Genomic DNA, 72,089 nt, shown 5'->3' on the forward strand with positions numbered 1-72,089 from the left:
AGTTTCCTTTTCAGATGAGGAACAAGAGCCATGTTGTGAATCCTTGCCTATGCTACCCTTGAAATAACAGGATTACAACATTTATGTTAAAAGTAACACTGTAGAAGATAATTTTATATACTGTATATCCCAACTAATAATCCACAATTAGGGTCTGTGAGTGATTACTTACTGTTGTTGTTATGGTTGCTGTATTCTAAAGGAATGTAAACCTTCCATCATTAAGATCATGAAAGCTGCATTGTAATTTTTTCCCAGTTAAAAATAAAGGAAATATATATTTTTGAAGTAATCATGGACCTGCAATTCTCATATGACATTAAATTATAAAACTCATTCCAGAAGGAGGGAACTTCATCATTCCAACTATAGCACCTTGTCACTGGGTCCTTTGCTAACCCTAATTAATAATCAAGAGGATGGGGCCTTTTGTGGAGACACCATGCACTACCTTTATTTGAGAAACAAAACAGAACCCAAAGTGTTTCAGTGCCTCTGCATACACTCTCTGCACCTTTCTCTAACAGAATTCCTAGTTTGTAGTTATGCTTTTCCAAAGCCAAACCACTTTTGGAAAGCTGGTGACCCATTCACTTTTATATATTCGTATATAAATCCCCAAAGAACTATTATGTTTAACTGTTATTGCAGATTGTATTTTACAGTTGCCCAAGGTTGTGTTAAAAAGGGTGTTTTTGGTCTTTGACTTGAGCACGTTATCTAAAATATGCTATTTTACTGATTCACAAATGCCTCACAAGCTGAGAGTTTTACTATCCATGTCACCAATAAACTATATCCCTTATCAGAATTCACTATAGGTTCAAGTTCTGGACCAGAGATCTGGCTAAAACTGAGGCAGGAGAAATATCTGTTAAGTGACTGTTTTTTTAACCTTGAGTTGTATGCTATATGGATACCTACTCCCTGTTATTTGACAAGCTCCTGTAGATTGTCCAAGCAACTAAGTCTGTTTTCATTCAAGTTAAAAGTATAGAGATGTAACTCTTTTCCTTGTAAGTTTGGATCAAAGAGTGGCCGATTTTATATATATATATATATATATATATACACACACACACACACACACACACACGCACACACGTATATGTATGTGTGTGCGTGTGTGTGTGTGATGCCAAATTGATCTGAGAAAGAAGAAATATTTATAGTATAAGTATGGTACGGTATGGTACACATTATTTAATACATACTTCCTTTATATTTGTCAAGTTCTTGATAATTTACACAGGGCTTTGAGCTATACTAGCATAGTTGGTCAGTATAAGTATTCTATGACATAAATAGAGACTAAATTTTTATCTTTTATCTTTATTTTTATCTTCATTTATCTTTATTTTTATCTTCATTTTACACTGGTTGGAAAAAAGATTCAGAGAGAAAGGATAACCATTTTGTAGATATAAGGTATGTGATATGGTGAGTGTTATAAGATGTGTAAGCCTAACGATTCACAGACCTGTACCCCTGGGGCAAATAATGTACTATATGTTAATAAAAATAATTAATTAAAATTTTAAAAAAAGATCAGGGGAGGGGGGTAGGGAGAGGGTGGTGGGGTTATGGACATTGGGGAGGGTATGTGCTATGGTGAGTGCTGTGAAGTGTGTAAACCTGGCGATTCACAGACCTGTACCCCTGGGGCTAATAATACATTATATGTTTATTAAAAATTTTAAAAAATATAAAAAATAAATACAAAATTTAAAAAAGATTAATAAATGGCAGGCTCAAGGCCAAATACTGGCCATCAGACCTCTTATAGATTTTTCACGTTTGTTAAATTGTGAACTCAGGAATCTTGGCAAACATGGCCTCTGTACTTTGTGAGGCCAAATGGTGTATGCTTAAGAAGAAACTTACACTTGACAAAGGCTCAAGCCAAACTTCATATTTCCTGTAGCTTTATTTTATGAAATTTTACTAAGAGTTATAATCACTTTTTTGGAAGAAGTACTTCCAATAACACTTAGTACATATTAAGTGTTAGTGAACTTGCATGAAATGATACATTGTACCACCTGTGGCCTGGGTTACTCGATGCTATCACTACTCAAGAATCCCCAGCCGCCAACAATACCTGAACAACTTAGGTGCACACATTTGCATAAGATGATATGATAAACAGAATTTAAATGTCAAAAAGGAGATACCTTGGAACAGTGCCAGGACAAAACTGTCTATGTTCGTGATTATAAGTATCATAATAATGAGATATCTGCAATCAACCTTGAAACCTTAGAGGCTTCTTGGTTTCCCACAAATCCACTCTATTTCTCAGTCTGATGGATCCTATCCATACTCACTTTTGTTCCAAAGCCTCCTTAGTTTAGGACTTGTTTGTAGTTTGTTTTTTTAATGTGACTTGTTTGTCTCATTACCACTGACAGTTTTCAGGACAGACCAAGTCTCATTTATTCAATCCAACCTGTATACAGCTGCATTTTTCTCAGATAAGTATTTTTTTTTATTTTTTTATTTTTTTAATCTTATAATTCCCTAGAAATCTATTCTTTATTGCTATTATTGATAAATTAATTTCTTTCCTTATTTTTTTTCCTCATGGTACACATAGAAAATGCTACTTATACAGCATGATGGGGTAAATGTGAGACTTAGTGAAGGAGAGCACTCTTTTATAAATAAAATAATTTATATAATTATATAAATAAAAGAAACACAAAATAAAAGAAATAAGGAAAATACTAAATTTTGAATTTTTACAAAATTCCAATAAGGTATTTTCAAAATTTTAAATAAGAAAATTGAGCTGGCTTCTGTGAATTTTTTTTTTTTTCAAATTTTAACCTGAAAATTGATCAAGACTGTCAAGGATTCCTCCATTTTTAAAAAAAAATATCTTTTTCAACAGGAAATTTTATTTACACATGTTAGGGGATAGCAAATGCAATAGATAATTTATTATTTTTTATAGTGGTTGAAAGAAAATTTGTAGCATTAACAAGGTCTCAGAATTATCAATCTTAATACTCCAAATGTGTATTAATTCTGTACATCTATCACTTTTATTTTTATGTGATTCATAGGAAATGCTGAAATTAAATCTTTTTCTATCATAAGCTCAAAATATTGTTAAACATTTTTGATAAAATATTTTATAGAATTCAAATTTAAAGATTAAAGAATAACAGTGAGCATTTTAACCATACTCTCCCAAAGTTTAATTTTTTCTTAAATATATAAATTTTATCAATACATAATAATATATCCTTTCATGTAGTTTTTGCAATTAAAAATACATTTGTTCAAGGTGTTCAAAAATTTCACTTCAATTACCTGCTTTGACAAACAAATAATTATTCTTCAACAGTCTACAAAATATAATTATCCACAATAATTACACACTAAGGAAATAAATTTCTTAGCTAGTAAACATTTGACAACAATTTTACATGGCAAAAGCCCCTCGTATGAAACAAGAGAAAGTGACATTTTCATCCTACTTCTCTGCACAGAGCTGAAGAGATACAGTGACCTGAACCCTATTAAAATCACCTACTGTTATTGTATTTTTCACTACTTTTAATATCATTTAATATAAATCTGAATCTACAGGCATGCCATATCACATCAGGTCTTTTCTAAATTAAACAACATATTATTCAAACCCTGAATTCTCAGAATTATTATTAGTTAATGCAATCATATAATTTGTCTTCAAAGGCAAGACACTTTTGTGAGCAAATGAGCATTATTAACAATTAGGAATGGAAAGGAGTAGAAACAAGAAATATTGTGGACCCAGTTAATATTGATTTACTAATATGACTAATATTTAATAATAAGGTTAATACTACCAACATTAATTTACTTAACCCTGAACACATAACACATACTGCCCTCTCCATTTTAAGAATTAGAGTGCTAAGACGGAATGTTTAAATAGTTTGCTGTAGATCTATCAACAAATAAATGGCAGAACCAAGGTCTGCCCGGGTGATGCTGAGATCAGGACCAGAGCATGGATCTTAGAGCTGGCACTTGACTTTGTATTCCTGCCTTTGTACATATGGCACATAGAGTTCTAGGATGATTTCGTACAGTCCTTTATTTTAAAACATTTATTTCCACTTGAATGTTTGTCTTAAGTAGTTTGTTTTGATATTTTCATGAAGAAGAGATTTTGGATGGTCATTTTTTATGGTCTTTATGTCATTGGCTACATCAGCAATGCATTACTCAAAATAGTATCTTTTCTACCTCTTTGCTTCACTGGTCCCAAATGCGAGCTTGGGGTATTAGTTTATTATGCAAGGTGGTAAAACAAGCCACTCTGTAACATGTGAAGCATTCTCTATTTCTCAGTTACTTGTGTGATCCTGTGATTAACTGCTTCTATTATGATCCACATTGCTGGAACGAATCCCACGAGGGCAATGTTTCTTTTTTTGTAATTTCAAACACTTAAAAGAGTGAAAAACTCCTTTTTGCCCCATATAGAAATTTGGTTCAGCAGGATATCAGTGTAGTTAACTTAGCGATATTGTTTATTTAAAAAATATCACTGACGGGCGCCTGGGTGGCTCAGTGGGTTAAGCCTCTGCTTTCAGTTCGGGTCATGATCTCGGGGTCCTGGGATCAAGGCCCACATCGGGCTCTCTGCTCAGCGTGGAGCCTGATTCCCTCTCTCTCTCTGCCTGCCTTTCTGCCTACTTGTGATCACTCTCTGTCAAATAAATAAATAAAATCTTTAAAATAAAGTAAAATAAAATAAAAAATATCACTGACAAATACAAGGTTTAGGCCAGGGGAGAAAATTACAGGGGGAATATGAAGGCAAATATAAGATAATCTCCATTATGTTACCTAATTAATAATAAGCTTTTTTAAGATTATGCTACCTGATATATTAGATAGCTTTATAGCTTCGGTCAAATAGTTGCTTGTCTTGGTATTAAAACAGGGAGTTACGAGAATATTTTAAATACACACACATATACACACATACTTAAGGGAGTTACTGGTCTTGATGGTTTCAGAGAATGATTTTTCAGCATATGTATTTGGCAGATATCTTTGGCCCCTTATGTCACATTCCTGTGGCAGAGTTCGGGGTTCAACTGCAATTCCTGGAGACAGTTCCACATGGAACTTGGACATCCCTCACTCAGGCAGAGTCACTCTTCAAGTAGGATGTGTTACATTTTTCACTTCTTGCCTCAGGGTCTTCCCCCAAACCAAGAAAGTCATCTAATGCAAACCTAATTCCAGCCATAAAGCCCAGGAGGGTAGGAGGCCTCCGTGTCTGCCTTCAGCTCAGGTCATGATCACCAGGTCAGGGAACCGAGTCCTCCCTGGGGCTCCCTGCTCCACAGGGAACCTGCTTCTCCTCTGCCTGCTACTCACCCTGCTTGAAAGCTCGTGTCCTCTCTCTCTCACAAATAAATAAATAAAATCTTAAAAAATATATATATCATCCAGGGATCATCGGCAACTGGCTGGCATTGCAAGTTTACGGAGAGATGCTCTGGTCACCGTTTCTAAATAGGCTGCTGGGAGCTGCCCAGAGATCCTGCAGGAGCCACATCCTTGCAGCGCTCAGAGGCAGCTGGAAACAGGGGATCTCATTCTGGCCAGTCTCTTTCCCTGTGTTACCCTGTACACTCCCTCATCCTGCCTCCTCCAACCACCTCCCTGACAAACCACGTGTGCTACGATCTTTTTTTCAAACACAGCTTCTTGAGGATATCGAAAGAGGACAATATGAACTGTATATAAACTATAGAGAACAAACTGATGGTTATCAGAGAGCAGTGGGGTGGGTTAAGCAGGTCATGGGGATTAAGAATTGCATCATTGTGATGATCATCAGATGTTGTAAGTGTTGAATCACTAGATTTTATACCTGAAACTACAATTGCACTGTAGGCTAACCACATGGGATTTACTTATTTATTTATTTTTTATTTTTTATTTTTTATGTATTTATTTGACCGAGAGAAATCACAAGTAGATGGAGAGGCAGGCAGAGAGAGAGAGGGAAGCAGGCTCCCTGCCGAGCAGAGAGCCCCATGCGGGACTCGATCCCAGGACCCTGAGATCATGACCTGAGCTGAAGGCAGCGGCTTAACCCACTGAGCCACCCAGGCGCCCCACCACATGGGATTTAAATAAAAACAAAACCAAAAACCAGAAGTCAATATATAGTGTAGATCATTTTAAGAATATTTTGATTTAATTTGCAACAACGATTTTTAAATACTAAGCATTCGGTAAACAAAATATGAAATTAAAATACTACTTTTAATTAAATTTCTGGAAAATATGCAAAATAAAAATATGACATATGCATACATGATCAAAATATTATTATTGATTATTAATCAATTTCTAAATTCTGAAATATTATCAGTCACTATTTCTTAGAATATCAATTTATTTTTTTCCTAAATAAGAATTTATTATTAAATTTTACCAGGAATCAGCATTTAGCTAATTTTTAACATCAAATGCCAAAAATAATTAATAGTTGAAAGAAACAGATAAGAGAGACTTGTTGGGGGGGTGAGGGGAGAGATAAGGAGGGAGGAAACAAAACCATTCAGAAAATGACTACCTTCTAACACACCTGTCATCCAATCACAGATCACAGCTGTACTGTAGGTTTTGGGACATTCTAATCAAACATTAATAACTCTGCCCCAACCTCCACTCTCTCTCTTTTTCCATGAATACATTCAAGTCATTCGGGCTTGTCCCAAACATCCTTCCTCATTATTTTATGTGTTACACCAGGCTTTTCAATCATACTTATAATTTTAAAATGTCCTATCAATCTGTCTACCAATCTTCCCTTTTCCCTTTCTTCCCTCCTTTCTTTTTATTCTTTATTTCATTTTGGGTCTTCTCATACACTCCTTGTGTTAAAAGTTTTCCTCTTCTTTCTGTCTGCCAATTCAAATCTACAGTGCCTTTCAAATCCCAACTTAAAAGTGATCCTCATAACATTTTGTCTCACCAAAGTTATAAATATTTTAAAAAATATTTTTATTTATGTATTTGACAGGCAGAGATCACAAGTAGGCAGAGAGGTAGGCAGAGAGAGAGGAAGAAGCAGTCTCCCTGCTGAGCAGAGAGCCCGATGCGGGGCTCAATCCCAGGACCCTGGGATCATGACCTGAGCTGAAGGCAGAGGCTTAAACCCACTGAGCCACCCAAGTGCCCCGAAAGTTATAAATTAATTTAAAACCTTTTTGTATAATGTAGCACTGCAGTATTTAAAAACTAGATATTTGAAGGGGTACCTGGGTTGCTCAGTTTGTTGAGCTTCTGACTTCCCCTCAGGTCATGATCTCTGTGTCCTGAGATCCAGCCCCACATCAGGCTCCCTGCTCAGTGGGGAGTCTACTTGTCCCTCTCCCTCTGCCCCTTCTCCCACTTGTGCATGCTCTCTCTCTCTCCCTCTAATAAATAAAATATTTTTAAAAATTAGGTTCTTGAAGCTGAGTATTTATTATATTCAAAGCACTGTGCTATATGCATTATGTAATTATTATTTATAAAACACTATAGGGAAGTAATATGACTTTTTTCTTTCTGAATATTGTGTATCCTCTTGTAGTCACACAGCTAGTGACAGACTAGCATTATATACCATTAATACTCATCTGTACATATGTAACTCTGAACTTTATATTAGCATGATTTGGAGCAAAGGAGAAATTTTATGTCATATATATACATACATATGTGTGTATATATATATATATGAATTTTGATATAAAATACGAAAATTTTAAAAATAAACCCTCAAATTAAATAGGCAAGTATTTCTAATTCTATAGTACCTATGTGTTCCTTCCCACTCCAACAGCTCTATTTAAACCAACCCCACCATATTGTTTAGTCCTGCGTGATGAGCTTTATACAAATGAAACCAGATTATAATTATAATAATTATAATTATTCTTCTATATATCTTTATTTTTCCTATTCAATCATTTATTTGAAAGATCTATCCATTTAACATACTAGACTGAGTGAATATACTATAATTTATTAATCCACATTACTTTTGGTGGCCATTTGTTTTTCTCCTGTTTTCCTTTTTTAAATTATAACAATGCTCCTAAGAACATTCTTTCCCACATGTCCTAATATAAATGGTTGACTTTATCTATGGCAAAGTATCGTTGCTGCATATACACATCTTCAAATTTACTAGCTAATTATTTTTTTCTTCTTTTCTTTTTTCAGTACTACCATCAGCAGCTTAGGGATGTGCACTTCACTATATTGTCAAATAGAGAATTGTTCAGAATTTTCAGACTTCAATTTTTGCTAACTGTAAAATTTGAACTACAATATCATAAAATGATATCGAGTAAACTAATGAGATTTTTATATATGAATTGACATTTGATATGTTTTCTGTGAAATAGCTACTCTATTTTTGCTTATTTTTCTATTGGGTTATTTGGGATTTGTTGTTGTTGTTGTTACTGACATGCAGAAAATGTCCTATATTCTGAATATTAGTTTTTTTGTTCATTATGTTTTTCATGTAACTGCTCTAAATATATGATTTTTTTTTCATTTACTTGGTAGTCTGTTGGATAAACTCAGGGTCCTAACTTTAATTAATAATTCTACTCAGTATTTTCTTTAAGTTTTTTTCAATGTATGCCAAAAATTCATACATATATTTTTTTTTCTAAATTTTAAAACTTTGTTTTTCATGCTTATGTTGAAAATTTTGTGTATGATATAGATTTTGGATCTGGTTATATTTTATCATATGCCTATTTGATTTGCCTATCAATTTTTATTAAACAATTTGTTCTTTACAATCGACAATACCACTTGTTTTAGACTTCAAGTTTAGTATGTATGTGGGCTCTATTTTGAGACTCCCTGCTCTATTTATTGATTGGATTGTTTATCTTAGCCAAGACCAGACATTAAAATACTATAGCTTTGTAATAATACATCTTGTAATATAAAAAAATAAAATCTCTTATATTTCCCTATAATTCTATAAGTATTAACTATTCTTTGCTTTTGTTCTTCCATATATTATTTAGAACTGATCTAATAAATATATTGGCATTCTATTTGGAATTACATTGATTCTGTAGACCAAAAAACAAGGATTTCCATCTTTATCATATTGTACTTTTTATCTGTAAGAATGGTATCCATATGTTTCTATTAATTTAAACATTCTTTAGTAGATTTAAATACATTTTTATAGTTTTATTATACATTTTTATAGTTTTATTTAGTGCTTAATTGTTATGTTAGGTTTGTTCCAAATACATTTTGGTTCTTTGGAAAATGATGTGGATTTTTAATTACATATTTTTTTAAATTACATTTCTTTATTACATCAATTTTGCTCAAGTAGAAGTATGATTTAATTTTTTTAAATTTTTGAGTGATAATTTTTTATTTAATTATCTTACTGAAGTATATCATTATTTCAAGGAATTTGTAGATTTGGAGGATTTTTCTTATTTTGAAAAAACATTCAACTTGAAAGTATCATGTCGATATGGAACAGAACATTGTCTCATTTTCTTATCCCATAGAGTATATACAATTACTGATATGTTTTTAGTATTTAATATTTTTCTTATCTTCTAAGCTAGATAGCAAGCTAGTTGAAGTCATATGCCATGTCTTCAATGACTTTTGTATCATTTTCTCATAGCACATAGGAAAACACAATTTATATAGCAGAAGAAAAATATTGTGAGCATATATCTATGACAGTATTCTATTACCAACAGGGTAAAATCCTGCATCTTCACCTTATGACTCAAAGTAGTTGATTATTTATCTCCAACCTACTTTTCTATAACAGTTAATGAGTATTTGGGGTAAATTTGACTGTGTGCAATGACACAATTATGTCCTTAACATTTGTTAGCTGTATTCCCTTCTCTTCAATTGATTAAGGCCTACCTGAAGAAAAAATAAATGAAACGACAGAACATAGGTGTTGAAACATATGAATGCATATCTAGTGATCTCTTGTCTCTTTTCATGCAGACATGACAAGTATATTCATGTATGTTTAAAGAGTCTTTAATTTTATGCAATAATCACCAAATTATAAAACTATTGTGGAAGAAAACAATGACTAGAAATCTGCAGCCTAAATACCTGTATTAAAGCCAATGTTAATACCCTCAGTTACATTTTACGTTTCCTTATTTGAACAGAGAGAAGGCAAGGGAAGTGAAGATCTAGTTAGTGACCATCGGTCACAAGATATATTCATAGTCTTAAGAGAATAGTTTCATGCAGAAAATCTGGAAAAGAAATCTCAATGCCATGTAATAGAAGTATTCCAGAAGTAATTAGTTACTTTATTCTCATTATTTATCTAAAGAAAATAGAAGATAAAATAAAATAAAAACTAATTTGAACATTGAGTTTGAATATTTTTTAGTTTGATCTGCTATTGTATTCTTATTATATCACATTTGACTTCAGATTAGATTGCTCTAAAGAGTTCAACACATCAACACTCTTGGTATAAAGATTTGATATTTTACTTTCATCACCTCACTCTTTTATTAAATTACTTCCCTGGAAATCAGATAAAAATTATATTTCTAAGATGAGACTCTTTAAAGTAACTGGTACTAATATCACAATTGGGGTACATAGAACTACAGCTGACATCTGAAGATTTGTTTGTTAATTAATACAGTTAAGAAGTTAAAATAATTAAACTGTAATAAATTAAATGTCTTCAGCAATTTAAAAAAATAACAAAATGAATATGCTTTAAATTTAGCAAATTTGATAATACTTCTTGTGTACTATAGCTTCTGATAATTTGTAGACCATTATTTTAATTTTTATCAATTTATGACTGTAGTTTAATTTTCTTAAATTATACTTACCTAATATTGTAGTTGTATAATTGTTGGAAGATAGTTAAGTGTTTTATACCTGTGAAGGTAAACTAGTTTTACTATGGTCTAAACCATGATTAAAACTGAGGGGTCAACTAAAGGTTAAATCTTTTATACCAATGTAACACCAAAAGAAAAAAATATAAAAGTTAAAATAAAAAAGCTTTATTGCATGTGAAATATGATATTGTTATTGATTTATTGTGATGGAGGTCCCTGAGATTATCCAGTATTCTTGAGAACATATTATTTTCTAAAAAATGTTTCCTCACTGTAAAACTTAATTATGTTTTATTTCAATTAATTTGAGAGTATCAAATAAAGAATGAAATCTCATCATTTGTAGCATGGATGGATCCAGAGGGTCTAATGCTAAGTGAAACAAGTTGGCAAAAGACAAATACCACATGATTTCACTCATGTGTGGAATTTAAGAAACAAAATAAATGAAAGAAAAAGAGACAAACAAAAAAGACTTAACTACAGAAACAAACTGGAGGTTACCAGAGGGAAGGTGGATGGGTAAAACAGGTGAGGGTTAAGAGTGCATTATCATGAGCACTGAGTAATGCATAGAATTGTGGAATTGTTATATTGTACACCTGAAAATAACGTAACACTAAGTATAATGATAATATAACTAAGAATGTTAGTTATACTTCAATAAAAAAAGAAAAAAATATGCCAAAAGGAAGCACAGAAGTGTCTAATATGAAAATTATTGGAAACGTCATAAGGACAAATCTTTTTAAAGAGGTTTGTGATAACTTTTGTTAGTTTTGAAAAGTTTTGTTTTGTTTTTGTTTACTATGCAAATTATTGGAAACATCATAAGGACAAACTTTGTGATTACTTTTATCACATTTACAAATGTAGTCTATATGTTGGACCCAAGATTGTCATTACTTGCTAGTTTCCAAAATAATTAAGACATTACAGCTATCAGCCAGGTCAAAAAATAATGCTCCAAAAATATTTTGGAGAAAGTTGGGGACTTAAATATCCTTAAATTAAAGAAAAATTACATATGTAAATTACCATTTGAAGTCTCAAATGACCACAATAAAGGAGAGAAAATCAAGAAGTAGCTAAAATCCCCAAATTACAAAATATACAAATTTTAGATTACAAACATCCACACTCTAATCATATTAATTTCTTAATAGGAATAGTGAATTCATCCTATTGTGAGTATCATGAAAGAGGACAATGGGTCTGAAGATGGGAGGGAAAAGAAGAGGCTCATTCAAGTACTGGGTTTCTATAATGAATGCTGGTTAAGAAGTAGGATGATACCTTCTATTAAGGGGAGAGCTGTAAGAAAGCAAGGAAGCATCAGATTCATAATGTGATCAAGCAATAGTCCAGTGCATACATGAACACAGCACAATGGCATGTGTTCCTTTGTCAAATGTCCCATGGAACTGCATGTTTAGGTGCTATGCAGGGATACAAGTATTTTTCTCTTCGTATAGTTATATCATCCATCCTCTTGTCTGGCATGGACAGAGGTCATTGTGATGAGGGAGCAGGAGGCTGGCTGAGGACAAAGCAAGAGCTGGCGCCTTGCACCCACCCCGCTTCATCCGCTCCCCTCCATAGGTGTAGCATTCCTCAGGCACCCCTGACTGCCATAAAATGATAAATAGTTAACTTGCTGAGATCACAATCCTACAAGATAGGAGTCTCCCTTGGTTTGCAAATGTCCTTGAGATTACAACAAAGAAGTTACCTTATCAATAGCCCAATTGCCAAAGACACAGAACTCAGTTCCTCAAGCCTAATGTTACCCTCCCCTCCATAAAAACCGAAGGAGGTGGAGGTAGAAGGATAAGTAAATAAAGTTAAATTTCTTTTAAACCTAAATCTCATTAACAAGGATGCTTGATAGCAGGAATGTAACATTCCACCAGGAGACTCTCAATTGTCTTTACTTGATAGTAACTAAGCCTTCAATATTCTGATAGTATTCTTTGCCCCAATAGCCCTTTGTCCTCACCTACCCAACTCCTGCGTATATAACCAACCACCCCTCACAACCCGGGGCGGCCGCATCTCTGCCTGCCCACGGGCCCTGTCCCCGTGCTTTAATAAACCACCATTTTGCACCAATGACGTCTTAAGAATTCTTTCTTTAGTCGTCGGCTCCGAACCTCCTCACCCCACCGAACCTGACTTAGGTTCTGGGACTTCATCAATTGCTGCTGCCCCTCGGAACAATTTGTTACTTAAACTGTAACCCCTGGAGGATTTTACTAGTTGCCAAGCACATTTAGATATGGCCTTAAGAAACACTGATACTGACAACAGGTCTTTGGGGAGAAGGACGATGTGCGACCGTGAAGCTGGGCAGCTGGGGACGCCCGGCTCGCTCAGGGAGGAATGCTGCCCCTTCACCAAAGCCGGGCAGCCGGGAACGCCTGGCCCGCCCAGGGCGGATTGCTGCCTGCTTCAGGGAAGCCGAGCACCCGGGAACGCCTGGTCAGCTCAGGGTGGAACGAAAACCGCCTGCTTCCCTTTTTCGTAGTCGCTCCTTTCTCTTCCCAGAAGTGCTCGTTGTTAGGTAGAGGAGTCCTTTGAATGTGCTTGGTTAACTAGAAACCTGACCCTCCGCCTTGCTGGCCTGCAAGACGTGACTAACGTGTGACCTTCATCCATCCTTCTGTTGGCTATTGTTTTCTATCTAATAAAAGTGAGACTGTGGAGTTGCTTGTGGCAGCAGTCCTTTTCGACTGTTGTCTCCTGCTCCCAGTCTTTTGCAGCTGACTTGTCTGTGCCTAATTCTTCTCTCGTCGCCGTCGCCGAATGGAAGTGGCCGTCATTATGCCAAGTATAAGGTAGTGGTGATCATGCCAAAAGGCATCCTGAGTAAGGGGTAGATTATGAGCAAACAAACCAGTAAATGAGGAGGAGGTTTATTTAAAAAAAAAAAAAGGATAAATCTAAATTTTAAATTTTAGTGACATATAATTTTAACTTGCTTTCTCAGCAGGCCTTCAGCCTATCCAATTCATTCCATCGGAAATGACTACACACAGATACACTCACACATCTTTTAAAAATAATCCTCAGAGGACTTAGCATGATTAATAAATAGATTGACATCTTGGGAAAGAAGGAAAGAAAAAAAACAGTGTTAGAAGGGTAAAAAGTTCAAGCTGTTAGAGAGTTCCAAGTTCCTGGTTCCTATTACATATTTTATTATTATAATTTTTTTCTTTGTATGACTGTATCAGTCCCCTTATAACCTCAACACTTTGAAAGAAAAAGAAAAGAGATGTGAGCTGTAGTGAGACAGGAACCTTCCTCCACCCTGACAGATACTACCCAAATCCAACAAAGCTCTGTAAAAATTTCAGTCCTCAGATTAACAAAGGAGAACTTAAATTTTTGAAAATTCAAAAATAACAAGTCTACTTTCGCATGTCTGCTATCAAAAGTAATTTCACCCACTTGAAAACAGATCACGGAAACATTCCCTATCTTGTTATTACTGTCTCTGCGGCCTTCTTTTCTCTCTTTGATCTAGAGTGGAAAGTGCTTACTAAAGACATGGACACCAAGAAAAACAAAGCTGTTGTGACAAATGCTTTCTATTTGGGAAAAAAAAAAAAAGATGTATTTTCTTCACATATGATATCATGAGATCTGTATTTATCTTTTGTAAGGACATTTCCATTTTCACCTTTAAGCAGCTTTTAGTTTATTATTAATTTCAACTTCTTTCCACTGGGCATTGGGTTTCCTGAATACCACACCCATTACTATATTCATTTAGAGGAGGAATCTGGATTCAAAGTATGACAACCCACTTGTCCAACGATATGAAATGTCTTTGGCAGTCAACAAACTGATACTTATAAATTCATAGGATTATATTAAGTGCTTGCATTAGTGCAGACAGTAAGGCGCATTCTTCTGTTGTTAAAAACTGGCCCATGAAAGTGTTCCCACATTTATCACAGAAGGAATGCTCTGGAGTTAGTTGGAAGAAGTGAGTGAGTTCTAAAGGATGGACTTTATCATATATAATCTAGCATTCATAGCCGGGGCTGACATTCCACAGTGAATTCTTCACTGGATTTTTTTTAGTTCTGCTTCCAAAAGAAAAGAAAAGAATACATATACATGCAAATGAACAGTAAACATGCAAAGGAATTATTTGAGTGTCTTCTAAACTTTAGGAAAATTTTTAGCAAAAATTAAGAAGTTTATCATTGTATCTAAATTAAAAAGATGTTTAGGGTTTTTTGTTTTTTGTTTTTTGTTTGTTTGTTTGTTTTAATAGATGTATAACATCCAAGGCAAGTTATTTGTATATCAAAATTACTAAGCAAAAGAAAATTAAGGAAGTGTTAAGAAGTAAGCATATTGAAGTTGACTATTGATGCAGGACACAATAAAAACAACCAACATATATTACTGCAGATATCATTTGAGTTTTGGTTTAAGATTTATGTGAAGCCTGTGAATTTTTGCCAAACAAGTGGGTAAAGTAGAAGGGACTAACGACCACCTTTAACATATTCAAGTATGGGGTTGCTTTTAAGGGATCTGAAACTCTGCCAGACAAATAGACCAAAAAGGTTACCGGGAAAGCAAGGCATGAGAAGCCTCAATCAGTGTGTGAGAAGACTCACCCTAGCATTCAATGTGACTTCTCAAAATGGGATATGGCTTTTGGGTAGAGGAAATTACAGGTCAAGATTATCAGTCCCTTTACATCAGAGGCTGTGTCTTTTTCTCTTGTACCTCTAAATGTACTTGTCACATTTAGGTAATAACTTAAAGTAATTTAAAAATAAATAAATAACTTATTAAGCAGTGTAGTTTGTTTATATACCTACAGAAAAACATAGATTTTGCTTTGGTTTTCTGGTTAATAATAGTAGGTGGCATAAATTGTTCTTAATAGTCTCTCCAGGCATGTATTTATATAACATTGGTTAAACTTCTAGCCAAAATGAAAATTAGGTAAAATTTTATAAGAAAATGATAGCTAGAAAAAGAGGAGAAGCTAATGAAATAAAACAAATATGAAATAGAGTAGCTCAATGGAACCAGAAGTTGGTTCTTTGAAAAGACTAATATTTACCAGTTTATCCCTATCATTATCAAGAAAAAAAAAAAGGAAAGGGAACAAAAGAATCATTTGAAAGAGGAAGAAGATATAGCTGTAGGAGATGTAGTCATTGAAAAATTCTATTGAGAGAGGGTTCCTGGAGGCTCAGTCACTTAAAGGTCTACCTTCAGCTCAGGTCATGATTCAGGGGGGCTTGGGATCTAGCCCTGAGTCATTTGTGCTCAGTGGGGTGTTGGGTCTGTAATCAAAGGAGCGAGACTAAAACAAAGCAGAGATCAAACAAAGCTTTATTTTGCTCCAAGCATCGAGAATCAAACTGACCAGTCAGGGCCACCTCTTATAGAGAGGGTGACCCCTCTTTGCCTTACCGACTAACTTTTAAAGGCAAAGGCCATGTGGTTGAGCCTGGCCACACACAGGTGGCCAATGAGATTGCAACACACAGAGAAAGATGCCCAGTCATGCTAGGTCACACACAAGTGACCAATTGAATTGCAATTTACCTTATAGTAGATATTTGAACTAGCCTATCACCTTGGTCAGAATTGGCACCCAAAAGGCAGGGCCCACACTCCTTGGTAGCTAGGGAGACAGTATGTGCACCACACTGATAGGATGTCTCCACCTGGCCTGACCCACCCTTGTATTTGGGCTTTGTTACCTGGGACTGGTTTCCTGGACTTGCTTTTAAGTAAGTCCCCTTGGGGCGGGGGGCAGGGTCAGTTTAAGTTTTACTGAATAAACAACAAAATCACTGTTTAACCAGATGGAATTGCTTTGGCTAAATAGACCCTTACATGGGGAGCCCATTTCTTCCTTTCTCTCTGCCTCTCCATCTGGCTCATGTTCTCTCTCTGTCTCTCTCAAATAAATAAATAAAACCTAAAAAAAAAAAAAAAAAAAAAAAGAATGAAAGAGAGGATATTAAGAACAAATTTCCATTTGAAATTCTAAAAGTCAGGTTAAGATGAATAATTTTATCTAAGTTGCCAAACCTAAATCACTGAAATCTAAATTAAAAAAAAAAAAAAGGGAATTCTGAAAAATCCTACAGTGTTTTAAAAAGTACATATTTTTCCATCAACAAAACAAAATAAAAAAAAAAAAAAAAGGAAAAGGGATCTCCACATTTTTGATGGTATCTATGCCCAAAACGATGATGTCTACCAAACATTTATAGAACACGTACTTTAACTTGTACAAGAACTATTCTACAATAGAGAAGAATGACTACTTACTTCATTGAAGTTAGGATTACATAGTTATTTAAACTCACAAAGCAAGAAGTAAAAGAAAAATTAAAAGCCAAGCCCTCAAGTCATTGGTAAAACAATCCTGAAAAATAGTAAAATAGTAATAATTTTATCATGGAAATACTTAAAAATTATAATTTACCATGAGCAAGTTGAGTTTATCCAAGGAATGAAAAAAAGATAAATTTAACAGAGGACAATTAATCTAATTTACTAAAAATGATTCAAGAAAAAATGTATGATCACCTAAATGAATAGCAAAGTCTAGTAAAATTCAAGTTTCTTTCATGTTAAAATATCTCAGAAAAAATTTAACTATAAGTGAATCTTCTTCTTCTTTTTTTAAAAATAGATTTGGTTTATTTATTTGACAGAGAGAGATCACAAGTAAGCAGAGTAGGCAGAGAGGCAGGCAGAGAAAGAGGGGGAAGTAGGCTCCCTGAGCAGGGAGCCTGATGTGGGGCTCGATCCCAGGCTCAAGGTTTAATCCACTGAGTCACACAGGCACCCCTAAGTGAATCTTCTTAACCCAAGAAAAGATTCTGCAGCCCAGTGGTGATGTGTATGATAATGATCAGTCTCTGACAGCATCATCTTTAAGATTGAGAATAAGAGAAGAATATATTTCAGAATCATTATCCTCCCATATTTTACTAGAAAGTCTGGCCAATACAATAAAACAAGGAACATAATTGAAGGTTAAAAACATTGCAAGTGAAATTATAGCATGATCCCTATGTATAAGGGATACAATTATTTAAGTAGCAATACAGTTCAATTATTCAGAGTTTATCAAGTTTTATCAAACACCAGAGTATAGAAATAAAGTCCATTCTATAAATTAACTTCTGGAAAAGGTGTCACTAAAATTGCAAAAATACAAAGTTTTCTAAAGAATAAACTAAAGAAGTTGTACAAGACTTTTGTGGTGATATTAGAATATTGTATTGAAAGACATTATAGAAAACCTGTGTACATTGTTCATCTATGGGAAGCCTATTATCAGAAATATTTCAAACTTATCCAAATTGATCTATTGACAAATATAATTCCAAGCAAAATCTCAGTATTCTCATTTATTTTTAATGAAATTTGTTAATTCTAACTTTGATATGGAAATGTTAATTCTAACTTTGATATGGAAATGCAGTGGTCCAAGAATGGTCAAGAAACTCCTGAAGTGGGACAGGGTGGATGAAATATTATACTGATTATTAATCCATAATAAATGTATTAAAATTAAGACTATGGTAATAGAACAGAGAAAAGAAAAATATTCACCAATGGAGCAAAATAGAGATCCATGACCGGATAATGTGGAAATTTGGCATGAGAGATCTGATATTAAATATCAATTGTTTTACCTCCTCTATTTGCACATTCCTTTAGCATTTTCTTGGCATATTATTTTATCACCTGGGGCTCAGAAGAAACATCTTTTTTTTCTTTTATCTTTTCTTTTTCTTTTTTTTTTTTTTTAAGAAACATCTTTTTAAACTTCCCACTTCAATAGCAAACATTCTGGCATGGGGTTGTATACATGATACAACATATATATCATATGTGTCTGTATATGTGCTGGGGTTGTAGATAATATGTAGTATTTATTACTACTTGATATATTTCAGCTTATTCTAAGTGCTGCATCCTTTTTGACTTGCAAACGTCAAAGCAATGGCTTCTGTGATCTATATTATCATGATCATTTTAAACATGAAGAAACCAAAGATCAAGGTAGTTAAGAATTTTGATTAAGGTTCTTCACTTTAACAAGAATAAGCGCTAACATTGGGATTTGAATGCAGGCTATCAGTGTCCAAGGACTCCACTGCTAGAAATTAGGAGCATTTCTCTAAAAGCCACATCTTTTAAAACATTGTTTATTTTTTTTTAAATTTGCAAACTAGAATTTTAATGGAATTTAATTAGCAAAATTAAATTTTCTAGAGAGAAAAGACTGAGTAACCGGCATTAAATTAATACTCTAGGAAAAAGGTGTTCACTTATCCTACTTGACTCAAAACTTTTCTATATAGCAATATACAGAAAATAGAGAAAAGTGACATAGGTGTTGAAGTATGTGGTTATTGCTACTAAGTCACCATGAAAATGAAATAGAGAGTTTTTATTATCATACTATTGTATTTGTGTTGCAATGCCAGTGGAAGTAATCAGAATACAAAAATAAAAACACAACATGCCAGCTATGTCACAAATACACAGGTGAGAGATTGGAAAGAAAATCTTAGTATTTTTTACCTTGTTGGAGGCATATGAGGATGCTTATTTTATTTTCTGTATTCTCCCTATTTTTAGCAAAAGTCATGTGTTACCCTGTCAGTTAAAAAAAAAAAAAATGTGTGTGTGTGTGTGTGTGTGCTATTTCTAAGTATTGTTTTAGCAAATTAAGAGACATTTTCCGTTTCAGTGTTCTGACAAAGGCTACGGTACAGAGGAAAGGCCCGTTTCTAGACCTGTGAACTTGCTCTGTGGTTGACCAGTTTCAAGCTTGGGTAAACCACACATCCTCATTTTAGGATGGAGAAAACCGAAGTTCAGAGAAACCAACGGGCACACAGGGATGTTCTGAAGATCAAATTAGATAATGGACAAGAAAGGACTTTAAAAACCATAAAGGCTCATAGAGATAAGGTGCTACTGCATTCTGGTAAAGTGTGAAACCTGTAGTTGAATGAAATACTTGTGATCTAATGGCCCAGAAAAATCAATAGTATGTTATTTTAAGCTCTATCCTTGACTCGTTTCTTACTCAAAGAACATCTTCAGGAAGGGAAGTTAAGCTTCCTGTACTAGACTTTTCTCCTGCTGAATAACATGCATAACACTCTTTATTTCTTTGCAAAATGAATAGGGATCAGTGCATTAGAGCAAGTTCAGTTCAGAATATTATTACCATCACAGAAGGATATATTCCAGCCCAAAAGATTTTAGGTCATGCCATATTTATATTACATAAAAATCAAAACTCTAGCACTAACTAAATGGTCATTTGGTTTTCTTTCTTTATTTCAGCCAAATTCCTTCATGGCAATATTTAATATGATTCTTTTATAAATCCAGAGGCCATTGGGTTGGGTGTTAAATTACAATTGAAAACTCTTGTTTGGTTTAAAGTGGTTAGTGCTATTAGTTTGAAGGTTAAGCAAGTACCGGAAAACATCCCATAAAAGAAACTTAAGTGCAGGCAAAAGCATAGACAAGAAGGGGGTAGGTAAGAGCCCTAGTTGGCCTGCATTGGTGGGAGAGAGGGCATTTTTGTTAACAAAAATTGATGCTAATGGTCACGGTTGATTGAATATTTCTTTTCTTTTTTATCAAAGGTAGTCTATTGTGATCAGATCCAAGGCCAGGAAGTTAAGAGCATTTCTGTAAAAGAACCAATACATATTAATTTAAATGTCTTTTGAAAAAATATAAGGCAAGCAGGAAAGCAAGGATAGCCCTATTTCATGTGTCATTTGTGGTGATTCTCATTTCTATATCAAAACTATAGCCACTGTTTCTATTCTCAGTGGCAATGATTGCTTACATTGCTTGGGGTTTTTTTTGTTCCTGGTTTTTACCCAGTTTGCCTATATGACCATTAATACAAAATATGAATAATTTGCTATAGATATATTAGAAATCAGTTGTTAAAATAATGTTCTGAAAGATCAAGACATATTCTCCAAGAGAAAGGAATTTTAATGTCCCTTGAATGCCATAAAACTCAATTCCTTTCTTTTTAGTGAACATGTACATTTTATTGCTTTTACTGGTAAGGAAAAAAAGGACAGATGGCACAGAAATGGAACCTCGGAAAATCGCTTACAGTGAAACCAATTTTAATACCCTTGCTAATAAAGTTCTCTCTATACATATGGGTCTGATATTTCCAGGAAAAAGAGAGTAATTCTTCATTTTGTCTGGGGAGTTTAACTCTTTCAATACCCCCGGGCACTATACGGTGCATTAAATTATACTAAATAGCCCAAAAGAATTAATGCACTTTTCAAGTCAAGTCTTTTATTTCTTTATGCTGGGTAACATCAGGCCATTGATCATATTAGAAAGTCTAACCAACTCCCACAAGGCACTTTCCCTTATGTCAGAGCTAGCCAGGTGTGATGGTTTCCTTTCTTGAACTCCAATAAACTTTATAAGACCTATCCAACATCATTCAACTAAATCACATAATGGCAAATTTATAGCCCAATGGTTAAATGATCTAGTTGATTGTCTCTACTGCTTGCTAACTAAATATTAAAAATAAAGCCAGCTAACCCAACGTTTATCTAAAATTGTGTTTCTTGACCTTTATCATCCCCAAACAAGGGAAAAGCTTCATGCCACACCGAATTTCCCTTAATTATGTCTTTCCCCAATTGGTCTTGTAAAATGGGGTAGCCAGTCAAGCTTTTTATCCCACCTCAGGGGGTCGAGAGAATAGGAAACCTGTCACTAATTCCTTTCACCTTACAGGCAAAACTCCTTCACCCAATTAACTAAGACCAGGTGCACCCTCCAGTGAATCTGAGGAATGCAGAGAACTCACAAACCCTGCTTCCATTTTGGCAGAAAGGGAGTCCAGCCTGCACCTGATTAGCAAGCTTTGCTAGGGCTGCAGAAAGTCGGTAAATGGATATAATTTTTCCCAGGGAAGCTGGTAAAGATCACAGATGCTGCATGTGAATGATGATACATGGCAGCCATTCACACAAATCTGCAAGCACCGACATGCTAAGGTACCATTCAGACACGAGTGGTCTTTAACAAACTCCAAGGACATATCCAAAGGATATTATTAATTGAGTTTTCAAGAGTAAACATTAATATATATGAATGAAAATGGTGGCAAAATAGCAGCGTAGGGGGAATGGACACTAATCCTAATTTTGAAATTAGAAAGGACTACCCTAAAGTATCAAGCTATGACAAAGGCAGCAGTGGTAGCTAATGGCTGTAGAAGAGAATCCTGGAATTCCAAAGAGCTTGATTCGAAACACTGACTGAGTTATGATCCCACTGGTTGCATATGTTTGCATAAATTCCTTAATTTTTTTATTTTTTATAAACATATATTTTTATCCCCAGGGGTACAGGTCTGTGACCAGGTTTACACACTTCACAGCACTCACCCAAGCACATACCCTCCCCAATGTCCATAATCCCACCCCCTTTTTAAAAATTTATTTTAATTAATTAATTTATTTACTTACTTATATACTTACTTATAGATTTTATTTATTTATTTGAGAGAGAGAGAGAGCACAAGCAAGGGAGAGCAGCAGAGGGACAGGGAGAAACAACCTCCCTGCTAGGAAGTAAGCTTGATGTGGGGCTCAATCCCAGGACCCTGGGATCATGACCTGAGCAAAAGACAGAGGCTTAACTCACTGAGCCAACCAGGTATCCCCCACCACCAAATTTTATTTATTCATTGAGAGAGTGCATGCACACATGAGTGAGGGGAAGTGTAAAGGGAGATGGAGAGGCAGACTCCCCATTGAGTGTGGAGCCCAACATGGGGCTGGATCCCAGAACCCCAACATCATGACCTGAGCCAAAGTCAGACACTTAACAGATTGAACCATCCAGGCACCCCTTTGCATTAATTCCTTAATCTCTCTCATACTCAGTTTCCTTGGTAAAACTGGAAAGTTAAAAATAATAATAGTAATAATAATAATAATAATACCGATTTTATAGGGTTGTAGTGCAGATTAAATGAAATAATGTCAGACTTTAGAAGGCTATGGCTGGCATATAGTATATACTAAGTAATTGTGTGCTCTTATGATTATGAAGATATTTAATTATTAAAAGTAGCAAAATAATCAAATGAAAATATGTTCTTTTCCAGAAGGTAAGTCTTTTAAATGAGAAGTTAAGACTCCACCTAATAATTGGGCACCAACTGGCTGGGATCCAGGAAATTGAAAGGGAACGGTTTAGAGCTGTGATTTTCCGAATGCACTTAGCTGGGTCCTCAAGCAGTTTTTGGAGGTGCCTGGGGGCTCATGTTGCAAAAGAGAAAGAGGCAGTGTGGGGGCTGAGTAGGCAAAGTTTCCCACTCCCACTTTAATCAGGGAGCAGGTTTCCTTTGATCTATTTTATATATTAGATTTCATCATACAATTTTATTTCAAAATTTTAAAGCTAAAAAATTTTAAAAGCACAAACTTAGTGTAACTTGAAGGCTGTTGGTGCTGAGGATAACAGTTATATACTCCCTTCCTTTGGGTTATTTCCCCAATCCACACAGGTAAACAGTGAATATGCCTCCACTAGGCGTGCTAATATTAAATACTAATAATCAGCCTTCCTTTGCTGACTTCTTGTAAGGTGATCACATTGTAACTAAACCCAAGTCTATCTGCCTGATGCACTAAAGCCAATCACTGAGACATTATGTTTGTAGCAAAGGAAGACTTATTCCAGAGGCTGACAATTGAGAAGAGGGGATGATGAGCCTCAACTCTGCCTTCCTGAAAGGGGGAGAGAACAAGTTTTTGTTCTCTTAGGGACTGAGATTACATATAGATTGATGAAAAGGAAGGAGAAGCTAGTGACAATTTATAAGGAAAGACAGAGCAGGAGCTTTGAGCAAACATATGTAACACACATCTCATATACACTTTGGGGTGGATACTTAACATGGCAACAAGGCAAAATGTAACCCCTCGCATCAGGAGGTTATTTTAGGACAAGGAGAAGGGGCTATGGGTTTGTCCCAAGAGCCAGTGTAAATTGGATAGGGTCTTGGGCTCCTTATCTCTGGTAAGGAATGCGAGGGTGGTGCTTATTCATAGGCAGGAAGCCCATCAGTTGACCTTGAGTCTAGCCTTCTGCAGAAATAGCTAGTGGATTTTTTAGTGGGGTCTAAAAAGACAATAGCTGATTAGGAAGAAACAGGTCTCTGAAAATCAAGCTTTGAACTTTCTGATAGTTTCAACCTCATTAACCCTACGGGGCATGGTTTCAACAATGACTCTTGATCCACTGGATTTCTTTAGTTTCTATTAGGGATTACACCCTATCATGGCTTGCAAAAACCTTAATGAATCACAAGTTCTCCAAGAAGAGAAGAACGTCTGCTCATTGTTGGCGATGTCTGGAAGAAGATTTAACCAATCCTAACAAGTCAGCTATTGACCACTTCTTTCTATCCAAGGAGCCTATGATTCTTTAAGAAAGCACGTGTCCAGGAGGTTGACTCATTTACAATATACAGTTTCGTAAGAGGGTCTTAAGATTTCATCAGCGAGGTAAACCCACAAAATACCACATAAGCCTCCTTTTTTTCTCTACAAAAATTCTCTTTCTATTCTTGTGTCATCTGCACTTCGTCTCTGTGACTTTGACATCTCTTCTTAAGAAGTATAGCAGCTCCTGTCTGACTGATTCCTGCTCTGTTACCTGAGTAGCTCAACAGTCCCACTGATGGAGGGACACCCACTTGGCTCAGCTGTACAGTAAAGATTTTAAGTTGCATCTGGACGCTTTAGGTTTGAGACCATCAACTACGACCTCCAAAATGTAAACTGAACAAATATAAATTATGACCCCCCACTTAACTTTGACTCAGTTTGAAATAGTCAAAGTAGTACCATCCTAAAGACTCTTCTTTAAAGGCTTCTTGTGCTCAGTTACCTCTTTCAAAGAACCTTAAAAGGGATGTAAGTCATAACCCAGAGCAACATCATTGAAAAAAATTTTTAAATGATATTTCACCTTTAATTATCTTTCAAGTACTCAGTGAATATTTCATTGGCTAGTCACCCTCCTGCCACCCATCCCTGAAAAATTCTGCTCTATTCCAAACTTGAGAAGTCATTCTATATTTCCTTCTCAGAGATAGCCTGTTTTGAGTCCCTTCTCTTTCTTCACTTACATAACAAATGAGAAATGGGAGTCTTCCAAAAGCCAAAAATATATTTCTATTACTAAGTTTAGCTAGAGCTTTCACAAGATATTTCTTATTGATATGTTTAGACTTGTTGTATAAATAGCTGAAATTTAGAATCAGATGTTTAGGGGGGAAAGTCAAAATATTTGGTAGGAATTTAATAAAACTTGATTGAAAGCATTTGTCATCTGCGTATTTCTTATACATTTCTTAAAATGCCCCATCCTGAATCTCTCTGTGTATTAATTTTCCATGGTAGTTACCACACTCTTATTTCCTATTCCAAAAAAACAATAATACATAATTTTATACCATTTTATAGCCCTGGACCTATAAGCCAATAAATTCCTGAAATTTTAAAGACTATTAAATAATTTTTGCCAATTCAGGTATATAAAAAAAGCATTCTTTTCCTAGACTAGATTTTTCCCCACAAGAAGTTCTTTTAAAATGTCTTTCATTAATGAAAGAGTATTTTTAAGTCTAACTTTTCCAATGATTTTTTTCCCCTAATAAATCAAGGGGAAAATGAAATTAATAAAAAAGTGCTTTTTGCAATGGCCCAAGTCGTATATGTAAGTTTCCCCAATAAAACTTTAAACTGTTTTTCTTTAATGTCCACTACTGCAATAGGTACATAGTGGAACCAAGCAAATCCTTGAGGAACACATGTGGATATGGAATTCAGGATCTCAAGATGTAATAGTGAGTGGGAATGCAGAGGATTTGAGTTCTAGCCTTCCTTCTTACCCCATTGGATGACTTTGCAAAGAAATTAGGTGGACGTTTTGAGGTAACTTTATTCTCTGGATTTTGGATAATTACTGTATAAAACTAGGTTAAAACTTGCCATCACTACTAAATAGGATTACTCTCAAGCTCAATAAAAATTATTTAAAATAGAGGAATAAAATCTATCACTTGAGTGTTACTATAGGTCAGACAATTAGAGCATGTATTTTATCCGTTTGTTCATGCACACACATATACACTTAAAATAGCTGATGATATTTTAAATCTAAAATAATTCATTTGGATATAAGCTTCCATGGGGAAAGAAATCTAATTGTGCTCCATTTTTCTCTTGTATCTGTGTTATCTAAAACGGCAGCCCCTAGTCACATGTGACTGTGGAACATTTGAAATGTGTTTAGTCTGACTGAAGATCTGAATTTTAATTTAATATAATTAATTTAAATTTTAAAACAATATTTAATTCAGTTAATGGAAAACTTTAAATCATGTTTGGAATGACTTGGACACATGAATCCACTTTTTCAACTGCAAATTTTATGAAATCTAAATTCAAATAGATATTTCAGACAAAAATTTAGCATCCAGATGGAGAAAAGTGTTGTGAATATAAAATACTCATTAAGATTTAAGACTTGGGGGGCGCCTGGGTGGCTCAGTGGATTAAGCCGCTGCCTTCGGCTCAGGTCATGATCTCAGTGTCCTGGGATCGAGCCCCGCATCGGGCTCTTTGCTCAGCGGGAGCCTGCTTCCTCCTCTCTCTCTGCCTGACTCTCCGCCTACTTGTGATCTTTCTCTCTGTCAAATAAATTAATAAAATCTTTAAAAAAAAAAAAAAAAAAAAAGATTTAAGACTTGGTATGAAAAATAAGATGTAAAATATCTCATTAGTATATTTATATTTTAATAATCTGAAATAATATTTTGCACATACTGTGTTAAATAAAATATTTCATTAAGGTAATTTCACTTTTTTTTTTTAAACAAACTTAATGTGGCTACTAGAGAATTTAAAATTACTTATGTGGTTATTTTTGTTCTGGATAGAGCTGCTGTATATTTACAAATGAAATTATGTTGAAATAAATTTAAAATTCCGGCTTTAAGTTCAGAAAAAAGATGGAACGGAGCTTGAGGGTGTGTATAAACTAAGGAAAAGTGAATAATAGGTCTTTGTAATTTTTATTAGAGAAACTATACAGACCTGAAATAATTTCATGATGTCACAAACATTGATAATACATTTTGGTGGTATAGAATTTCACTGTATTGATCTTAGCTTCACAATTAAATTCAAAAATGAAATAAATTAAAATATCTCCAAACTTCACAAAATAACATTTAGGTGGCATATTTAAGATAATGAAAATAGTTTTTAAAAAACATGGACTTACATTTTTCCTCTTTGAAATGAATGCATCCTAAACATCATCTTATATTAAAATGGAGAATTTTATGGAATGATATTCCATAAATGGAATGATTTTATGGAATGATATTCCATAAATGGAATGACATTCTCCAATGCAGCTATTTTATTTATTTATTCAACAAATATTTATGTACAGGCACAGCCCTTGGTTCTGGGATAAAATATGGTAAACAGGGAGATTTGGTCAACACATCCTAATGGGACTTATATAGACCAACTATAGAGAAATTTAAATAAATATATATGACTTAATAAATGTAAATAAAACATAGTAAGTCCTTTTCAGAAAGAAGTAATGGAATTCAGGAACAGTTTTTAGTGACTCTCAGAAGACGGGAACCTCACTGAATTGCACCAAGGAGAGAATAAGTGTGAGAATTAGTCAATGAATCTGAATAGCTCTGAATATCTGAATACCACAATGTAGTTCCGTGAAAAGATAAAATACCAGGGGAAAGATCTGGGGATAAATGTAGGGTGTTTAAAGTGGAGACTTTCTAGGAAAGGGAGATGAGCCATGAGAGACTATGGACTCTGGAAAACAAATGGAGAGTTTTAGAAGGGGTGGTGATGGGTGAGTCCGGTGATGGGTATTAAGGAGGGCATGGATTGCATGGAGCACTGGGTGTTATACATAAACAATGAATCACGGAACAATTCCATAAAAAACTAATGATGTACTGTATGATGACTAACATAACATAATAAGAAAAAAATTAAAAAAAAAGGCAATGGGAATAACCAGTAGAAAGTAAGGGATCAATGGTGTAGGAAAGTGAGTAGGAGAGTTTCTTGGAAAGTGGAAGGCATGGCATCTATACCACAAGCAGACAAATGGGTTTTGCAAGAGGAAGGACACTTAATACATTATAACAGAAAGGAAAAAAGGGGAAGCTGGACTCCAGTGTAAATAACAAGAAGAGAGAGGAGTTTCAATCTGATGAATATAATTTACAGTATAAAGCAAGATTATCTGCCAATGTCTTGAGGGCTTGAACAGATAAGAAATTTTTACTTGAAGGCAGGATAAAGTGAGCTCACTAGAGAGACACAGTAGGGCTCCTGGGCATGACGTAGCACAGATCTGAGGTTTATGTCCAAGAAATCATATTTAAGAAGTCTGTTTGGTCGTGTGTTGATTTATTTCATGCCAAATATGGTGGTGCTGGTTCTAGTGTGGAAAAAGTAGATAACAAATACATTCAGAATTGGGATTTTGCCAATAGAGGAAGCAATGGCCATGAGACTACTCTAGGATTCTGGGTTAAAAGACTGCTTTTTACACTATCACACAAAGCCACCTCCTTGTAGACTTTATTTTGAAACTGCTTATTCACTTTTTTTTCTCTTTTATATGTTATTCAAAGTTAATGGCTTAGTTTAAGAAATGTGACTTCAAAAAGATCATATGTGAAACAGCTGTATCTGGCACATTGTCCACAGAATAAATTCAATAGGTTTAAACGTTTAAAGTCTCCAGGCAAGAAAAAAAAAAAAATACTGGGATGAATGACAGACTTAAAATGAGGAAGTTGTGCAGTGTGAGCCACCATGATTCTGGTGAGTTCATGAGGAAAAAATGGGTGCCATGTTTAGCCACAGTAAAGTGAATGGATCTTGTGCCAACTTGAGATGCTTATACATTCTCCTTAAAATGTTGTGGTTAACTTCTCCAAGGAATGTGAAAGTTGATTTAAATAAGTTTCCAGAAACTGAACTGTTTATTCCAACTTTCTCCAAAAAGCTTTGATATGTAAATCAATTTGGAAACAAAGATATTTTTGTCTTTTAATGTTTCCATTCTCTATGTGTGTTAGATGGCAACCTTGGAATAATTTCCCTTGATCTAAGAAACAGTCTTAATGTAGATTTTGTGAAGGTCAGTTTGAGATGAAGAGATTTAATTCAATCCAACCAAAATGAAATGCATTTGCACCATACTGGGCATATGAAATAAAAGGATCTGGGAAGAGACTTACATTGGTTTAAATTTTTGTCTGACACTGTGGCCTAAGTCAAGTCAATGAAACTTTTGGAGCCTCAGCTTTATTATTATGAAATGGGAATAATCACAATTAGTTTCTGAGTTTTGGAGGAATTAGAGATTATGTACTTGAATCACCTAACCCAGTTCTGATTAAAGAGTGAGCATCCAGCCAATAATATTTGCTGATTTGGATATTTTTGCATTTCTAAACATTATTTAGGTCAGGACACTGCTACCTGCTGGATATACTAAGAAGAATAAAAAAATTTTCCCTGAAAAATCAATCCAAACACACACACATGTGTGTGTGTAAGTGCACTCATATGCAAACCCCAACTTAGAATGTAGAATGAATGATTTTAATATGCCGTGGTTGTTCTCATGTATTTATTTGAAGTCTGGCACCTAATAGAACAATAATATATTTCCCTTTCCCTTCTGTCTGTGAAAATGACATCCAGCATTACACACTTTTTTATGCGGCAGATATCTGGTCAGTGCCTCTACCTGGTCAGTGCCTCTACCATACCCATTATTAGATATTTCAAAGTTCACCTGTACCTTCATGCCATATTCTGGGTATATTAAGCCAAAAGACACAAGGATTATCTGACAGAGGCTGAAATTGTGCAAATTGTTTTCTTGTTTTGAGTACATTTTTCTTGCTCTGAACGCAAAATCTCATTCACATCTCGTTAGGCAAATCAACTGTGAGTATTTTCAGAATTTGACCTTCCATAATAGACATAGATAAATCATATAAGACATTTGCACACCAAAAAAACAAATAATAAACTTTTTTCCTAACCTGGAGGAATAGTCATCTTGATCAGGTTGAATGTAATCTTAGCACGTTTTCTTCATTCTGCCTTGTGAAACACTTACCATATGACCAACAGCTGTGTTATTTTTTAAACAAACAGATTTTCAATAAAAATGTCAGTGTTGGCATTTTAAAATAAACAATTACATTAAAAGTTTGACAAACCAGGAGAGAAATATTGTGGAGTTTTAGAAACAGCATCTTTCACCAATTCCAGTAAGCCTCTAGTTTTCATAGACATCAGTAACAATTGGTTTTGTGTGCTGATTACTTACTGTTTATCAACAAAGTAAAAGTATTATGATTACTGATGCTTTTTGTTCTTAATCCCACACTGAAGCTGTTCTGGTAACTAATGATAGTGTTAAAAAAAGAAAATTGCAGGCCCAGTATGGTGTCACTTATACTGAATTCCCAAACTGGGCTTAATATCCAATTAATTGCAGTTTTGATCTCTCCCCCAAATGCGGTCTTCAGTCAGTCAGGATTTTTTTTTTTTTTCTGTCTGCATCAATGAGTGTGTCACCTGTGTTCTTTCCATTCTGCATGATAAGATGCTTTGCTTTATTCCCCTGTAGAAAACACCTCATTTGGAATAAACCTTTCCTTTTACCAATAACTTTCTTGACCCCATCCTCTATCTATAAAAATCTTCCATTTTGTGCAACTCCTTGGAGCTCCTTTCTACATTGCTGGATGGTGTGCTGCCTGGTTATCACATCCTTTATCAAAGCCAATTAGATCTTCAAATTTACTTGGTTAAGTTTCTTTCTTAAAGACATATTTATTTATTTTAGAGAGAGAGTGTGTGTGAGTGAGTGCAGGGTGGTGGTGGTGAGGACAAAGATTCCCTGCTGAGTGTGGAGCCTGCGGTTCCATCTCAGGACCCCAAGATCATGACCTGAGTCAAAGTCAAGAGCCTGATGCCTAACCGACTGAATCACCCCAGTTCCCCCCATTTTTTTTAAACAGTAATCAACTCCTTTGGGGGAGAAAAAAAAAAGACCCAAGGCCATGATATATAATTTATTCAAGAAGTAGTATATGGCCAGCTCTGCTATAAGGCTACATGTGTATTCCTAAATCACCATGTTGTACAAAATCATACATTAAAATCCATGAGGCTTAGGAGAAAAATGGCATCAGGGCACAGCAATCAAATACATCATCAGGGACATATTAAAGCGGTAAGAACTTAACAAAAATGAAAGTTAACATGTGCTAAATGGTTAAGGAGTAGATGGTTAGGATAATAAATATGGCCCCTTACCTTGGAGAAGACCTGAAGTTTGCTTGTGCAAGTATGTGTGGAAAGGGGTGCCATTCATAAGTTACTACAAAGTGGTAAAAGGAAGCTTCTCTGAAATCAGATGGAAAGTCAGATGCGGGTGGGTGTGACTCAAGTTGCTGGCAAGTGAACTAAGGTGAAACACAGGTGTGGAAAGGGTGTGTAGTCTATGGGCTCCCTTGTGCTGGGTTTACCTGGGTGCAGTCCCCTGTGTTCACAGAGTGCTTCTCATGGTTGAAACTGTACAGAAACAAAGGTGAAATTGTAGGAATGCTCACATTGTTCCCTAATGCATCAATGCTGCTGGAATGAAATCTGGTTCTAGAGCATACATCAGAGCACAACTGCCCCAGAATCGTTTCATGAATGAGATTTCTGGTATGTGAACAGTTTAAATATTTCTACATTGAATAACATTTTTTTATGTCCTAAGAAAAGCTCATGCTCTGGCCTGTAGGACATTCATTAAGCACCCAGGCTTTGATTTAGATGGATTTGCATTTGATCCCAGCTTTATCTGTTTGATCAAACATCCTTAACCTCTTTAAGCTCAGTTTCCTGAACTAGGAAAGAAAGATGAAAAATTCTACTTCATGACATGGCTATGATGATGAAAAGATACAATGTATGCAAACTCCTTAGGGAAAAGCTCACATGTGAAACACTTGGTAAATGATAGTTGCTCTGTTTTAAATCATGCAATATACTACTGTATTATGCTACACATATGCTGAGCTTGTTTTGACTTGTGTTATATTTCTTTAATATTAATCTTCGTGATTTTTAATAATGAATTTTTTCAAAGCTTGTATTTGTGTACATTTCTTATTTTCTTAGAACAGAGCACACCTGATTTCAGGATATATGCTCCTGTCCTACTCAGACCCACCACACATGAATGGGTATGCATTTTGTTGTTGTAGTTGGAAATTTGCAGTTACTGATAGGTGAGTGGAAATTTGTGGTTATTTTATCATTAGATCCCTCATCTTTCTGGCTTTAACATTATAGAAGTGAGCCACTTTTCCCCAGAAATGGCTGTAAAATTAATCCTCAGTGGGAAATTTGGGGAACATCTAAGTTATTTCTGGTGTCCATTTTATGATCTGCTGATGATCTCAGAAAAAGAGGAATATCACACCATTGGAATTTGAAATTAATGGACACTAATGGGTAGATTAGAGAGGATATAATATGAGCTTTTGTGCTTTCCCAAGAAGCAAATGTCTTCTGCAGACGTCTGTGGTATGACAGAAAATACGACATCTACTAAATGTAGATAAATGAGTCTCTTGTAAGTTTAGATAGATATTAAATTTTTTTTCATTTTTTCTTTCTTATTTTTAAATTTACTTTTAGTGATTTTGTATTTTTTCTTAAATAGCTTAGGAGATGCAATGTTGATGTAAAAACTGACAGTCCTTGAATGTAGGTGCTTTTGTTTCCCAAAGGAAATAAATATATGTCAAAAACCATTATTATTATTATAATATGGACAAAAAGTACAGTAACAGAATTACATTTATTGTACTGATGTGGTACAAAAAAGAGCATATGTAACTCTCATTGGAACAGTCAACAAAGTTTCTAAAAAGGATGTGGCTTCTAAATATTTTTGAAGGGTACACCAAAAAACAAGAGCAGGGAAAAATAATGGAAGACAGAAGGATCAACACTTTAAAGCATGGTGTGCTAGAAGACTGATCAGCCATTCCCTCCTGTGGGAGAGGAGTGGGGGAGGCCGGGATGGAGGCAGAGCCAACACTTGTGAGCTTTGTTGGTTCAAAAGCTTGGCTTTTCATGTTGCAGTTTATTATTTGGTGATCAGAATCTCTCACTTTAGCAATTATATTTAATGCCGGGCAGGGTGGTGTGGGAAGAGACCCTCAGGAATATTTCCTATTTATTTCTTTTGAATAAAAAGAGGGAAAACTTGACAATGAGTGGGATCATGAGCTACTCAGTGACTAGGGTACTAAAGAAAAGCACACCACTCCTGTAGAAAGTTAGGCATAGTGGTAATATGGTGAATTATGGAGGAATTTCCAAAGAATTTTAAGAGGAAGTGAAACTGAGGATTAGGGTCAAGATCCATTGCATTAGCTACCTGGCCCTAAGTGACAAACTGCAGTTTCCTAAGCCCACATTTGGAGGCAGTTTATGCATTCGTCTTTTGTTTGATGTAGCAACTTCAACATTGTCTGGCATCCAAGCACTTGATTCTTCCCAGTCATGACCACTATTGGATGGGACTGATCCCATCATTCCCTTTGGGTTCCCACCTATTTATCTCTTTTCTTTCCTTCTAAGTCCTTCCTGTCTAAATACATTTAAATATTCAGGTGTGTGTGTGTGTGTGTGTGTGTGTGTGTGTGTGTGAGATAAGCTATACTCACTGCTTCTACCTATCCATCCATACCTTTTTTAAACCTCAGGCACATCATATGTTCTGAAACACAACTTTGAGATCCCTCAAATGGCTTTCTTTTTGCTAATTCCAATGACCTCTCTCTCCATCGTATTTTAAATCTCTGGAGTATTGAATATCACTTAACTATATTTCTTCCTTGACATCTCTAACACTACTATATATTGAATTTTATTCTTCCTCTATGACCATATGACCATTACCTTGGCTTTAAACACTATCTCTTCTTCTTCTTTTTTTTTTTTTTTTTAAGATTTTATTTACTTATTTGACAGAGAGAGATCACAGTAGGAGAGAGGAACGGAAGAGATCACAGAGAGAGGAAGGGAAGCAGGCCCCCTGCTGAGCAGAGAGCCCAATGTGGGACTCGATCCCAGAACCCTGAGATCATGACCTGAGCCGAAGGCAGCGGCTTAACCCACTGAGCCACCCAGGCACCCCTAAACACTATCTCTTCTTGACAAACTCTGTTGTGTATATCAAAATTCATTTATTTCATAGGTCCAAATGCTTCTAATATACTGTTAAATCCCTCAACTGAGATTATATGAAGAAATACAGATATTGCAGATATATCCAATATATTATTATTATTATTATTATTATTATTAATTATTTTGGTAAGATGTGTTACAATCCTAGGTTTTAGTGCAGTACTTATCAATTTAAGAAAACAGAAATAACTTATCTTTTTATAAATATCAGATACTAAATACTATGTGCTTTACAGTGTTGTTGGAAGCATTATCTGAGTTAAAGTTTGTAAAATACTTAAATCAGTAGTTGACATATAGCTGATGCATACATTGTCAAGTGTTAATAATTGACTTTTGTTAATAAAGTGTATGTGAAATCTGGAATGACATAAAATGTAGTCATTCTTCATTTTTAAGTAAACATTTTTTTCCTAACTCATACTCACTTGGTATTAGAAAATTCCCACAGTTTTTCCTTTGTAATATTATGTACAATTTCTGTCTGGTTGCATTTTTTGGTGTGCATATTTTCCCATGAAACATACAAACTGACTCCTTCCTAGTCTAAATAAAAGAAAGGGCTGGAGGAAAGCACCTAATCATGAACTTAAACATCTGTGGTCAACATTTTGGTGACAACCTAGTTTTCAAATATTTTGAATCAAATTGCTTTATCCTGAATGGTTAATAGTTGTTTGCATTTTATTACTCAAAGTTTGCAAAAGGTTTACATCTGGAGAATGGATTATTCCTAGCAGTTAAGGAAACACTGATTTAGTTTTTGTGGAATAGATTTTTTTGTATATATTGAGCTTATTAATGTCATTATAAGACTCAAGCTTATTAAATAGATAGTTGTATCATTAGTTCTTGGAAATTATAGTAGGTGGGTCCAGGGTATATTTCATATATCAAGTGAAAAATTGTAGACCCAATTTTTCTTTACTTACTTTTCATAAAGATTATCCTCAACCTTTATTTTTCATCATAGTTCTAACTTTAGGTCTCATCCTTTTGGATTATTTATTCCTATAGTCATGTTTTGAACACATCTTTCATTTCCACTCTGATCAGACTGCCCAGTAATATTGTAGTCAACTCTGAGATCACACAATTAGCATGGTGTGGAAGACTGAAAAGCTAGCTGATCCAGTAAAGGAAGGATCTGGATGGTGAGGTTGATAATCAAAACATTCTTCAAATAAGAAATGAGGAAAATAGAAACACTTTTTAATCTGCAAAATAAAAGAAGGGAAGTAGCTATTTCGTCATGTTTGAATAATTGTTTCTTTGGGTAAGAAAAATTTAGGTTTATATTATGGTGTTCCAGAGAACAGAGATATAAGTGGTAGGAAGCCAGTTATCTTTAATATTCAGAATTAAATGAAAGGGATACTGGAGGAATAGCAAGTTCAAGTGGAATTAGTACAACTTCTTAGTAAGGTTGTGCCAAGGATCTATGAAGAGTTTCAGCAAATACATTTAAGGTAACTTTTGAAAATCTAAGACATGATTACTCTTGGAGCATTACTTTAAATGGATTGTATCCTTCTCATAAGACATTCAACTCGAGATAGTAGTTGCTAAGATAGCAGGCACCTGAACGACTTCTGTTCTTTGTGATGTGATCCCAGTACCCACACACAGAGTAAATAGCCTCCAGTATATTTGAATTTTTTTTTTTTTTTAGTATATTTGAATTTTTACATCATATCTTGTATTTCTTTCTTCTGGTCTAAACAAATCTGTATGTGAGAATTAGTATCGTTCCTTGGTTTTCTTCAAAAGACCATCACACAAACAATTGTTGTGAGTCACAGACTTGACTGAATTACTAGAGAGCGAGAGCCATTTCATACCGTGAAACTGTAGATTAGCATCCTGTTTTAGAAAAATTCTTTAAGGACATTGTAGATCTCCAGTGGCCCCCTTTCTCTTCAATCACAAACCTCCTTCTGTGGCGCTCACCCCTTTTATTTCTCTCATAGAGCTTTTATTCAACCTGTCACAGCACTAAATTATGCAGGATAATTTATCTCTCTGTCCACTAAAGTCTCCAGTGACTATGTACTAAAATCTCATTAATACACAGTTCATGACTATAGGCCATCCACTCTGAGTCTCACTTTCTCCCAACATAGCCTTTCAAATTTCATTTTATCTTATCTCTTTCTCCCCCATTACTCTATGTAATTGGAAAGAAAAAAAAGTGATAATTATGTCTTATGATGTTATATAAATGATGACAGCTATCTCACAAACTGTACTCAACAAACCACTTTATACATCTAAAGAGATAGGTCTATTTGCTATTTCTTAATATATTTCTTATATTTACTTCTCTGTAATTGTGTCCCTCCTTGTCTGGAATTAATCACTATTGTACCTTTTCAAACTCTATTCAGCTTTCAAGCCTGACCAAGTTCCATGTTCTCCATGAAATCATCCATTTCAGTGCAATCACTCCAGTACATACTGACCTGTCATATTATTTTCTGAAAATGTATAACCTTATTCCCTTATATTTTAAAAAAGTTATTCCCTACATATTGATATTATACTGTATGCTGTTTGACACTAAATATTGCATTCATCTATGTGTATGTGAATGTTCCCAAATAATGATGGTGTTGCTGTTACAGAGGGATTATTTCTGTTTGGGACTGCCTGGCTTTACTAGAGCTCAGTGTCTCCTCGTCATTTCCTTTAATTAGGCTTAATTTTTAAAAATCATCTGCAAGAGACATTTGAAAACTTCTAATAAAAATTGAAGTCTAGATTTAACTGTCAAAATAAAGGCCAAAGATCCTAAGAGACATAATACTTTGATTTCAGTCCTACCTAAAACTCATGATTGGCACTTGGAAGATCAAACTTTTTAATATTACATTTTCCATTCCCACAAAACAGGCAGGATATATTAACAAATTTTAACAACACACTTTCATCTCTGTCTTATACACAGAAGCATCAGCATGATTCATAAGAATGAATTATGAGAAGTAAATGCCACCATAAATGCATTTTGTCTTATGCCCATGCAGTTCAGAACATTTTGATTCAGTTAACTCTGCATGCCCAAGATTCGGATAATTTTTTTTTTTTCTCTGTCAGAATCACATCTTAATAATTCCATTATCATTATCTCTATAAAATGTCAGCTCTGTGCATCCTGCTATAGTTAGTATGAGAAAAGTAGCAGAATTTGGGTGGCGTTCAGGCTTTCTCTTAGATTAGATTTCAAAGTATATTAAGAAAAAAGTTAAGCTATAGATGAGATAAAAACATAAATGGAGCACGGTAAACTCAGCCATTGTGAAAAACTGAATACGGAAAATATTCCACCTTTGAAAATGGTTAAACATGTGGTCTCAGATACATCCATTTTTTTCCTGGAGCAGAACTGTCTCTTTTTAACAAAATGGTGGGGGTGGGGAAGCAAGCTATGTCTTCGAGGGTGCGAGTTTGAAAATACCTGTAATGTTCCTATTATACCTGACACAAGAAAAATTCTCCCATATTTTAATAATTTTCCCATTTTTTAATTATTATAAATTTTATTGCTGTTGATATTTAAATTACTGAGATTTTAGAATATAGCTAGAATTGTGGTAAGACTTTTTTTTAATGATTTGTTTGTTCTATTTAAGAGAGAGAACACTAGTTGGAGGGACAGAGAGAATCTTAAGCAGAATCTACACTGAGCATGGAGCCTGATGAAAGGCTTGATCTCAAGACCCCAAAAGCCAAAACCAAGAGTCCCCAGACACTTAACCTACTACACCCTCCAGGGGCCTGGTAAGCTGGGTTTGAAAACATGCTCCATTTGATTGGTAAAGCAATGACTTTGTGTTTTCTATGATTCTGTTTCCACACACTAATATGAAAATATGCACAAAACTGAGTGTGGGTGATAGGATTAGAATAGTAATAATAGTAATTAGAGGACTTCCCAGGAAAGTTGAGCTTTTAAAAAATATCCTTGAAAACTGTTAAATTCAGTTATTTAAATCCTCCTAATGACTCTTTGTTTCTTGTTGTGTTGTAAGTCTCAGATGAATGTAAACTCTTTTTTTTTTTTCCAAATATTATGCAGGCCCATGGCTTTTTTTTTTTTTTTTTTAAGATTTTATATATTCATTTGACAGACAGAGATCACAAGTAGGAAGAGAGACAGGTAGAGAGAGAGGAGGAAGCAGGCTCCCTGCTCAGGACTCAGGGATCATGACCTGAGCTGAAGGCAGAGGCTTTAACCCACTGAGTCACCCAGGTGCCCAATGAATGTAAATTCTTAAGTACATGACCTTATAAATGCAAGCTTTCTCCTGGAAAACCATGGCAAGTTAACTTGTTCATGCTAATTTTTTCCTGCATATATTTTGACAGGGTTCAAATTTTGGCTGCAGGCTATGGTTTTGGTGTTAACTTGGACATATTTCAAAGAAGCATTTTTAAGTCATTGTATTTTGCTCTCTTGACCAAGAGAAGCAAGTTCAATATTTATTATAACCCTATTAAGACTCTAATATTGATGTGAGTTCTACTCTGTAACTTTTCAGGCTGCTTTTCAGACTGGAGTGAGAAGGAAGAAAAGGACAAGAGAGTAACTCCTCAGAACAATTAATTATGCTCTGGACAACCTCTGCTGTGTTGCTTTCAGATAAAACATTTCAATTAGGGAACATTTCAGAATGATTAGCATTGATACAATATGGAGCACTCCTAATTAGATGACCTCAAAAGCTGATGTTCCTCTAGATATTAATGAAAATTCTCTACATATTTTAAAGAAAAGTCATTCTATAATTTCTTCTAATGGTTTTCCCCCCAACCTCACCAAATCTAAACATTCCTTACTTATAGGCAAATGTACTCAAAAGTTGCACAAGTTTTGTGTTTTTGGTTTTGTTTTTTGCAACTTTGTTGGAGATTGGCAAGCCATTTTACTTGATCCTGCAATGACCATCTACTATTCTAAGCAAGAGCGTATGAAAAACTGCAGAAACAAAATGCAGTTTTGTTGGAATTATTATATGGAATCGGTATACAAAGTCTTTGAAAGTCTCTTTCGATTCAAATGTTGCTGACTTGCTAGTTCATTCAATCTTTTTTTTTTTTTTTTCATTATTTAGTTTTTGTTGAGTATGCTGAAATTAAAGGTCTTCCTTAGGAAATGCATAGGAATAAAAGATGATGGTGACACACTGTCTGCCCTTGAGAAACTTACATTCCCCTGGGAATGAAAGCATGTCACAAACCAAACAATACAATATGATGACTTACCAATAAAGATCAATGAGCACAATAATATGAAGCCATGATAATGCCTGAAAAGAAAGCATTTGCTGGTGGACACATGATTGAGGATGACCCAAAAGTTCCCTGGGGATAAACTTGTGGTAATTCCCATTTCAGAAACTAGGACCCTGAAACCAGGATTTTTTCCATTATAGGTTGGAATAATCATGAGTCATTCATGATCTCAGTGTGGTGTGATTGAACTCTGTGTTGGCCTCGGCACTCTGTGGGAAGTCTGCTTGAAATTTTCTCTCTCTTTCTCCCTCTGCCCCTCTCCTTACTTTCTCTTAAATAAATAAATAAATATTTTGAAAAGTTTATTGTTTTAAATTGCTGTATTTATCTACCTTGGTGAATATTTTTGTGGAGATGTCTGATCAAAATAACCCCATAGTTTAAGGAAATGGTGTGGAAATAAAGTTGTGGTTAATATATCAACTTGTAAATATACTTGTCAAAATTCTCTAAAAAAATCTGGGTTAACTTAATGGCAATGTTGTAATATTTAGGAGACTCTCTTAAGTACCTTTGAATGATTTATTAAACAAACATGATTCTTAATATATTTAATATATTTGTATTTGTAAGGCTCCATGGATATTTAATAATGTATACTAACTTGACATCAACTCTACCTCCTTCTATTTTACAGGTAAGAGAGTCAAGAGCATTTTCAGCTAGATGTAACACCTCCAGGCCTGATGGTTTCTTGAAATGTGGTGAAGGGCCATAGAGTTTTTGGTACCAATGTATTTTTTAAGTAAAATAGAAGTAAGTATGAAAATAATTGAAACTGTACCTTTCTGGGATGTGATGTTTGACCACAGTTAATATTTTTAGTGAAGAAAGGCTTGCTGGAGATGTTGAGTTTTAGATACAATTGGAAGAAAGCATGGAAAAACTCTAAAGTTAATCATTAAGGACCAATGTATATATTCACTAAAAATGACTGGCTGGTTGTTCTCCAAACATTTCTCTTTTCCTAAGTTCAGAGTTATACTACTTTATTCACTGTCTTTCCAGTTAGTTGAGATCATGTGAATAAGTTCTCACCAACTGAATGTGAGTGAATGTGGTCCACACATGTATGCACGATTCTCCATTTTCTCTTGTCTGTAGAGTAGCTGTAAAGAGCCCTAATGACCCAAGGTCTGCAGAATACCAAGAAAGAGCCAGTGTCTTGGAGTTATCATATTTAAGGTGCTCAATGAAGAGCCACAGAGAACTGTTCTTTAAATGGGAATGACATAACTTATTGTGTCAAGTCATAGCAAATTTGGAGTTTTTTTTTTTTTAAAGATTTTATTTATTTATTTGACAGAGAGAAATTACAAGTACACTGAGAGGCAGGCAGAGCGAGAGAGAGAAGGAAGCAGGCTCCCTGCTGAGCAGAGAGCCCGACGCGGGACTCGATCCCAGAACCCTGATATCATGACCTGAGCCGAAGGCAGCGGCTTAACCCACTGAGCCACCCAGGCGCCCCTGGAGTTGTTTGTTACAGGGATTAACCTATGCTGACTAATACAAAAATGAGTACTTCTGTTTGAGATAACCTATAACAACAACCTAAAATATGTGGTAGTGGTTTAGCTGGTGTGTGTGAAGAATAATGGAAAATGAAGAATATTCCAGAGGGAAGAGCCAGGGACTATTGAAGACAAGAGACAATGGAGTGTCTCTCAGAGATCAGAATCTGGTCTAACTGATGAGTTTTCCACACTTCCTGGTTAGAGGTGTTTCCTAATGTTAATTTGGCAGGGTTTCAGGAAGACATGGACCAATGTCTGCTGTTTTCTCCAATCTTCCTTTTTCTAAATGAAGAAGCTCACTGAATTATCCTCTCCCTATTTTAATATTATATATTGGATGTTGGCAAGTCGTTTTAGTTCATATATCATTACACCATGAAGAGCTCCTGAGAAATATACAGTTCCTATAGATCTCAGACTTTTAACTGGGTACAAAAAGTAGACAGATCTTTAAGTTGGCTCCCTGGGGGAGAAGATGTATGTATTTTCTGGTGTGGGGACAATAAAATGGATATTTTATTTCCTAAGGTATAGACCATGGCAGAAAAAAGTTGGCTAATTGTTCATCAAGAATATTTTACTTTCCCAGAGGGCTCAAGGTAGTCTGCATGTCCCTTCCTGCCTTCTGTTATGTATGGCAGGTTGACCGAGTCTTAGCTAATGGAGAGGGAATGGGAGTGATATTCTCCACCTCCAGGCCTGGCCCATAAATGTTCTTGCATGATTCTCTACATTCTCTTTTCCTCCCATTTCCAGCTGGATGCAGAGATCTAGGACAGAGTAATAAGGCCCGAGGGAATGATGAAGTCACAGATGGAAGGAGCCAGGGTCCTCAAGTCACCATCAAACACCTGCACTGATGTGTTACATGAGTGAGAAATGAGCCTCTATTGTGTTAAGCCTCTGAAATTATGGAGTTGCTTCTAAGACCATTTAGCTGAACCAACCAAATACATTGGCTTTGTGACCCTAACAATTCACACTGGCCCTCAATTTCAAATTAGTCACTTATAGTGCAAAGACAAATAATTACCTGTAATTGACTTAATTCACATGAAAAACATAGGAAAAAATGTTAAAGTAAAAATAAACACACACACAGAGAACAAGCAATAAAATAATAAATGAGAAGATGGGAGGATTATTCCCAATGTACATAGAGATAAATGCAAAAGTCACAGAAAATAGGGTCTCATAATCTAGTATCGGAGATACTAGATCTTGTCTGGAAGGCAGGTAAATTGATTGACAGCTAAGCCTAATGATTGATTTTCTTGGATCCGGTAGTGAATTAATTATTCTAACAAAATTGAGTGATTTAATTTATATTTCCATGATGTGGTGGACTGTTTGTGGTATCCTACAACTTTCCTGCTGAATTAGGGAAGATAGGTGAATAATTTTTTCTACCTTTAATCATGGAAAAAAGAGTTGCATTAATGGGAAAGGAGAGAGAGAGAACAGTAAGAAATGACTGTAACTATCTGTATGACAAAGGAACAAAGCTTAAACAAATCAGCACAGGAAACTTATGCAAAGGTGTGGATATGTATACAGCTCCTTTATTGAATGGGGACCCTCTCCAATTTCCTATTTCAGTAACTGTAAGTTGATCATATAATCATAGTTCCTGATGCATAGTAAGAACACAGTAGGTATGATATTCCAATATCTTTTCTTACACTTAAAAAAATAAAAAGACAACACCAATATGTGTATCCTCATTTGGATTATAGCTTCATTTTTTAAAAAAGATTTTATTTATTTATTTGACAGACAGATCACAAGTAGGCAGAGAGGCAGGCAGAGAGAGAGAGGGGAGGAAGCAGGCTCCCTTCTGAGCAGAGAGCCCGATACCCACTGAGCCACCCAGATGTCCCTATAGCTTCATTTTTGTGAGTAGGATTTTCATCCTTGGAGTTTATTTCCATTCCGCATAACAGATGGTATATTCTCAATAAATGTTAATTGATCATTCTGTTTAAAAAGACACCTCTAGGGGCACCTGAGTGGAGCAGTCAGTCGAGTATCTGACCCTTGATTTTGGCACAGGTTATGATCTCAGGGTCCTGAGGTCAAGTCCCCTGTTGGGCTCCATGCTCAGCACAGAGTCTGCTTGAGTATCTCTCCCCCCTGCCCCCCCATCACGATTGTTCTCTCTAAAATAAATACATCAATCATTTAAAAAAAATTTTAAAAATAAAAATAAAGACACTTCTAATAGATCGGAAGGTGTTTAGCAGTCTACACACATTTTAAAAATCAACACTTTAGAAGACTCTTCAGTATAAACAACTAATTTTGAGGCAAAGTGTGAGAGGTGGTGAAGACAACAATGGGAGGTAAGTAGATGCACCTAGAAAGGAAGATGCTAGTTCTCAAGGTCCTGCAGGGAAGAATGGTTGCACTTTAATTTTGTCTAATCCTTTCCATTCTCTCCCACTGGTCTTCCTGGGGGGTCCCTCCTTCTACCATGTCTAGCAATTGCTTAGAGCAGTTACTCTTAACGCTTCCCATGTGCTTAAATCATTTTGTCCCTATAGCTCACTTGCATAATTAGTGCATCTAATTTTTTCTCATTCATTCGTTCTTTCATTTCTTTGTTCATGAATATGCTCGGGATCCTGTTCTGCCTGTTCAGCTAATCTGACAAATTCTGGAACCCATTAAACTAAGTATGTATTTGGCTACTTTCCCGCCCCCCACCCTTATTTTCAGAAACTAAGTAGTGGTTTATCTAGTCCCTCCCACTCAGTTCTGATCTGTCAATGCACAGGCACTGATGTAACGCTTGCCACCAGCAAGGAAGAGAATTCCTTGCATTGTGATCACTGATTTTGTTAAAGAGGCAGTTTAAAAACATGAGAGAGACTCTTTCCTAACGTTCGAAGTCATGAAAGATTAAATGGAGAGAAGCTTCCGCTTACTTAGAGGGTGTCTGTCAGAGGTATGAAGACTTTTGTCTTCAAAGCACAATACAGTATAATTATCATTAACTGAAAACTAGTTTAATTATGGCTTGGCATAATGCTTTATGTGAATTTTTTTATGCCTCATAATAACCCAAGGAAAGTTGCTCTGTCATTCCCATTTTACAGAAAAGAATCACCAAGGCAAAGAGAAGTCAGCAGCTAGTAAGTGGTGGAAATGAGCTTCAGGCCCAGGTCTGTCTGAGTCCAATGCCTCATGCTTTCCTGATTTCTTCACCATAAAACAGCTGATAGGATATATTGCTTCCAGTTTTCTAGGTATTTTTCTACCTATTCTTTAATTTCACCCATGTAGTAATTCTCTGATGAAAACACTACTGTTTTTCTCATTCAGAGCTGAGGGGATTGAGGCTCTTCCTTGTGATTTTCCCCAGGTAGCATCATCTTGGACTCACGAGGTTGGGATTTACTATCATGTCTTCATTTTTCTGCTTCCCCGTCATAACTACACAGAGAATTTCTAATCAAATCATGTACACATGCACACGTATATATTCCCAGAGGCCTTATTCAAGTCAAAAATCCTTCATCATTACATGAGTAGAGAATGCAAACACCAAGCTAATGAGATTTGAACTGAGAACAAACATCGGGGCGGCTATATATTCTGGCTAAATAAAAGCAACACCGGGAATTACAAGAGGTCCTGCTCAAGAACTTCAAAGGAAATAAGCTATCGTTATTAAGAGCTTTTAATGCAAACTTATCCGAAACAGAATGCCTGCTATGGGTATTTTTCTATGCCTCTCTCACGCACATCATTGCCTGCTGGTCAATCTGAGACGTTAAAAAATAATAATAATAAAATAATGGAAATTTCAGGTGTTAAATGAGCCACCCTGGGGCACTTCTACATAGTCCCTTGAATGCCGTAAAGGAAATATATGGTATGTGACAAAGAAAATTAATTAAAATGAGCCATAAAGGCTGCTGAGTTCAAACAAACGGTGGCCCCTAGCACATACCAACTCTAGACCTGCAGGCCAGACTTCATAAAATCCAGACAAACTAAAGCATGTTTTTATGTTTTAATGAGGAAGGGAGGTTGTCATGTTTCTTAAGTATTCAGAAATCTATGGTGACCACCTTGCATTTGAGAATTCTAGGAAGGAAAGTTTATTGAATCTTACCACTCTTTCTTCAGCAAAAGCCTCAATGCTCTTTCAGTTCTACGGGGGAGTTTTCAATAGGAGATTAGGTTATTAAAAAACAGCATTTTGCTTATTGTCCAAAGAAAACTAACATAAGCTTTAGGTTTAGGTATAGGAGAGTTTATTTATTGGTAAATTTCAATATGAGTCTGGGTTTTTATTTCTTCCATCTTCTTCCTTGAATGCTATCTTAATCATCTCTCCATATTATTTCTTTGTCTATCTCTCAGAAATGGCCAGAGGATCCTTCTTTGATTTTTCTTTGGTGAATATTCAAACCCACTTTCTGTGGAATTTCTCCCTTTACGTAAAAACCTATTATCTTTTTTATCCCTCCCCTATCATTTATTTATTTATATATTTTCTTTGCAACATGCGGTAGCAATGTGATGGCAAAACTCCGTGGCTACCCTACGTTTCTCATAATCTTTTTTTTTTATTTTTTTTATAAACATATATTTTTATCCCCAGGGGTACAGGTCTGTGATTCACAGGTGTAAACCTGTTTTACATGCTTTTTTAAATTTTTTTTAAATTTTTTCAGCGTAACAGTATTCATTATTTTTGCACCACACCCAGTGCTCCATGCAATCCGTGCCCTCTCCAATACCCACCACCTGGTTCCCCCAACCTCCCACACCCAGCCCCTTCAAAACCCTCAGATTGAGGGAAATTGGAAAGGGAAGTGAACCATGAGAGACTACGGACTCTGAAAAACCTATTTTACATGCTTTACAAATTCACCTTACCTGTTTTGGGGACTCCCTGCTCTCCTCTTCGAAACTTCCTATTGGGATCACATTCCATCTATTTTTTTTTTTTTTTAATTCTTTTGTGGGAGAAAATATCATTGAGCTGTCACTTTCAAAACTGTGAGTGAAGTCAAATTTATATCGATCAAAGTGACATATTTGCAGAGCCAAATAAACTGAGATATCCATATAATTTATAGCTTGTTATGTTTGGTGATAAACAGACATTTTAATTAAGTTTGAGGTGGAAGATTTTAAAAACTTCTACTTGCATTTTTTCACTCACAACAAATACAGCCTTGGATCGAGAGAAAGATAAATAGCAGAATGGATCCTATACATACATACGGACTAAGGATGTGGGTAGTTGCACGACTTATGTGAGATGGGGCCATGAAATAAAACATCAAGAAGGTCCTATCAACTCATAAAAGATCAGTAAAAACCCTGTCTGTAAAAAAAAAAAAAAAAAAAAAAAGCCATTTATTTTTCCTCCCCTGAGCCAAAACTCACAGACTCTTAAAGTCACAGGTATAATAATGATGGGAAATGAGGAGTGATTCCCATAAATAGAGAGCTTTACCAAAGCACTTACCCATGGAGTAATTTGTCTCTGAAACCTTTGGAATGACCTCATTTGATGTATTTGTTACAAAGGAGAATCATGGGCCCGGGTAGAAGAGAAGAATTGACTCCCAACCTGTGGTTGTCAAGGACTCCTTTGCCTCCTGGCTATGCCAACTGGCTTGTATCAGAGGCTGAAGCAGCAGAGGGCCCTTAGGATTTTTTCATTAGTAACTTGTGTCTTTTTGATGGAAGACGTGGAAAGCCTGAAGCTAAAACCCAATTTTAAATGTGACTTTTAAATTTTAAATATAGCAAAATCTGCTGAAATGTGAAATATTCTGCTGTTTGGAGAGATGAGTGTGAGTATAAAAAATTATGGTTTATAGATCTGTTATAGATATTTGATGGGGATATACTACAATAGATACAATCTTTCCCTCAAATCCTGGTGTGTTAGTTTGCTAGACCAGCCATAACACATTACCAGGGACTGAATGGCTGGCTGAACAACAAAAATTTACCTTTTCATAATTATGGAGGTTAGAAGCCTGAGATCAGGACAGCATTAGGGTTCATTTCTTCTGGGGTTCTGTCCTTGGTTTGTGGATGACTTCTTTCTCCCTGTCTCTGTAGTATCACAGAATGTCCATCATACTGAATATCTATAACGAATCTATACTTTGAAGGAGAGGGAGGATCTTAAGCAGGCTCCACGCTAGAATAGAGATCACAGAGCTCAATCTCACAACACTGAGATCGTGACCCGAGCCGAAATAAAACACTGGGTGCTAAACTCACTGAGTCACTTCATTTTAATTTAACCAGCCCTTTAAAAGTCCTCTCTCTAAATACAATCATTCTCTGAACCACTGAGGTATAGGACTTCAACCTATGAATTTTGGAGGTATACAATTCAGCCTGTAACACCTGCTACACTGGAAATTAAGGCTTACACAGAGATGAATTATAGACAAAAGAAACATCATTTTTCTATAGAAAAGTTTCATATCTTGAAAATTACTACCAAAAAGAATGTTTACAACATGTTCAAAACATGGGTGATGAGATATTTGAACAAAAGGATATGCAAATGCCAAGATGTATCATTTTAGCTGTCTGTCAAGTTTAGAAGTACATCTAAATGTGATGTCTGAGAAAACAGTCATATCAGTCCTCACTATTGTTCAATGTCACTGTAATGTTGTTTCATGCTTGCATACTATGTTTTTTAGTTTAAAAGCATATTCTCATTCATTGTTTAATTTTAGCCTTGAAATAACTAGGGAAATACTGGTATTGATAGGCCAGATTTTTGTTTGTTTATCTGTGTTGGGGAACTAGAGTGTTAGTGGGGTTGAGTTGAAGAAGAGCTCTCTTTAGATATGTTCTTTATCTTTTATTCTGGCTAGTATTCTGTTGGTTATATTCTATTCATTGGAATCAAGGAATCTTACTTCATATGATGATTCTTTTTGAAATGGGCATAAACTTATTCCATAAGTTAAAAAAATATTTTGATATTTACTATTTTAAGAGACTTTACCATGTGTCACAAAATTAATTCTCTGTGTTACTAGGTATAAGATTGTAGTTCTAGTTTTTTAAATTATCCATTATGGCCACAATGCAAACTAGCAACAATTAGAAATAACGAAATCAAAATCTTGTTATTTGAGACAACATGGAAGGACTTAGAGGCCATTATGCTAAGTGAAATAAGTCAGACAAAAAAAGACAAATAACATATGATTTCATTTATAATTGTTCTCTAAAAAACAAAAACAAGGGACAACTGGATGGCTCAGATGGTTAAGCATCTGCCTTTGGCTAAGGTCATGATCTCCAGGTCCTGGGATCACATTGGGGAATCGGTCTCTCCCTGTCCCTCTCCACTGCTCCCCCAATGTGCTCTGTCTCTGTATCTCTCTCAAATGAATACGTTTTAAAAATCTTAAAAAAAAAATAAAACAAAACAAAATGAACAAACAACAGAAATAACAACAAAAAGCTTTAGCAGAAATAGAAACATATTCATAAATATGGGTAACCAAGGGGTGGTTGGCAGAGGGTGGGTGAGTAGGAAAGGAGGCAGGCAAAATAGGGAAAGAGCATTAAAAGGGTCAAACTTCCAGTTATAAAATAAATCATTCATGGGATGAAACCTACAAGGGTTAATATTGTTAATATTGTTACAATATTTTATGGTGACAGATGGTAACTACACTTACCGTGGTGAGAATTTCATAATTTATATAATTCAATCACTATATTAATAGCACTGTAGCGAGTGCTATTTATTAAAAATAATACAATATTAGATGACAACTATGTATCAATTAAGAATTAAAAAGTAAAACAAGACTATTTTTACAAAATGCCTTTTTTCTGGAGGTGGGTGGGCGGGTACGGAGATAAATGCTCGTGTGGATCCGAGTTAATGCAGGAATTCCCAGAATTACTGGCAATGGAATTTTGGCAATGGAATTGGTCAAAGTGCATTTTTTGCTACTGCTACTTTTGTCTTCTATGTGATTATCCCCAAAGCGATAATTGTTTATTTATGGAACGATAATTACCAGTTAGATTAACAAAATGTCAGTGTTGTGAAGGCAATAAAATATAGAAAATTTATTTATTTTGAAACTAAAAAGAAGTAATGTATGCTTACCTAAAATATTCATTATATGGCTACATATAGATTAAATTTATCGATCTGCCTTTATCTCTCTTCAGTCTTTCCTAGGAAGTAACCAGTATTAGAAGTTTGTAAATGTACGTATCATTATATGTAACCTGCATTATATCTTATTACTTATTGTCCTGTTTTGACATGAGAAGGTTGTAGTAAAACATTTATCAACTTACCATGCAATAAAAATTAAAAATAACTCCATTTTTAAGTCTTTCATGAAAATAGCAAGTGCTATAAGTGCTATTTATAAAGCGAATCAGAATATCTTAAATATTTTTTTTCTTTTTCTTCAGGCTTATTCTCCTTATAGCTGATGATTCCACTTCTTTCTTGACCACATTGATGTTCCTTATAACTGTTTCCCAAGTGCAGACCAAGAGCCAGACTGTTTTTCTCATTTTCCCTTTTTAACTTCGAAATTTGTTAATGGAGCAAAATATTCTCTGTTTTCTTTCAATTTTTCTGTTGTCTCATTACTGGAATCCTGGGGTTCAAAGGATTAGTTTCAAAGAAACTCACCAAGGTTATGTGAATCTTTCTTCCTCAGAGAGAGGGAATGGAAGTATAAATACTCTAAATTAAATACATTCTTTCAAGTTTGCCACATCTTCTTGTTTATACACATATAGATGTGCATGATGTATCATGTATGCCTTTAAATTATAGCTCTACATTTGGGTATTCCATTTTACACCAAAGAGCATCATGTGGAAATGAGGTTCTTGGATTTAGAAGTGAGCAACAAGTAGTAATTCAATTTAATGTAGAACAATTATGTCCTTTTATATATGACAAGAGTTTTTCTAAAAGGAAAAAAAAAAAAAAAGAACACCTTAAATTTTCAGTAACCCCTGGATCAAAAATGAAACATTTACATAAAGAGACAAGATCTTTAAATGAGAGTATCTTTAAATAAGACTAAGTATATTGCCCAGCTGAGAAAACCAGATTCTTATGAATCAACAGAAAACAGAAGCTGGACTTGAGTCAAAAGTGGGATTTGTGGGAAACAAAAGTCAAAGCATTTTTGCTAGCAAATGAAAGTTGAGGGGGCAGTTGTTTGTAGTGCAAGTGCTACATTGTCTGGTTTGTTTAATTTTTTTTTTTTTTTTTTTTAAGATTTTTTATTTATTTATTTGACAGAGAGAAATCACAAGCAGTCGGAGAGGCAGGCAGAGAGAGAGGGAAGCAGGCTCCTGGCTGAGCAGAGAGCCCGATGCGGGACTCGATCCCAGGACCCTGAGATCATGACCTGAGCCGAAGGCAGCGGCTTAACCCACTGAGCCACCCAGGCGTCCCTGGTTTGTTTAATTTTTGAAGTTGACACATCACACATTGTTGAACTGACATGCTGGTCGAACTTGAGTCTAGGCTAGAAACTATAATAAGCCAAGGGCTCTGCCCTCCCTTATGAGTCATCAGTGGTAAAAAATAAATGTAGATCAGTTTTTCTGGAAGAATTTGCAAACTTGTCTGGATGTTGTGGACATGCTGTGAATAGTGTCGTGTCGTCTGAAAAACTTGAAACAATGTTATTTCAAAGCAATATGCCAAGAATTGAGATAATGCAGACGTATATTCATATTTGAACAAAGTGACATCTTAATAAGACTGAAGCAATATGTTTCAGACTTTGAAAACCCTGAGGTCTCATCACACATAACATTTATTAAGAGCAGTTTAGCTTCTACCCCAGAATGTGATCACAAGGAATATAAAGCCATATAACAGGTCTGGTTGGGAATCATGGAAGGAAACAGGGTTGTACCCCTCTGGGAAACATTTCAGGTCACCAGAATATAATTTAGATACACTGTATTTAATTAAGCCTATGCTGATAGATGGGAGGAAGGAAGGAAGGAAGGAAAGAAGGAAAGAAGTGAGGGAAGATGGGGGGGAGGGAAAGGCAGGAAAAGCAAAGGTAGGGAAGGAAGAAGAACTTTCAAATAGAAATAAACTGAACCTCATGAAGTAAATTGCCTTGTGTTGTAGCCAGAAATAAATACCCTTTCACCACAAGGTGAATGGGACCCAACCTAATGAAAGCTAAGTGAGTGAATTGACATGCAATTTTCATTGTATATTTTCAATAATTTAAGGAAGAAACTTACTTTTTGTCTCTTTGCAATTTATCTTTGATTTAGAGATCCTTCGGCTGATGGTGATACTGTTCATTTTTGGTATTCAACTTTAATAAACACATAGATTGCAAGTCCTATAAGGGCTCTTCAAGATCATGAAGCCTGTGTTGAAGACAGTGTAATCTTTGACTTGAATCTTGATACAAACTCCTGCAGAGAATGTATAAACAGAAGTAGTCAAGAAGTCAACTCCAAGGCATTTATGGAGCTATTTTTACAGAGAATAAGAGAAAGTGAAAGGTCATTTACTGAAGAATAGGAGTGACTATCTTTTTTTTTTTTTTTTATGTTGTATATGATACATACACATATGAGTAAAATATATTATTTGTAAAATATATAAAATCATTATGATCCACTAAAAGTTATAGAATTGAAAAGCACAACTCTTCCCCTAGTTTCCCCCTCTGTCTTTCTCATTCAAGGTGATCATTGTTGATAAATTATTGTGTATCTTCCCTAGAAAACTTTTTTTTAATTTTAATTTTTATTTTTTTGTATAAACATATATTTTTATCCCCAGGGGTACAGGTCTGTGAATCACCAGGTTTACACACTTCACAGCACTCACCAAAGCACATACCCTCCCCAATATCCATAATCCCACCCCCTTCTCCCAAACCCCCTCCCCCCAGCAACCCTCAGTTTGTTTTGTGAGATTAAGAGTAATTTATGGTTTGTCTCCCTCCCAATCCCATCTTGTTTCATTTATTCTTCTTAACCTAATTAATGAGTAGTGGAGCCCAGAATTTAAGGATGATGCAGTTAAAATTTCTCTTAACGGGCACCTGGGTGGCTCAGTGGGTTACGCTTCTGCCTTCCACTGGGATCATGATCTCAGGGTCCTGGGATAGAGTCCCACATCAGGCTCTCTGATCAGGGGGGGGCCTGCTTCCCCCTCCCTCCCTGCCTGCTTGTGATCTCTCTGTCAAATAAATAAATAAAACCTTTAAAAACTTTTCTCTTAACAATTTTTTTTTTTTTGTACACTGGTTTGGTGTTTGGGAACTATGAAGTACAAATATAGATTAGGACAGATTATGATTACAACTTGTAGAACTATTAAAACATACGAATTATGGCAATTACTACCACAATTTTATTTTTTACACAATTTTCTAATGGTATATAAAGCTTGTCCCAACTCTACTTCAAGCTGGATTTGTTAGGAGAATTCCTGTATATTTTTCTATAAAATGTAGTTTACTTAACCCTAGGAACTTCTGCTAATAAACAATATGGGATACCTATAGTTTACTAATTCATCAATGATGTTAATTTAATTTTTTTAAAAGATTTTATTTATTTATTTGAGAGAGAGAGAGAGTGATCACAAGTAGGCAGAGAGGCAGGCGGGGGGGGGGGGCGGGGGGAAGCAGGTTCCCTGCTGAGCAGAGAGCCCGATGTGGGGCTCAATCCCAGGACCCTGAGATCATGACCTGAGCCAAAGGCAGAGGCTTAATCCACTGAGCCACCCAGATGTCCCAAATCCCTGGCCATAAGAATTGAAGGAACTCAATTGCAGATCACATGTGCTTTAGACCTTCTTCCTAAGTAATTTAATTTGGGGATCATATTTTTCCCACTAAAAAAAAAAAAAAAAAAAAAAATTCTGTTGGGATGCCTGGGTGGCTGAGTCAATTAAACACCTGCCTTCAGCTCAGGTGATGATCTCAGGGTCCTGGGACAGGCCCCCACATCAAGCTCCCTGCTCAATGGGTAGCCTATGTTTCTCTCTCCCTCTTTTGCTTCCTCTACTTGTGCTCCCTCTCTCTTTCTCTCTGTCAAATAAATAAATCAATCTTTAAAAATAAGTTTCTGTCTATGACATCATAGAATGGTGTCCACTGCTCTCCATTAGTTATCCACTTCCTAATAGTCTGTGATTGGAGGGAAGTTGGCACCACCCCTGCCTTATGAGGTGGTGTGAATGATGTTAACTAAGTCAGCCAGTCTTTCTATTGAGCTGTTCACATGCTAAGGTTAGAAACAAGCATTGGCTCTAAGCCAGACCAGTTGCTTTGAGTCTCCTCCACTGCATATGAATGAGGAAGCAGTAGCTCTAGGAGATCCTGTACCTGTTAAAAATTTGGGCTAAGATCCAGCCTTAGGATAATGTGACACGGCAGAATATAAAAGAGACTGAAAGAACTGGGTTGTTTGATGATATCATTGCTCTGAGTCTTTCACTTTCCATTGCCAAAGAATGGTATGAATCAAGATATCTCATTTACACTGACAGTTAAGTTCCATCCATGATAAGCGTAATACTGTTATTTGTGTTGGCAGTCTATTTCTGAAATCATGAAAAAGGATTTCTAGCATACATCGAAAAGATTTTCATGCAAAAGATTATCTCTGGAAATGTAAGCAGTAAAGAAGTTGGTTTGATTGAAGCTAGGAGTTTGCCTTGAGAGATTTTAAGACCCAGTGCTGGACATAAAGAAAATGTTTTTTGTATGCATGTTCATCTCTTATTCATTCATCTCAACTCCATTTTTTTCTTTTTCCTTCTTCCTTCCTTCCTCTCACTCCCTAGTCTCTTTCTTCCTTCATTCCTTTCTTCCTTCTTTCCTTCTTTTCTTCCTTCCTTCTTTTCTTTTCTTTTCCTTTCTTTTCCTTTCCTTTCCTTTCCTTTTTCTTTCTTTCTTTCTTTCTTTCTTTCTTTCTTTCTTTCTTTCTTTCTTTCTTTCCTTCTTTCTCCTTCCTTCCTTCCTTCCTTCCTTCCTGTCTTCTAGGAGATCAAACTGTACCAAAGGCAACAAGAGGTACATTATACTACTGTCTTGTCTGTTCTTTCAAATAAAGTATTTAAGGTTCAAAAGCACATTAATGTAGAGGCATCAGGCTATTGTATTTCTAGAAGCTCGTTTAGTATCTGACATTTACTAACTATCTAGTCTGACTGAATAATTAAATAAGTTTTAATTTAGTGCCACACTACACAGGAAAAGAAAGTATTTAGTTTTGTTGACATTTATTTCATGATTATTTTTTAATAATGTGATGGCTAAGGACCATTTTTCTCCCTCCCTATTCTAAGTGATGTTTATACATAATTACCATGTGCTCATTTGTATGGAGACTGTGTACAACAATAGCTAAATAATATACAAACACAATTAGATAGATTAGATAGGTAGATCTATAGTTAGTTAGAGATATTATGAAGGATAATTTATGTGTCAGCCTGACTAAGCCATTGAGTGCCCAGATTTTTTTCTCATTTTCAAATATATATTTTGGACAAATTAATTGATTAAACATTATTCTCAGTATATCTGTGAAGGAGTTTCTGGATGAAATTAATATTTGAGTTGGTAGACTGAGTAAAGCAAATGGCCCTTCTTAATGTGGAAGTGCCCCATCTAATCCACTAAAGACATGAATAGAACAAAAAAGCCTGAGTAACATAGGTTCTCTACATCAAGTTCTTCTTGACTATCTTCAAGTTAGAATACTGGTCTTCTGTCTTTGGACTCTGATTCATACTTGGACTTATATTGTTGGCTCTCATGATTCTTAAGCCTTTGGACCAGGATCAGAATTATAACATAGGTCCTGGCCTGCTGACTGCAGATCTTGGGAATTCTCAGCTTTCATAACCATGTGAGTCAGTCAGTTTCTTATAATAAATTTATTTATTAAGAACAGAACCAGTAGGAGAACCCAGAATAATATAGATTGATATGCAATTAATGGGAATATATATTAAAAATACAATAAAAGAAAATATAAATACTGAAGGAGTGATGGGACAAGTTAATTTAATGAAGGAAACAGGTTTTGAACATAAATATATACATATATATATTATATATATACAAATATTTCATTTTTAAAGTCTACCCTTTCTACTATATCAGTATACATTTTATTAATTATTAATGTATTCACTTATTAATTTTTCAACCTTCACTCATCTTTGAATATCCAGTGCCTACCATGTTAAAAGCACTCAAACAGTGAGACCCTCTAAAGATCATTACCTACTATCAAAGAAAACTCACATCCCAACAATAAAAGACTCTATGCTAGGGTTAGGTTCAGTGTGCTCCGGGAGGAAAAAGAAGGAGGGGGTTGGTATATGGCTAAATTAGACTGGTAGATCTGTCTAAACTTCTGAGAAGAGATAAACACTTTAATAGCAATTCTGAGTTTTCTGTATTTGCATACATAGTTTCTTCAGTCTGCCCGATAGTCGATAGTCGGTGGGGAGGGAAAGTACATAGCACCCCTTTTGAAACTATAGTGATTTTGCTTTTATTTCTAACTCTCAAGCTACTGTCAAAATTGAGTTTGCTGCACCTATTTTGCAATAACTAGGCAAATGGGGAGAGTGTATCACCCTGTTAAAAAGTATTTTATTCCTGCAATTCAGAAGACACTAACCTCTGGCTTGAAATCTGCACTGCACATAATGCTCTTTGCACCCAGGCTATTGGGTCCTACCTCTTTGAGGTGGAAATGTCTGCACAATTTACTGAGGCTTTAGGCAGGGTTATGTTGGCCTAGCAGTTAAATAGTTATGTTAGGAATAAAAAAGTATTTAATGGTTTATTGGAAAGTCAATGGCATAATGTGTGAGGTGCCTCTTTAACCGTATACTAAAAGTGTCAAAATTCCATGCAATTTTCCACACATAAAAATGGCATAATATCCTACAGGTGTCAGCCATTTATTTCCACTTGCTCCGCTCATTAGTAAAATATTTCAATACATAGTCTCCTGTATATTAATCTGGCATGTCCTACTGAATAGCCAGACTAAGCAAGAAACCAAGTAGGTTCTGAAAAGTATATTAATTACTAAGAACTTATTGCACTTTATCTGGAGTGTTTATATTTGTTGTGGTCACTTCCTACAACACTAATTCACTATGCTAATTGTTGCACTGTCCACTGTTGAATGTAAATTCTTTGTGGAAAATCCAAATGTGTTGGTAGATACTTAATCTTTGCCTTAAGCTCTCTACCAAAAATAATAAAGATTGCCTCAGGGAATCTACAGCCCCTTAAGAAGTAGATCATTTTTTTTTTTAATGGTAATTGATTTTCAGTGGACATGGACTTTTGAAAAATACATGCTGCTATAATGGTGGACATATTCCATGCCCTTCCCCAGTTACACTCTGCACATAAAACCTCATAGCAGGATGCTCTGAAAAAAATTATAAAATTTTCCCACAATTAAAAAGAAGCCCCCTTCCAAAGATGTCCTAATTTTATAAAGAAATGACCTTGTCATTGTAAAGTAGGTATGTATCATTGATATTTTCTGTTTTTAAAATACATACACTTTGCTTTAAGTAGACTTAGTGCTCCATATGGTTTAACAGTTACTATTGATAAATATACATATTATAAATGGTGTGTGTGAGTGAGTGTATACTAAGTATTGGTTGACCCTTATGATATATATTTACTTTATACATAGAACTATATTTTATCTTATATATCAGTGTAAGACTACACACACAATGTGAATTATATGCCATCATATCATCTATTCAATTCCTTTGTGTAGCAGAAATATGTGGGGTGTGTGTGTGTGTGTAATTATAGGTATAATTTCTGCAGAGCTCACAAGAATATAGAAAAAAGAGAAAGAAAACTATTTATGTATATGTAGTATGCTTCCGACCCATTCTTTAAGCTTAGTATCTCATAGCTTCCCCCTAGTGTTTTATGATAAGAGTAACAAAGAAATATCATCATTACATCTACCAATCAGTAGATTATTAGTTATACTTTGGTGACCTGCCATTTATGTCAACTCCAAGATAAATTTATTTAGAAAAAGTCAATAGTAATATTAATAAAAGATTATCCCATTCAAAGGTTTCAAGGGTATTATTCTGTTTAAGAACATAAAGTCATTCAGTAGTAATAACTATTCTAACAAGGCCAAATTTTAACTAAATATTTTATTTGTGTTCATCTTATAGATTTATCTTTTTTTTTAATTAGTAAATCAGATGGCATAGCTGGAATTTAAGTGTTTTCTTTCTTGTTTGCTTTCAACTGTAGTCAAAGAAGCTTCAAGAAACAAAGATGCATGAATAATTCTGTGTATGTTTTCTGACTGACCCTTGAAAATTAGAAACCCACAAATATTATTAATTTATTCATAACTAGTAAGGTGGAAAATAACAATAATTATTACTAAGTAATTGAGTGGAAAAGAACAACCTCTTCATTTAACTTTACTGATCTGTTAATATTTGAAATATGAATCTATTTACATTGCGATTTTTAAAAGAACTTTGAAATTTACTTATATGATTTCATTAATCCTCCTTTCTTTTTTTAACCTCATTGTCTATTTCAAGAATTTTTTTAGAGTGGTGAAAATTTATTAGTGTTGAAAATTTCCATCTACTTCTATCACACATAACCCAGCTCATATTCTGCTGTGATGTCTATCTGTAAATTCCTTTTTTTTCTTTTTTGAGGGTCTTTTTAAAAAGATTTTTCTTTTTTTTAATTTGACACAGACAGAGAGATCACAAGTGTGCAGCGAGGCATGCAGAGGGAGAGAGAGAAGCAGCCTCTCTGCTTAGCAGGGAACCCAATGCGGGGCTTGATCCCAGGACCGTGAGTTCATGACCTGAGCCAAAGGCAGAGGTTTAATCCACTGAGCCACCCAGGTGCTCCTGTCTGTAAATTTCTATGACTAATATGTTTCCTGACTTTATTCAATATTTTTAAATCTTGCTTTCAATTATATTTCTAGCCTTTCCAAAGTAAGGTTGCTAGGCTGCTTCCCATTTTCCTGAGAATTCTGAGGAGAGATCCAGAGGCCTGTACCATCTCATCTCCCCACTTCCCTGCTGCTCACTTCCCTGCATGTGTTGTCAGTGCCCAGAATGACCTCCTGATGCTCCCACCTTAGAGCCCCCCTTCCTATGAGCACCAGATCCAATTCATTCTTGACTGTCCAATGAAATAATTCCAGCAATTCTTTCTTTTCTCATTTTTGATAATTAATGCTCCTTTTGATACAATATATTTTCCATCAGCACACAAAGTATTCATATTTCTGCAAAAATTTATTTTTTTTAAAAGAGCAAAGCATAACTAAATTAAATAAGGCAAAACAAAACTCTTATGACCTCACTGACTTGGGTTCAGTGATTTCTTGGCTTCCTTTGCCTCACATTGCCTATTCTCACTTCCCTCTAATTTATTCCTTCCCCTCTTGTTGAACCTAAACAAATTCAGATGTTTTTGTCTTCACCATGCCATGCCATTCTTCTCTACTTTTCCTTTTTAGCTCATCAATAGCTGCCATGTAGCTAAATCCAATAGTTCACCTTTAGTCCTCATACTGCTTCGACTATCACCCTCCCAAAACTCATGTCTACCTGGAACTTTAGAATATGACCCAAGCTGAGGAACTTCAAGGATTGTTAGCGATTACTGGAAACTGGTAGAGGCAAGGAAGTGTTCTCCAGAGTTTTCAGGGAAAGTGTGAACATTTAATTTACTTGGCAACAAGGAAACTACCGTCATCTCATCTGACTGCTACTTCTCTAGATACTCCTTATCTCCTGGTCCTTCTTTATCTCTCTGACTTCCAAAAAACAGAGCACCTAAGGCTTGATCCTTATACTAACATCCTCCTTGGGTGATCTTATCCAGTCTCATGGCCTTAATTATGCTGATGATTCCTCAATTTATATTTTTAGTCCATACCTTGCATATGAACATCTGTGTAGTTTTTTATTAATATTTCCACTCCTATTCCAACAGGCATCGAGAATAGAACATGTCCCAAACTGAAAATGTCATGAGTAGGACTATATTATTTTGTGTACCAATAAATAGAGAACATTTTTCTTCTCTCTCCAACCAATAAATAGTAAAAACCAATAATCTGACTATAGTTTGGATTAAATACCTTGGTATTGTGTCTTCTTCGTTGTAGTTTGGTTTTTGAAATCTCACAATGTATATTAGGTTTCGACATATACATTTGGAAGCAATATAAGAATTAAGGCTATAGCAGCCCTAATCCAGCCATAGGAAGTCATGTTAGCTTTATATTTTATTCAAAGTCAAAATTTTACTCCCTGCTTCTGCATTGGCATGAGGCTGCAAACCACCATGATGCCTCTGCTGGAATATTGCACTAGACCCTTAACTGGGCTTTCCATTTCAAACATTATTTCTCTATAATCCATAAGAGCCAGAATGATCCTTTATAAATATAAATCATATAATGATATCTCTGCCTCATAACTTCCAATGCCCTTGTGTTGCATTTATTGCTAAATGCAAACTTTATGCTGGGCTTGTAAGATCCTATGGGATGTAGCCTCCATGACCCCCTCCCACGTGCCATTCTTCTCATTGCTTCTTCTTCTCATGCTCTTTTGCTCTTCCTTTTTCTCAAACAAGGCAAACATCTTCTTATATAGATTTTGCCATATCATTCACGTCCACCTTACTGTATATTTTTAAAGACTGTTTTTTTTTTATAATTTAAGTCTTAGATTTAACGTGGCCTCAGAGAGGTCTTCCACGACCATCTGATTCTAATTATTCTAAAATTCACTCACACTAAAATATACTGTATTATGATAGTCATAATTTATTTCAGAAGTATCAGGTTATGCAGTTTTACAACACATGAGTGCCAGTTATCTTGAGCTTTGATTAGGAGGGTGTCTACTTCCCTAATCGAGAATTCACATTCCTGGGATTATTTAATTCTGCCTTTATGGCAGGAAGCATACATTCCAGGGGGACGTACTATAAGCCTTTCAGCCATCACATTGAGAAATCAGATTTGATTGGTAAAATTAATGTCTTTTTAATTAGAATAATGAATGTGTAGGATAGGGTCTCATTAAATCTGAAGGTAGAAATAAAGTGTGGTTGGCTTAAATGCCTTCCATACATTCAACACTCCCATATTAATAGGATATCAATAACCAGAAGGGTATATAAAATGTACTTTTGGGGATGAGACATGTGAACTAGTCACTAACAGTCATCCACACTGAATTTGGCAGCTTTCTGTTTGATTTTTGGTTCTAAGGGGAACACCTTTGTAATGGAATTTTATCAAATTTATGAAATTTATAAAGCAAGGCTCATGGACTATTTAATGTCAGCTTTGCTAATTAATAGTTAACTAAAAAATGTCAGTATAGTGGCAGTAATGTGTGTAAAATGTGCTGTTAATTTGTGAGTAGAACAGCCTATTGGTACTCTCTTTAAGCAGATGACTATTCTTAACTACTACAAAGAATCTGAGAGCTATGCTTTCCCATGCTAGCCTTCTCTCCAAGCCTTGCACCCAGTGGTGATCAGTAGAACAAATTATTTAAAAGCTCAAACTGGCTTAGACTTAATCCATTCTGATCACTCAGTTGTTCCTTGAGGAATATTCAGCTGGCTTTGCAGGAAAAAAATTAGTCCTTCGTGTAGCCATTCTTTTTTCTCTTTCTGTTGCGGAGATGACAAGAATATACTGTGAAGAAAAAGCATTATGCATCCCTGCATCAAACATGAAACTTGTCCTCAGTTAGAATATCCTCTGCCACCTGGATGGCTCAGCTGACTTGGCATCCAACTCTTGATCTAGGCTCAGATCATGATCTCGGGGTTGTAAGATTGAGCCCCGGGTCAGGTTCCACACTCAGTGCAGAGACGTATCGTGAGTCTCCTTCCTGCTCATGCTCGATCTCTCTCTCTCTCTCTCTGTCTCTCTCAAATAAATAAATGTAAGAAAAGAAGAAGAGAAGAAAACAAGAGAAGAGGAGGGGAGGGGAGGGGAGGGGAGGGGAAGGGGAGGGGAAGGAAGGGGGAGGGGACGGAACGGAAGGGGAGGGGAAGGGAGAGGAGGAGAGGAGAGGATATTTTTTGGAATTTTTACCATGTCCCTTTTTGACCAGTGACTTCCTGCCTTGCAGCCATTTGTAGCTGAGTTTTGCTCAGTTTGTCAACAAATTGAGTGACCCTGGAGACAGATTTAGTGTCAATGTCAGAGTGGAGAGTTCAGTTCTGTCACCACCCTGATTAAGGCCTTGTGAAATCTGACTCAACCAAGTCTGCCTAAATGAAAGTATGGGATGATAAATTCATGTCATGTTAAGTCATAGATGTTGCAGTGATGTGTTACATCAGAAATATGAAATGAATCAAACTAGTTGAGCTTTAATGGTGAGTGGGCTTATGTTCTCTGCACTATAACAGGAGTGTAACAGCTGAATTCTAAATTTCATTACTGACACCTTAAAGATTGAGTTGAAAGAATTTGTAATACTCCTGCTCATGATTATAGCTAAGCAGGTCAGGGTATTGCCTTACTTTGAGTTCTAGTACCTTCTGTCCACTGTTCATGTATAACTAGGTTTTTTTGACTACCTAAAAAGATTCTGCCTTGAGAAATGATTCAGAACGAGATATTAAAGACATTCGCTTAGACGTTAGGAAAAAAAAATCACACAATTTCCAGTAAATTTTCTTTCAACTAAAATTAATTTTATCCTTTTCTAGGAGATCCAGGCTTTATAAAACTGATAGATAGGGAAGACTCCTGAAGGTAACTTCTCTTTCTCTCTTTTTCCTTATGCTGCATATCCTCAATGTGTAACTTCTTTCTGTAAAATTGTGGGTTAGCTTCAAGAAAACTCACCTTCCTCATTTTAAAATAGAGATTTAATAAGTATGGATTATATATAATGCCCTATAACTCTCAACTAGCCCACCCCATCTTCTATTCAGCCATCTCATCCTTTATTTATTTATTTATTTATTTTTATTTATTACTTATTATTTTTAAATGATATTTTATTTACTTGTTTGAGACAGAGAGAGAGCATGTGCAGGAGTGGGGGAGGGGCAGAGAGAGAGGGAAAAGCAGACTCCTCACTGAGACAAGAGCTTGACCTTGGGCTCCATCCCAGAACCATGAAATCATAACCTAAATGAAGCCAGATGAATCATGAATCAGGAAGCCAGATCCTTAACAGACACCTAGGCATCTCATGGATGTTTTACTTTTAAAAAATGTAAAGCAAATGTAGGTGTTTTTCATGAAAACATTTGCATATAGCATTATCTGAAAATCTCCATTTCTCTGTGTGTGTGTGTGTGTGTGTGTGTATACGCACATACATGTATGTATGCATGTATATATGCATGCATGTATCTATTGTCTTTATAGCTCTCCCTGCTTTACCTTATATCTTAATTTGATTGTTTATGCAACTTTTGGTGCAAATTAAGATTTTGCAAACTCTAAAAGAGAGAAATGTAAGGAATGTGACTGATTCCTTTGTACAGTAACACTAAAGTTCAGAATGAGTGATATGGGAGTGAGAAAATAGAGTCGAGGCAAGTAGAAGAATAAAGGAAACATACCTTGAATATCATAAGGTATTTAATCAATGTTTTTTAAACCTCAAGTACCACAGAATTATTTTATCAATATCTATAACTGCAACTCCCATTTAGGATTCCACATTAACAAAAAAGTGATATTCTTCTTTTGTGTCAAATGCTATCTATAAGGATATATATTAATTTTCCATGTATTATAACATTTGATCCTCAAAATTCTGAATTAGGTATACTGTAGCCATTTTGGATAGTTGTAATAATGCTTCATGGAAGGGAAATGACCAAAATTAATTCAATTAGTGTTGAAGGACCTGAAATTGAGCTCAGTTCTTTGGAAATGAGATAATATACGAAGTTTGTTTTGTTTTTATTTTTCCCTACTATACTGCAGCAAGGTATTTCTCAAACACTTCTACTACTTTAGATTCCCATTATGTTCACTTGGATCAAGTTCTTGTTACTCAGAATTCTACACTGATTCTATATTGGACACTTGATATTGTAATTTATTCTTTAATTATGTTAATGTTACAGAAATAATAAGTTCATTCACTCATTATCTTATGCCAAACAAAACAAAACAAAACAAAACATCTGGCTCAGAGTAAAGTGCAGATATGAAAGATCAAATTTGTATGAATATTTAGAGAACCACTATCTGTATAACATGAGAATAAATGTTACAAAAATAAGAGCACTAAGAGACCACTTTTTAAAAAAATTTTTAAAGATTTTATTTATTTATTTGACAGAGAGAGACACAGCAGAAGAGGGAACACAAACAGGGGAGTGAAAGAGGGAGAAACAGGTTCCCCGTTGAGCAGGGAGCCCATTGCAGGGCTTGATCCCAGGACACTGAGATTATGATCTGAGCCTAAGGCAGATGCTTAATGACTAAGCTACCCAGCTGCCCCAAGAGAACACTATCTTTAAATAGTGGACAATCTATTTGGACAGGTAATATACAAACCAAATTTAAAACACTATGAAATAGTCTACTTATACCAACATATGGGTATGAGTACTTGCAATGTAGATAATTAATTTGGGGAGCATTGTTTTTTTAAGTTTTATACTTTTATTTATTTATTTATTTATTTTTATTTTTTATAGACATATATTTTTATCCCCAGGGGTACAGGTCTGTGAATCACCAGGTTTACACACTTCACAGCACTCACCAAAGCACATACCCTCATCAATGTCCATAATCCCACCCCCTTCTCCCAAACCCCCTCCCCCCAGCAACCCTCAGTTTGTTTTGTGAGATTAAGAGTCACTTATGGTTTGTCTCCCTCCCAATCCCATCTTGTTTCATTTATTCTTCTCCTACCCACTTAAGCCCCCATGTTGCATCACCACCTCCTCATATCAGGGAGATTATATGATAGTTGTCTTTCTCTGCTTGACTTATTTCGGTAAGCATGATAGGCTCTAGTTCCATCCATGTTGTCGCAAATGGCAAGATTTCATTTCTTTTGATGGCTGCATAGTATTCCATTGTGTATATATACCACATCTTCTTGATCCATTCATCTGTTGATGGACATCTAGGTTCTTTCCATAGTTTGGCTATTGTGGACATTGCTGCTATAAACATTCGGGTGCACATGCCCCTTTGGATCACTACGTTTGTATCTTTAGGGTAAATACCCAATAGTGCAATTGCTGGGTCATAGGGCAGTTCTATTTTCAACATTTTGAGGAACCTCCATGCTGTTTTCCAGAGTGGCTGCACCAGCTTGCATTCCCACCAACAGTGTAGGAGGGTTCCCCTTTCTCCGCATCCTCGCCAGCATCTGTCATTCCCTGACTTGTTTATTTTAGCCATTCTGACTTGTGTGAGGTGATATCTCATTGTGGTTTTGATTTGTATTTCCATGATGCCTAGTGATATGGAGCACTTTTTCATGTGTCTGTGGGCCATCTGGATGTCTTCTTTGCAGAAATGTCTGTTCATGTCCTCTGCCCATTTCTTGATTGGATTATTTGTTCTCTGGGTGTTGAGTTTGCTAAGTTCTTTATAGATTCTGGACACTAGTCCTTTATCTGATATGTCGTCTGCAAATATTTTCTCCCATTCTGTCAGTTGTCTTTTGATTTTGTTAACTGTTTCCTTTGCTGTGCAAAAGCTTTTGATCTTGATGAAATCCCAATAGTTCATTTTTGCCCTTGCTTCCCTTGCCTTTGGCGTTGTTCCTAGGAAGATGCTGCGGCTGAGGTCGAAGAGGTTGCTGCTTGTGTTCTCCCCAAGGATTTTGATGGATTCCTTTCGCACATTGAGGTCCTTCATCCATTTTGAGTCTATTTTTGTATGTGGTGTAAGGAAATGGTCCAATTTCATTTTTCTGCATGTGGCTGTCCAATTTTCCCAGCACCATTTATTGAAGAGGCTGTCTTTTTTCCATTGGACATTCTTTCCTGCTTTGTCGAAGATTAGTTGACCATAGAGTTGAGGGTCTATTTCTGGGCTCTCTATTCTGTTCCATTGATCTATGTGTCTGTTTTTGTGCCAGTACCATGCTGTCTTGATGATGACAGCTTTGTAATAGAGCTTGAAGTCCGGAATTGTGATGCCACCAACATTGGCTTTCTTTTTCAATATCCCTTTGGCTATTTGAGGTCTTTTCTGGTTCCATATAAATTTTAGAATTATTTGTTCCATTTCTTTGAAAAAGATGGATGGTACTTTGATAGGAATTGCATTAAATGTGTAGATTGCTTTAGGTAGCATAGACATTTTCACAATATTTATTCTTCCAATCCAGGAGCATGGAACATTTTTCCATTTCTTTGTGTCTTCCTCAATTTCTTTCATGAGTACTTTATAGTTTTCTGAGTATAGATTCTGTGCCTCTTTGGTTAGGTTTATTCCTAGGTATCTTATGGTTTTGGGTGCAATTGTAAATGGGATTGATTCCTTAATTTCTCTTTCTTCTGTCTTGCTGTTGGTGTAGAGAAATGCAACTGATTTCTGTGCATTGATTTTATATCCTGACACTTTACTGAATTCCTGTATAAATTCTAGCAGTTTTGGAGTGGAGTCTTTTGGGTTTTCCACATATAGTATCATATCATCTGCTAAGAGTGATAATTTGACTTCTTCTTTGCCGGTTTGGATGCCTTTAATTTCCTTTTGTTGTCTGATTGCTGAGGCTAGGACCTCTAGTACTATGTTGAATAGCAGTGGTGATAATGGACATCCCTGCCGTGTTCCTGACCTTAGCGGAAAAGCTTTTAGTTTTTCTCCATTGAGAATGATATTTGCGGTGGGGTTTTCATAGATGGTTTTTATGATATTGAGGTATGTGCCCTCTATCCCTACACTTTGAAGAGTTTTGATCAGGAAGGGATGCTGTACTTTGTCAAATGCTTTTTCAGCTATACTTTTATTTATTTTTTAAGTAATTTCTACAACCATCATGGGGCTTGAACTCAGGACTTCAAAATCAAGAGTTGCATGCTCCACCAACTGAGCTAAATAGGTGCTCCATGGTTGGAAGGATTATCACCTGAAATGGCTCAAAAGACTATAATGAAGTAATTTTGCTTAAACCAATTTCTAAAATATGTGGATAGTTAAATAGGAAGAATGAAGGGTATTTGAAGGGTAACAAAAAACATGCATGAAAATGAACATGGGATTTTGACACCGCACTGTGTCCCTCTCAGGGTCCCCCTACAATTCCATGGATAATTTTGACTTAAATTAAGGAGAGTTTGGGTGTTTGAAATCAGAAATTAGCACTTTGTTCAAGTCATAGAGAGCCATTTGAACATTTGTGGGCAGGAAATCATGAAAATTCAGTGTTTGGGAAAAAATAATGTATAGAATGAATATGGACAGAGAAATTGAAAGTGAGTAGTTAAGTTAAAAGCTAAGAGGATTCAATAAATGTGAGCATTAAGAAGATTATTCTGCGGTGTCTGGGTGGCTCAGTGGTTAAGCCTCTGCCTTTGGCTCCGGTCATGATCTCAAGGTCCTGGGATTGAGCCCCGCATCAAGCTCTATGCTCAGCAGGGAGCCTGCTCTCCCTGCCTCCCCACCTGCCTCTCTGCCTACTTGTGATCTCGCTCTGTCAAATAAATAAATAAAATCTTAAAAAAAAAAAAAAAGAAAGAAAGAAAGATTCTTCTACTTGTGAATGATAATTATACTTCACAGTGCTTGGGAGTATAAGAATATCACTTCAGCTTTCCCTGGCTCAATATTTAATTCACATAGATATTGGCATTCTGGCATAGAACTGGGGAGGGAGGGGAGGGAGGAGATAAGAGGACAGAGTGATCCCAGCATTTAATTTCTAACTACTACCCGAGATATCTGGGTGGAAGGGAATAAAGAGAGCGATTTGCTCGGCATCACTGCACTTAGTACATGAAACGTTATAAAACCGACATTTTGTGAAATACATTGTCTATTACCAATTTACATGTCATTCTTTCTGTACTTCTGACCCGTCTTTCTGATTAGATGGTAAATATCATTGAACCTTTTCTCTTACACATGCTGATAAAGGGAATTAAATAATGGTTATAGATGAGTTGTCAAATATTTAAAATACTGAGGGAAACCTTAATTTAAAATAATTTTCTGGATGCAAATTTAAACTTACCTAAATGATCCGTTATTCTTATGTTATATTATTAGCCAAGGAAATAATCATATTAATTCAGTTAATCAGCGTGGTTTTAGATACTGAGGGCTTATTGGTAAATAAAACAAGATTCTCATGTTCCTGAAAATTAATGTCAGTGTGCTGCACATGGTATTAAGATATTTTATTGATCTGCATGAGAAAGTTATGCAAGCAGCAGATACTGATTTGTCAGAAGCATCTTCCTTATACAGTAAGGAAGATTTGGACTTTCATCAGAGTGGAATAGATCAAAAGCACTGTGCTTCCATTTTAGTTTGAAAACCTTTTTCTTTCATTCACCAGGATACCCATCATGGACCACTCTGCTTGGCTTTCTCAGCCTATTTCTCCGTATAGAAAGTTGTGGATGGTGACAAGGGTAAAAGAAAGACAATATTTCTAGTTCTCTGTCTTCTCACTAGTTTTGTGATCTTGACCTAGTCACATAAGTTTAGAAACTTTCATTGTCTAATCTGGGAAACGAAGTAATAATGACAAGGGAAAATGTTGACCGGAGGCCACAGATTAGAGAAAACCACCTGTCATTGTTTCAGGAGCTTAAATTTTGTTCGAGTTTTTTTTTGTTTGTTTGTTTGTTTTTGTGTTTGTGTTTGTGTTTTTTTTTTTGTTTTACAAATATTGTGTTTAGTAACTAACTACAATACACATACAAAAATATAAAATAACTCTATATGGGAAAACTGAACAACAACAACAAAAATAAACAGGTGTGTGATGGGATAGAAAAGAATGCAGAATTCACCTTTAGAAAAGATAACAGTAAAAAAATTCAAAGAAGTTTCAACTTAGATTAAGATTTTCCAGTGACAGAACCCCTCCCAGACATGAGATGTGTAAGAAAAAAAAAAAAAAATTACCCTTCTCTTTCTTTGTGCTAAGTCCTCCAGTAGAAGAAACCTCTTTTTCTGTTTTAAAAGTAGCTGTAAAAATAGCTAGAATAGTTCTGTGGGCACAGTGGGTTCTCAATCACAGCAATTATAAGTGCTGTCATTATTCATACTACCATGGGAGTGTAGTATATTTTTTTGAATTGAAGGGAGTATATTTACCATATGTTTCCAATAGCATAAAACACACCGGCTGGCACATTTGGGCATTCAGCGTATGTTTTTGTGATTGAATTCTACTTCATACTCTCAAGAAATGCTTATGATTCTTCTTGGATGTCTTGCCGGCTAAGATGTATTCTAAATGCTTGAAAGACATTGTTTCGTCTTTGTTTTCCAAGCCCCAAACCCAAATGGTCTAGATTTTCCTTGCTTTGAATTAACAGACAAAATGACTTTACTCAATAAAAATCTGGGAGAAAACTCAGCCAGAAATTCAGGTATATTCACATCCATACTCATACACATAAGAAAGAGCTCCAAAAAGCTTCACTTTGCCTATAGGTATCACTGTTACATAACAGTAAGTGTTGCTTCAGGAAGTCAAAAAAAATATCTAATAGGTCTGTTAATTCATCAACTTGAATGGCTTTTGGATAAAAACAAACAAAACAAACAACTTATGTATATCTGTCACTGTGTAGAATAGGCTTAGTCTTATTTATCTCAGATGTAATTTTATTTTGAATTGTATCAAAGGGGGACAAATGAAAATTAGTTTTTCAAATAAGAGATAATACTTTTTTTTTTCCTAGATCTTTGTTTATGTGCTTAAAAATTGCATAGTAGTCAAAACTGATTCATATTCTCCTCCAGCAAGGGTAATGGACTCCTGAAGTTAGTGAATGAAGAGCTGGAGTTTCACTGCACAGGTCGTCAGGGTGGACTATATAGAATCCAAGAGCTTGGAGTACAAAGTAATCTGCAATGAGATTTTTGTCACTGTTCTATTTACCAGAGTCTTAATGACACTTCTCCTTCCCAGATCAGGTTCCATCATAGGTCTCTACCCTCTGGTTGTGTGGCCACCAAACTTTAGTGCCATTATATACATTTTTTTTTTTTCCCTAGAGAACTCATAGAGAGGAATGAAGATGCGTGTAGAATTAGGATTGTTACAAAAATATCCTCCTGGGTGGCTCAGTCAGTTAAGTATCTGACTCTTGATCTCAGCTCAGGTCTTGATCTTGAAGGCCCACTTTGGGCTCTAATCGGCATGGAGCCTACTTAAAACAAAACAAAACAAAACAAAAACCAAACCTAACCTGAATTGGTTAGGAATTGGAATCAAGTTTCATCTGAAAATGTTTTTGTGTACTAAGTCTTTATCAGCTGAAATTCACTTCTTGAGAAGGGCTAATATTTAAACACCAATCTCTAGCAGTATCAAAACAGGGACTATAATAAATAATTTACTTAAGACACTTGTCCAATCTAAAAGGTTTCTAAAATACTAAACACACAGGACTGTGTCATTGCTTTGCAATTTGCATCACAGTGTCTTTTGTCATTTTCTCAGGAAGGCAGTCTTATGTTCTTGTCTTTTCATATATTCTTCTCTATCTGCTTTGATCATGAACAAAATGTTTATCTTTCTCTTGTTATTTTTAGACTCTATTTCAACCCTTTCTGGAAAGAATATATGTAAAATTGCAGTGGCCATCATTAAAAATAGTTTAAAATCAATGAGCTTTAAATGAAAATAAGTTACCTTATCTTGTAAAGTTTTAGTTCCCTGGCCATCCCCTTCTTTTTTTTTTTTCCTTTACTGTGATTATAGCTATATCTTTTAAATAAATAGTCTTTGTTTTCTAAGCCCTTTGCATTAACAGAGAGAATTTAAGACCAATGGCAAGAACACGCTTCTGATGGAATTACAAACCAGGGGTTTGATCCCACAAATATTTACGTAACTACTTTTGTATACTGACTCTCAAATACCTTTTGAGCTGAGTATCTCCATTTGGGCATCCCATAAGCACTTAAAATTTTTTATAAAAAAAATTTTCTTGGGACGCCTGGGTGGCTCAGTTGGTTAAGCAGCTGCCTTCAGCTCAGGTCATGATCCCAGCGTCCTGGGATGGAGCCCCGCATCGGGCTCCTTGCTTGGAGGGGAGCCTGATTCTCCCTCTGCCTCTGCCTGCCGCTCTGTCTGCCTGTGCTCGCTCTAGCTCCTCTCTCTCTGACAAATAAGTAAATAAAATCTTTAAAAACAACAACAACAACAAAAATTTTCTTCCTCTTTTCCGCTTTATACCCCCAAGCCTGTTGTACTATCCTTACCCCAAATCCCAGGGACTTGTACCATCACTCAGTGTACATAGGAAATTTGGGGGCCCTCCTAGTTTCCTCCATCATTTTTTTTTAAAGATTTTATTTATTTATTTGACAGAGAGAGATCACAAGTAGACAGAAAGGCAGGCAGAGGGAGAGAGGGAAGCAAGCTCCCCGCTGAGCAGAGAGCCCGATGTGGAACTCGATCCCAGGACCTGGAGATCATGACCCGAGCCGAAGGCAGCGGCTTAACCCACTGAGCCACCCAGGCACCCCTCCATCATTTCTTATACTCCCTTTACAGTTGTCATTGTGCATTTTGAGCATATTTTTGCTCACCAGTCAAATATTGCCAGGAATACAGAAGTAGACAAAGTCGGTTCTATTACTATATCAAAAGAGGCCACACACCATGGGGCCCGTAGGGTGTCTCTTTGGGAGAATGGACTTGCTGTAAGATTTGGGCATGGATGGGTGACCTGGGAAGGATTCTAGGAAGCAGGGCTTTGTTATGGGTTGAGGAACATCTGAAAGCAAAGATAAGCTGGCGACATGATAGTTTCACATCATAACTGAAGAGAATAAAAAAGATAGCTAAAGATAGAATTGGTTTAAAATATTGATCATTCAGTTTAGCTAGACAAATGATGGGTGGTCAATTTTGTGGTCTGTAGAGTCTATTTGTTGTTGTCTGTGCTCAGATATACATTCAAAGGTGTCTTGTTTTGCTCACAGTTCATCACAGTCATAAATAGGGTGCTATGTCATGACAATGGCCTGGATGTTGGTGTCAGGTCATACTCTTTGGTCCCTACTGGCTTGGCTAGTCATTTATCCTGAACTCTCTCTCTCTCTCTCACAGACATTTTATACCACTCTAAAGTTGTCCAAGTGCCTAGTGCTTTATGTCTGCCTGTCTTTTACAAGAAGTTCCCTTCTCACAGGGTACATGTCTGCTGTATTTGCAGATCTCTTAAGCTTTATCTTTAGAATTTGAGATTAGCACATCCCTCTGAAAATCATCCTTTAAAGAGTCTCTTTCTAAATAATGTCCCCTCCTCTTTGTTATTTCCAAACATCAGTAAGAGCTTGAACTTTTAGGGTATAGGCTGTCTTTACCATACTCACCACTGTTTCCCCAGCACCTCCCACAGGTAGTGAGCTATTAGAACGTATAGATCGAAACAGTGATTTATTGTGCCCCGTGTGAAGATAAGGATAGGATAAGGTAAGGATAAGGATAAGAAACGAGGCAGAAATGTATAATTTTAACCTTGTCTTGAAGTAGTTTTGTATCAATGGGGAACAATGGAATGTTATGAATTCAAAATTAATTAGGTAAATTTAATTAAATAAATAGACCTCAGTATTGTAGAGACTTTTGTTTTGTTTTCTTTAGGAGGGGAGGGTTGAAAAAATAAGTTAGGAAGGAGATCGTGTGAAGCCATGTT

This window comes from Mustela lutreola, chromosome 7 (assembly GCF_030435805.1).
Source record: "Mustela lutreola isolate mMusLut2 chromosome 7, mMusLut2.pri, whole genome shotgun sequence".
In the NCBI taxonomy this organism is placed as follows: domain Eukaryota; kingdom Metazoa; phylum Chordata; class Mammalia; order Carnivora; family Mustelidae; genus Mustela; species Mustela lutreola.